Here is a 61,256-nt window from a genome sequence, read left to right on the forward strand (position 1 = left end):
TCGAAACCCGCTCGTGCCAATAAGTGAGAAAGTTTCCCAGTTTACTTTCGGAAGGTCGGTGGTCTCTTCCCGGATACATTGTATCTGGTTTCTCTCTTCCACCAACAAAAACTGGGCGCCACCAGATAACTGAAAAATTGTTGAGTGTGGCGGAAAACATAAAAAAAACCAAACAAACAAAATAACAAAAAAGTGGATATTGTTATCAAAGGTGGGGGACAGACACTATTGGCCCCTCCCCTTGATTCTAAGTACTTTGACCTTTGTATTTGGGAGAGAGCCTACATATATAGGCTATGCCTGTTGCCCAATCCTGTTGAGTTTCTCAATAAAATATGTTTAAATGAAAAAAAAATTATATGTGCTTGATAACTACTCATATGATAAACTCAATTATTACATTTTGCATTACTACAATTTGCATCCGACGCAGAATGTAATAAAGCAAAATGGCATAGATATATAAGATCTATTAAGCGCCGAATATTAGCATAAAATGAAGTAATTGAAAATAACATTATTTAAAGAGACACTACAGCTCATTTTCCACATTTTAATAAAGTGTTTTTTAAACCATGTATTGATAAAATGATAAATTTCATATCGATACTGACAATTTTGAACAATTGGGATGCATCAATTTACTCTCAACTGCGCTTTGAAGATCGTTCGGAATTCAAAGGTTTCTTCATGCTGACTCGGACTTTTGAATGCTTATTTACATCACGTGGTTTTGAATGACAGCAAAGGTGTTCTGTAGGAAATTATTTAAATTCCCCTTCAAGGGGGTCCACACTCACCTTTCAAGTATAAGATTATTCCCTGCTCCTTATAATAAGTAATTACAAATCATTATTTCAACAGAAACCTTCCATGTTCCCATTGACCGTTGTTTTTACAACTAACACGTGTCGTGTTCAGATAAAAATAGCACTTACTTTTAAACGTGGTGTCTTTGCAGCTAGTCTCAATGGCAGATTTAGGGGGCCAGGATCCCCCTCCCTTTTTACCCCACAGATTGTGAATGAAAATCCAAATTTTGCACCAGAATGGTCGATTACTTTGGCTAATCTTTGACTTTCACACCCCTCTTCGGAAATCCTAGATCCGCCACTGAGTTACATGTGTTTCTCCGAGCTCTTTGTTTTCCAACGGTCATACTGATCCCAAGGTAAATTTTACTTCACGTATGAGTTTTATCTCATGCTATTTTTACCTCTTTTCTCACAGAATCTTTCAAAATTCTAGATCTATCAACTACACTTTCTCTCTCTGGACGACATGCTGCACTGTTTACTGTCTATGCGCATGCGTCTGAAGACTGAAAGGAGGAGACTCGATAGTTTGTGTATAGGCCATCAAAAAGTATTAATTTTTACGTTAAAACGATAATTTTTAACTTTAGATAAGTGTTATTTTCGCAAAGTTCATACTTTCAACAATGCAACAAAAATTGAGAAAGCGCTGGGAAAATTGTCATTTCATGATTTTTGCGCAAAATGAGCTGTAGTGTCTCTTTAAAGATGTTTTATTTTTAATTATTGCGTGCTTTAAATGAATCAAATAAATCTGTAATATCAATTAATGAGAGCAATATTGAGTTACTGTTCTGTTATACATGTATTGAATTAACGATATCATTTGTTTTAATAAGAGCGCGATTATTACAAGATCATCGTTTGAATCTCTCTCTCTCTCTCTCTCTCTCTCTCTCTCTCTCTCTCTCTCTCTCTCTCTCTCTCTCTCTCCATACACTCGTGCAGTGTTGCATATGCAAATTATCTATGCACAAACAATTTATGTACCTAAAAGATTTCCTGATTTATAAATCTGCAATACTCTGACAAGCAAATCATACGGTATAAGGATTCATGCACAATACAGGGTAAATATTCTACTCTGATACTTCCCCTGATTGAAGATAGCTGATCGGCACGGGCTAAGTGTGTCTCAGTCTGTACAATGGACAATGTTGTTCACTGTTGGAATACATATGAAGTGTACCGTTTTGTTTCATGGATTATGCTAATAAAGGGAGTTTTACTACCACTTTGAGTATTTTCGACAAGTGTACACGTACATCTTTGGTCCTTTACAGATATTACGAGTAGACCCAGGTAAATAATCATCCGCATTTGATGCTTTTTCATGGCGAGCATACATGGCCATGTCTTCTTTTTTCGTATAGTAGCATTTATGTATTTGCATTTTGCTTGAAGTAAGTGTGAACGGTATAGTTTTTATACCCTTTGCTTATTCCATTTCATCAATAGATCTAGATAATAGATGAAATATTTCTCCGCGTTTTTGTATAGTTTTGACGTATTTATTGAAAATGTACCACATTCACGTAAAGAAAAGGCATTCTATATTTATTTATCCAAAGCTTTTAGAATGATTTACTTCTGTACGATATGTTTATTGTAATTTTGAGCACTGCATGGTGTTTCAAAACGTGATTTCATTTCTTCTTGGTGTCCTATAAATTAGTATCGGAGATGTACGTGTTACCTGTCGAAGCTACCCGCACAGGTAAATCGAAAACACTGATGTGAAGTGAAGCGTAGCACAACTCGTACCCTTATATACCATGCGAACCCTGATACATATAACAATAGAATATCCAACTAATATGGTGGATTAGCAAAGAAATATGGCGGACATATAGAATTATACTATATTTATTAATTCATGTCAGCTTTAAAAGCACATGATTCTGGATTACATGGCGTCTCTCTGAGCAAGACAAAGAAAAAGAAAGTAATCAGCAGTGATGAATTGCACGACTATGTGTTATTGCTTTTCAAACTCACTATGCTCCATAAAAACTTTGACAGTACAGTAGATATGGGGGATGGTGGAAGATGCATAGGATCTGCCAAGTATGAGCTTCCTATTTACCACAAAACAAACAAAATCAAATATTGCATTCACACTACAGCATTGTCTTCGGGACTTCTGAACCCAGACCAGGAGGAGCTGTTCATAGCCAACAGATTTGTAAATAGCCAAGGCGGTAGGAATAATATCGCTGTGGATGAGTACATTGAAATGCTGAACAGAGACAGCAAGGCCTCCTGTACTGGGCATAAAACTAAGGAAAGCATATTGAAACATTCAAAAGAATATCCTTTGCCTGTGCAATTTACAACACAGTTTGAAGAGGCAGGTGAAATGGGTCAAAGGACAGGGTTTCATCATCTTCCGTCCTATGCAACTGACGTTGAGAAGGTGGTAACGAATGTATTGGAGAACAATATTTTACAAAAAAGATGAAAACAAAAAAGTGCAAAATAAAAACAACTTCTTTAGACCGGAATCCATTTCAAATTGTTCCTGAGGCTTGTCAGTCATGCTACATCGCCACAGACCATGATCGACATATGGCAGACTACGTGACTGTAAATATTGAACCAATTTTGTTCGACTGTAAAATTGTGATGTACAACATACGTCATTATTTTAGCAATGAACGTTTCTTCGAGTATGTGACTGAATCAATTTAACATGAAAAGTTTTGTAAGCAGCATCAATCTTAGATATGTGGCTTCCTTGATTATGTTTATTGTATTGAAAGTAGACATTAAAGCTGACATGAATTAATAAACATGTGCACCTTTCTCATCTTATCCGCAATATTATTGTTAATAGACAAAACGTCATCGATATATCGAAATGTCGAATTGAAGACCATAGCGAAATATTTTTTTCTTCTCATGTAGAAATTTTTGAATAAATTCTGCTTCATATGAATATAGAAACAGGTAAACTATAATGACACACATGTGTATATCGATGAATATGTAAAAAAAAATCAGTTAATTTCCTTGATATTGGCATAAATGTTAATTAAAATCAGTTGAAAAATGTGTGAATATGCACATTAATCATTTATATAACCAATCAACGGGATTATATTGTAATTCATCTTAACACATCCAGTAACTTGATTTTGTTTAGTTCAATTAACCATATACTCTGAAGTAGTGATGGGAATTCTGAACAACGCAGACACTTAAAACCACTTCATACGGAAGTTATCGCACAGCATGTGTAACTATAATTCAGTTAAAATAATCTCTTCAGATTACTACATCTTGTTCCGGTTGTTCTTTCCTATTTGGACGAATGAACATACCTAAGATGTGTTCTAGAGCAATGCACGCTGACAGTCAGTTTAAGTATAGCATGTTTAGTGATATTGATATTCTAGTGGCGTAACTTCAAATATCACGATGTTGCCCAGCTCATCATAATAAAGCAACACTCAGCACTTTCTTGACTGCTTGACCGCATTATGTTGTACAATCTTCACAGTGTGGACATTGTGTTCTTTGATTTTTAATCAGATCTAGAAAAACACAATCTATTCCAATAAAGATCGTGTGGTTTCATAAAAGTATGACTATAGATAGTTAATATATCTACTTATCAAACTGGGGAGTTTAAGTTCCCTTCGTTTTCATATTGCAAATAACATTGACTTTACCTGAATCATATCGTGGTAAAATGACTACCTATTTCTACGCGTTTTTTTTTAGTTCACTCCATAATAGCAAAATATTGGTATCTCTGCACACCAATCTACTTAGAATTAGACTTGTATATCCACTCCTCTACGATACGCTTCAATACAAGATCTAACAACTCCCCGTACGATGTCGTCTCAGAATTACCTTTGTTCGAAATATACTAACCAATAAAATTAACCAATGACGTCACATATCAACCAATGAGAAAGTGTATGCTATATGATTATCGGTCGGCATTTAAAAATGGCTGCGAATATTGCGAAGATAACGGATTAGCTAGACATACAATTGAAGCCTCAACAGCTGGATATTTTGCAGAGATGGCAAGGACTGCATGGCAGTGTTACCGACTGGATTCGATAAATCATTACCTTATCAACTAATCCTGTTGGTACAGAGAGAGACAGGGCGCCCTGGGATTGCTCTTGTGTGTTGTCCTCTTGTTTCTTTGATAAAAGGCTCAGGATATGAGGCTCACGGCGGGTGTGACCGGTCAACAGGGGATGCTTACTCCTCCTAGGCACCTGATCCCACAAAACGTCATCGATATATCTAAATGTCGAATTGAAGGCCATAACAAGGGATTTTTTCTTCTCGCGTAGAAGTTTTTGAATAAATTCTGCTTCAATTCGTGCCCATGGGGATTCCAACAGACTGTTGGAAGATATGGTCAATGAGAAACTCTAGCATATTTTTTTTATTTCAACTTCAGAGTACTTGTGCGTGGAATCATAGTGGTGAGTAAGTTTTTGAATGACTGATCACTAGATATGAATATTTCCGTTTTCCGTTTTTGTTGAAGAAGCAACTGTCTAAACTACATAAAAACCCTTACAAACAAAGATACATTGCTGGATCCAGTAAGTGCTCTACCAAGCCCCTATCTTTGCTCCTCACGAAAATGTTAACAGATGTGAAGGAGAAACTTCAAACTTACTGTGCGACTACATATGCCAGAAGTGGTGTTAATCAAATGTGTATTCTAAGAAATTCTAAAGAACTTTTAGTAAACTTGAAATCACAGAATTTTTCCCAAATCAATAACATTAAAACCTATGACTTTTCAACACTATACACGACCATTCCTCACGATAAATTAAAGACTAGACTTTTTGACATCATAGACAGTTGCTTCTTCAACACAAACGGAAAACGGACATATTCATATCTAGAGATCAGTCATTCAAAAACTTACTTTTTTACACACCACTCTGATTCCATGCACAAGTACTCTGAAGTTGAAATAAAAAATATGCTAGAGTTCCTCATTGACAATACCTTCGTGGTCTTTGGTGATCAGGTCTTCCAACAGTCTGTTGGAATTCCCACCGGGACGAATTGTGTTCCTTTGTTAGCTGACCTGTTTCTATATTCATATGAAGGAGAAGTTATTCAAAAACTTCTACGCGAGAAGAACACATTTCTCGCTGTGGCCTTCAATTCGACATTTAGATATATCGATGACGTTCTGTCTATTAACAATAATAGCTTTCATTCATATGTCGATTTGATACATCCCTGTGAGCTGGAAATAAAGGACACCACAAAGTCATCCACTTCTGCTTCATACTTAGATATTTTATTGAAAGTAGACATTAACGGCAAACTGACAACTCAACTGTATGACAAACGGGATGATTTCAGCTTCTCCATCGTCAACTTTCCATAATCATGTAGCAATATTCCATTATCACCTGCATATGGTGTTTATATATTTCAACTGATTCGATATGCAAGAGCTTGTTTTGGGTATAGTCAGTTTTTAAATCGAGGTAAGCTACTGACAAACAAGTTGATGGTACAGGGGTTTCAACAGTCTCTATTGAAGTCAACATTTCGCAAGTTCTATGGTCGTTATAACGATCTAGTTCGTCAATACAACCTCGCATTGGGTCAAATGCTGTCTGACGTGTTTCATACCGATTGTTAAGCCGTTCTTGGCACACTGATTTTGACTGCGGATAACTCCGTTTACCTGATCAGGATATAGGTCTCACGGCGGGTGTGACCGGTCAACAGGGGATGCTTACTCCTCCTAAGCACCTGATCCCACCTCTGGTGTGTCCAGGGGTCCGTGTTTGCCCAACTATCTATTTTGTATTGCTTCTAGGAGTTATGAGATTGATCACTGTTCGTTATCTTCACCTTGCATCTAGCAATTTAAACAAGTTGTTATTTTCAGGCGATTTGCTGATACATTGATGAATGAAAGAAAACAAATTATTTTTATGCAATACCTCACTTACAAATGTAAAGTGTGTGTGCTGTTGTAGAATGTAACATTTTCATTAACGAAGTTTAAGAAAAGAATTATGACATACATTATTTTGGACTTACAAGATATGTATTTACTCGATATAGTTTATGCTACTTTAAAAGGGTAACACTAACTGATATATCAAGCTTTCTCGTAAACCGCCCGCTTACATTTAAACCAGCCAATCAACGCGGCAGTAAAGGAAAACACTCATCCTATAGAATTATGTTAGGTTACGGACGTAGAAGTAAAAGAATGTGTCTAATACAAACCAATAATGCGTTTCACGTGTGATGCTACACATACTTTATGCTTCAGGATTATTCAGAATGAAGAATAAGGTGGGTGATAAATTCATTTCGATGAAAATTGCATTAAGATATGTATTTCTACTTTCGGTTTCATCCTTGAATGCAAAAATATACATTGGCAATATGATGTAATTGTTTAGGACAATAGTCGAGTAAACATCATTTATCATCTTCCATGATTTATAAAATCGAGTGAAAGAGAAGCAAGGTTGAATATCTGCTCCAGTTACTTCGATCCTCAACACAAATTAACATTTTATGTTCCTCGCTTTTTGGTGCAGTTTATTAAACACAACTCTGTCAGCACTAAGAAAAGATACAACCCTATAATATCTTTCAATTCAAAATTGAATTTTTTTTAATTGATTGCAATTCAAAACTTAATTACCTCTTTTTCTACAGCATTCGTCAATATTGAACCCATAGAAAAAAGATATTCTGTGATCGTCCCTATATGAATATTCACAACATGTATATGGCACATATTTGAAAACTGTCTCAGGAAGTTTGTTTATACGTATATAACTTGGTATAGTACAGTTATTATCAAAGACAAATAAAGGTACACCACTTGAATTCGCAGGTTATCTATGGTCTTTATCGGTACGGTGTTTTAAATACTTTCAATTTGATCATTAACCTGCAATACATACATTTCTATATATCATAACACATTGGGATCCACTTTTTCAACAGTCTTTCGTTTTAACATTATTTTGATAATTCTACAAAGAGCAAAGGAAAACAATCAAAAACAAAAGAGCATGAAATAAAAAGTAAAACAACCCCCCCCCCCCAAAAAAAAATTGTTCATTTACAAAATTCATATCAAAATATTCTGATCATTGCAACTTATAAAAGCATGATAATACGATGATTGCAGCTGGAACTAACAAATAAAACCAGGTCTGCCACACATAATCACATCAATATTAATATAAAAAAATCAGATCCCCCACACATAATCACATCATCATTAATAAATAAAAACCAGATTAACCACACGTCATCACATTATCATTAACAAATAAAAACCCATATCTACTATATGGTTTTTATTTATTAATGATGATGTGATTATGTGTGGTGGATCTGGGTGTTTATTTATTAATGATGATTTGATTATGTGTGGTGGATCTTGCTTTTTATTAATGATGATGGGATTATATGTGGTGGACCTGGTTATTATCAATGATGATGTGATTATGTGTGGTGGACCTGATTTTTATTTATTAATGATGATATGATTATGTGTGGTGGATCTTTGGTCTCTCTCTCTCTCTCTCTCTCTCTCTCTCTCTCTCTCTCTCTCTCTCTCTCTCTCTCTCTATATATATATATATATAGAGAGAGAGAGAGAGAGAGAGATACCAATGTATTCTATCACAGGGACCAAGCACTCTTTGTCACATACACAAGTAATGGCATACTTAGCTTAAGTGGTACTCAATCATAAAGGGATAAACAAACAAAAACACTAACATATGCTGGTACCAATATTTCTAAAATACATTTAAAAATATCATACCATCATTCATTGTTCCATTAATGAAAAAACAACAACAACCAAAAATCAGGATACCCTGAAAACTGAGACTCTCTTGAATCTTTCAAGTGATCATAGAAAATTGTTTTTAATTATTCGCCATAGCCAATTTTGCTGTACCTCTTATTATTTATATTTATTTTAGTATAAATTACAAGAATTACGCGTCGTTGCTTTTCCATGATATTGCACCATGGGGTAATGGATTTGCATCATTCAACCAAAAATGGTTGGTTTACTGAGAAAGTATTTGTGAACACAACTTTCTCATGGTTTCTCGGGCTTTACAATAAAAATTCAATACATTCCTTTAACTGCGATTTTTAAGAATTAAACAGGCATGAAGTTTTTTTTCTATGAGTGAGGGTATTGGGTTTTTTTGCGGGGGGGGGGGGGGTCATGGTTAGGAAGTGTTAAAAGAACAACATTCAAATTAAACACCATACTTGTAGATCTAAATTTAGGTTACTTTATTAATAAACACTTTAGTGTTCATGATCTGAAATTAACAATCATATCTGTAATTTGGGGAAGATAGGAAATATGTATTATTTGGGGAAGTAACAGTTTATAAATACCAATTTAGAAGAATCAGTATAATTTAGATTTCTTGTACTGCTTGACATTGTAGAAATTTTAATACTGCTTTACTATTTCTTCTCCGAGAGCTTCATTCTGCTTCTGATATAATTTTTTTAATGGGATTTCACTGTACATTTTCACAGATCCTTTCCCTACTACGATGTTAATTTTAACTTCATGATTGGTTAGGGAGGAAATGTGCAATTAATTAGTATTAGGATTTTTTGTACATTTATTATAGCTGATTATCTTTGTTAATGCTTTGCTTCTGTGATTAGCCTCTCTGCATGAAAGTTACACTTTGGACTCGTTGTGCGACTTTTGAATGTTATTTACATGTTGTTACTTCAATATTAAAAAGTTTAAAATTCTCTTTTGAGAATCTTATACAACGAATTTGATGCGAGCATTTTGTAGATTAAAAGTTAAAAACAGTGCTAGTTGTTTTTTGTTACCAATCCATTATGTGTGATGGGTCTGGTTTTTATTTATTAATGATCATGTGATTAGGTGTGGTGGATCTGTTTTTTTTATTTATTAATGATGATCTGATTATGTGTGGTGGGCCTGGTTTTTATTTATTAATGAGAGTGTAATTATGTGTTGCGTATCTCGTTTTTATTTATTAATGATGATCTCATTTTATGTGGCTGATCTGCCTTTTTTATTTGTTAATGATAATGTGATTATGTGTGGTGGATCTGGTTTTTATTTGTTAATGATGATGTGATTATGTGTGCGTGGGTAGGTTAAGGAATCCCTTATAGAATATCCCAGTGCACTTTATGCCTTTACTTCGCCGAACTACCAATAAATGACGTCATAATGGAAAATTACGTCAAGTCACTGCAAAATTGAGCTGTTATGACTGGGAGAGTGTCAAAAACTTTAGACCTTATTTCAAACTGCCTACAAGATGTCAGAACACTATAGCAAAAATTCTCGTGTCTGAATTGTATTTTAATATCTTATATGTCGGAATATTTTAAAATAGTTTGTTTAATTAACCTTAATTGAAATTCAGCGTGTTTATACTGCTTTCAAAAAATATACTTTTGAAATCTACTCTGTTTTACACCAGTGATAAGAGGTAGAATTTTATGATGTGTTTATAAAAGAGTCTAGCGCAGGTAATTTATGAGGATTCATTTGATATCTATTACGGAAATCGTAAGAGGAGTTTGTTCTCTACCCGAATCTTGTTTGGTTAAATGTTTAATGGCTTTGTTTGAATACAGATTACCATCAAATGTGTAGGTAAGTGTGTCCGTAAGTTGAACTCTTCATGAAATATATGTATTTTGTACGCAAGTAATACTACCATTTTTCCCAAGCACATTTCGGGTACACAAAGATATGGTGAGTTCATTTATAAAACAAAAAGTTTAAAATCATTGTTAAATGAGCTGTGCTGAAGCCATTTTTCCCAAGCACATCTCGGGTACACAAGGATACGGTGAGTTCATTTATCAAACAAAAAGTTTAAAATCATTGTTAAATGAGCTGCGCTGAAGCGATTTATGTGAAACACTTCAAACAATTATAAATGACCGTCACGTGATCAACGAAGTCATGTGATATCATAACAGATATGCTAATATATAGCCGAGAGAACCTTCTATATAAATTGTCTATACTTAAGTATATAAATTACAAGTGAAAACCAAAAACCGACCACGCAATCCAATGTATGTTCTGAACGCATTTCAAACTCTGGGAAGCCTTAACATAGCTGCGTGGTGGATCTCGTTTTTATTTATCAATGATGATGTGATTATGTGTGGTGGGTCTGATGTTTTATCTATTAATGATGATGTGATTATGTGATTCCCAATAAATTTGTCACAGAGAATGTTCATATAGTTTTGTGAAACATCCTAAATCGGTGTAAGAAATTTTAAAGTATGTGATATCATCTTGAAGTGTATTTTTGGAGACTACGGGAAATTCTGTATTTAAAAAATCCTGCAATTCTATGGCGTGGCGTGTAATTTTCTATCTTTTATGACATATTTCCGTGAAACACACAATAAAATATTTGGATTTTTAATCAATATTGTTATATATGTATTATTTTAATGTTCTATATTCCAAAGTTCACACCTGCATCTCCAACATAAATAAAACAATGTTAGGGTAGTAATTGATTCTGACGGTCGCTAATGGATAACCTATTAAAAGCTCTGACTCTACATAACTTGATATTTGATACTCTGTGAAACTCTTGTATTGTAGCTTAATGCATGTTAATGTATTATCAGTTAATAAAATGTAGCCACAGTGAACAGACGTGTTTGTATAGATTCATACACAACAAATTGGCGACGAGGATGTTTTAAGATATTACTGATAATTCCATGGAAATTTTCGTGTCAAAGAATACTGCAAAGTTTCTGTGATTAACAGTTAAAGTCATCATTACCAAAATGGCAGGCTATATAGGAAAAATTGATCCCTTTGATGACAGCATTGAAACTTGGACTTCATATGTTGAAAGACTTGAACAATATTTCAAGGCTAATAAAGTGGACAACAATATGAAAGTACCGGCGCTGTTAAGTTTGATCGGAGGAAAAACGTATTCATTATTACGCGATCTCACCAGTCCAGAAAAACCGGTGGAAAAAAACATTGAGGACATTGTCAAATTGTTAAAGGACCATTTATCACCCAAACCTTCGGTAATCACAGAGAGGTTCAGGTTTAATCGACGACAACAAATGGACGGCGAATCAGTAAATGAATACGTGGCAAAACTTCGAAAACTTGCTGAATATTGTGAATTCGGGGATAATTTAAATGACACCCTTCGCGACAGAATAGTGTGCGGACTAAACAACGAGCAAATTCAGAGACAACTGTTGTCTAAAACAACTCTCACACTGCAAAAAGCCATTGACATAGCCGTGGCCATGGAAACTGCATCAAAGGACGCACAAGAACTTAGAGACAAGCAAGTCAGTGTCAACAAACTGAGTCATCAATGCAATCAATTACCAACAAAAGACCGACACGCCACAGTCTAGCAAATGCATCCGATGCAAGGGCAAAAATCATGCATCAGCCGATTGCTACTTCAAAGATGCCGTTTGTCGAAAATGCAACAAGAAAGGTCACATTAAACGAGCATGTCTGACAAAAGGTAAACATAAATTTAAAACAGCCAAACAGAAGAAATATGCAAGGAATGTGGACCAAACTGGAAGCGATGACAGCGATTCGTCATGCGGAATAGAAAAATTAAGCATAAATTTCGTCATCAAAGCTGATGATTGTCCGATACCCTTAAAGGTCAGAGTAAATGGAAAGGATATTCAAATGGAATTAGATACCGGATCAGCCGTATCCATGATATCAGAGGAAAGGTTCCGAGAAATATTCGGAAAGCAGCCATTGAAATCGAGCAATATCAAACTCCGTACGTACTCTGGAGAAAAATTAAAATCAGCAGGAGTTTTAGATGTTAACGTGGAACACAATGGACAAAGTGTCACTTGTGAGCTCTACGTGGTAAAAAAGGGAACAACAACCTTATTTGGAAGATCATGGCTAAAAGAATTAAAACTTGACTGGAAAAACGTCAAAAGTGTTATGAGTGTCACTACAATGAAAAGTGAAAGCAAAAGCAAAGTGCAAGTTATATTACAAAAATATAGCTCGGTGTTCAAAGACGGAATTGGTAGAGTTGAAGGAATTAAAGCAAACCTACATTTAAATGAAGATGCAAAGCCAATCTTCTGTAAAGCACGACCAGTTCCGTACGCCATGAAAATCAAAATTGAACAAGAACTAGAAAATCTTGAAAATATGGGAATTCTGGAGAAAGTAGACACAAGTGAATGGGCAACTCCGATTGTCGCGGTTCCTAAGAAAAATGGAAATGTTAGGATCTGCGGAGATTTTAAAGTCACAATCAACCCCAAGATGAATGTCGATCAATATCCCTTGCCAAAAATTGAGGATATTTTTGCGTCATTGTCTCATGGAGAACATTTCTCTAAAATAGATTTGAGACAGGCTTATCTACACATGGAAATGGAGGAAAAGTCGAAAGCATACCTTACTATTAATACCCATAAAGGACTATATCGATACAACAGATTGTTGTACGGGGTAGCATCAGCACCATCAATTTGGCAAAGAACTATGGACCAAATTCTTCAAGGAATACCAGGAGTTCACTGCATCTTAGACGACATGATTGTCACAGGTAAAACCGAAAAGGAACACTTATGGAATTTGGATAGTGTTCTTCAACGCCTCCAAAATTTTGGATTGAAAGCTAACATAGAAAAATGTAAATTTTTCACAGACAGTGTTAAATACTGTGGACATGAAGTCACAAAAGAGCGCATCTGGAAAACTAAAGACAAAATTGACGCAGTATTAAGGACGCCAGCTCCTGAAAATCTTACCCAACTTAGATCATTTCTTCGTCTTGTAAATTATTACAACAGATTTTTACCAAACCTAACAAGCGAACTAAAACCATTGCATGAACTGTTGGAAAAAGGACGAAAATGGTCTTGGAAAGAAAACCAACAGAAAGCTTTCGAAAAAGCAAAAACGCTTATAACTTCCGATACTGTCCTGGCGCATTATGACCCCGACATGGACCTATGTCTCACTTGTGATGTCTCTCCATACGGAATAGGAGCTGTGTTGTCACACAAGTACGAGAGCGGAAGCGAACGACCGATTGCTTACATCTCGAAAACGTTGACAAAAACAGAGCGAAACTATGCACAAATCGACAAAGAAGCACTGGCGATTTATTGGGCAGTTAAGAAATTTTATCCTTGCCTTTTTGGACGGAAGTTTACACTGATTACAGATCACCAACCATAAACATCTATTTTCAATCCTTCAAAAAGCATTCCAGTAACGTCTGCTTCAAGATTACAAAGATATGCTGTGTTTTTGTCAGGATTCACCTATGAAATTGTGTACACAAGTACCAAGAAACACACAAATGCAGATGCGTTGTCGAGACTACCTATGAAGTCAAATGACAACGATGGGCCGGATGCATCTGAAATTTTTAACATTGAGCAAATAGAGAATTTGCCAATAACTGGAAAGGAAATTGCAAAAGAAACTAAAAGAAATCCGATGCTGAGTTGTGTCTACCAGCATGTGACATCGGGATGGAAGAAACCAGAGGACACATCCTTGATGCCGTTCTACAATCGTAGATATGAAATTACCACACAACTCGGATGTTTGATGTGGGGAATTCGAGTCATAATTCCAACAAAATTTCGGAAGAGAATATTGGAAACTCTTCATGTGTCGCACCTAGGAGTGGTGAAAATGAAGGGCATTGCGAGAAGTTACGTATGGTGGCCTGGAATTGATAAAGAAATTGAAAACATCACTAAATCTTGCAGTGGATGTGCTAAAATTCAAAACAATCCAAGCAAAGCACCAGTACATCCCTGGGAATGGCCTTCAGCACCCTGGCAGAGGATACATATTGATTTTGCAGGACCATTTTTAAATAAGAATTTTCTAATCATGGTTGATGCGCACTCTAAATGGCCTGAAGTTTTCACAATGAATAAAATTACATCATTTAAAACCATTGAAATTCTTCGTACAGTTTTCGCAAGAAATGGAATTCCAGAGCAGATCGTCTCAGACAACGGATCACAGTTCACGTCACGTGAATTTGATGATTTTACAAAGAAAAATGGAATTAAACATTTCAAATCCGCTCCATATCACCCAGCAACTAATGGATTGGCCGAAAGATTTGTGCAAACTTTTAAACGAAACATGAACTCTATGAAAAACAAAGAAATGTCGCTCAACAAAAAGATTCCGAACTTCTTATTGCTGTATAGGAACGCACCTCATAGTGTCACCAATGAGACACCAGCAAAATTATTTCACGGAAGAAATCTACGGACATGCCTAGATTTGATACGACCCGATACCAGGGAAATCGTGACAGATGAAACCATGAAAAACGCCGTGGAGGAAAGAGGAACAATCCGAGAGTTCAAAGAAAATGACCATGTGATTGTACGGGATTATCGAAATAATGATAAATGGATTAACGGACAGATTAGATCAAAATTAGGACCGTTATCTTACGAAGTCACCACAGAACAAGGAAGCGTGTGGAAAAGATACATCGATCAAATCCGCGATTCAAAACCGAAACCTGATGAACAGTGTTCTTTAAATGACCCTATGGCAGAAATATGTGAACAACAAGAGTCCGTAACTTCTGACTCAAACGCGCCATGTAGCGAGTCTCCGGCCAGTACACACATAGAAAACGCGACATCCGAACAACAGTTAAATAAACGTTATCCGATGCGTGTGCGAAAACAAACCAAAAGACTCATTGAAGAGTGTTGACTTTGTACATAAACATTGTAACATTAACATAATCTAATGAACTTTAATTATCAATTAAGTAGAATAGTTTTGTGTTCTTTTGAATATTACAAATGTTTTATGTTCATAAAATAGAAGGGAGGAATTGTTATATATGTATTATTTTAAAGTTCTATATTCCAAAGTTCACACCTGCATCTCCAACATAAATAAAACAATGTTAGGATAGTAATTGATTCTGACAGTCGCTAATGGATAACCTATTAAAAGCGCTGACTCTACAGAACTTGATATTTGATACTCTGTGAAAATCTTGTATTGTAGCTTAATGCATGTTAATGTATTATCAGTTAATAAAATGTAGACACAGTGAACAGACGTGTTTGTATAGATTCATACACAACAAATATTTGATTTGATTTGATCAAAATAAATTTACTTTCGAGCTCATAAACACATTTCTTAGTTTTATCAATAAAGTGAAAAATGATTAGAGGCACTCTTACATTGAATGTGAGGATGCATGATAGTTTCGGTTCACTTTAATTTGTATTAAATAACGCTACTACCATTGTCGATCGATTCATTCCCTGATTGTAGACACGTTTGTATAGGTATTCTTCCATTTGAATGGTCAACCCGACTGTTATAGAATACGCAAAAAGCGCAACTTCAAAGATACCGACTTTTCTAGGCCCACGCTAAAGCGTAAACTTTTACTCCGCAAGCCCCGTGTTTTTCTCTGCACTGTATTCTGATCAATGATATTCTGTCTGCGTGTAGGAATTCATTAATGTATGAAATATCACTATTGACATTAGATTGTATTTCTAGTGACATCTTGGTTGTTTTTCAATGTACATATTTAATTGAACGACGGTAGAAAAGTCAATTTTACGGACATTATGCATTCAAACGTGTAATACGTACGAACGTTTCACGAACTAATTGGTGCTAGCGCTGAAAATAACATCTGTTGGCAGCGAAGTGATGATGTCTACACCACCTTGAGCCGAGTGACTGCATAGAGGAGTTGATAAAATCAACTCCCCAAAACACCAGATCCACCACACATAATCACGTTATCATTGCACATAAAAAGGGTGTCATTTATCAAGTGGGGACATTTAAAACCTGTCAATGGTGTTTTTTGTGACTTTATCGAGTATGTCGTTTGTAATGAGGCATTTAAACTACTTTTTTTTCTTCCGGCTACGTGCAGGTATATTTAACAGCGATCAATGTCTCTGGATATGAATGCAATTATACAGGTCATTATCCTTGTGCAATATACCAGTTATAAAGTTATAAAAGTGTTTCTACGATGGTAAAATGTATAAAATGTTCAAGAGCGAAAGCTGTGTTAGATGTTGTGTGATGTAAATTCTTATTTGGGGTTACATTATCTATACGCGTGTGACTTAAGGTCATGTTTAAGAATTATTCAAAAAAATGAAGGTTAATATCCTATTGTTTTGGGTGTAGGTCATTTATTAATATTAAAAAACTAAAGACACTTTTCAAGTACCACAACATATATACGCCTCCTGTACTTTCACTTCGCATGTTTACTTAAGATGTCAAGGGTCATATGACGTCATTTGACCAGATTATACAAGACGCAAATAGATGATCATAAATCGACACGGCGCACAGCCAGCTGTACATAAATCAATAAAAACATGACATGATAGAAAAGAATAAGTTTCACAGAATCGAGTATTCACTGTCCAAATTGGATCATCCGCTTGCAAATAAGTTAAAAATGGCCCGCAAGATGAAAACCTACCCCTGCACTTTGTTTATTTGTGTTTTTTCTCGAGTCCAGTGTATTGTTCAAGAATATTTCAAGATTTGGACAGTGATTTCTAGATAAAGCCTTGTTCAAAGCTTTCAAATAATCTCATGGTACCACAATACATTTATTTTCCTCTTACTGCCGTCCAGTTTTATCTTCGATATGCATGTAAACACGTTATATAATTAATATTCAAACGCAGCACTGATGTAGAATATTGATCCAAAATTAAATACTGGAAAGGGAAGTAACACGGCGGGAAAATTACAATTTATTATGTAAATGTATACATGATACATGTACGCAGGACAACCAATATATTTTAACCAAGAAACATTTACTTTAGTTTTAATCTTTTAACTCTCTCTATATATATTGTTTATTCGCCAATCAAGGTTCCTTGGGAAGGAGGGGGGGGGGGGCATGTACAGTAATGAAAATAAGAAAACAATCATTCAGAATTACTAATACTATCAGAGTTCACACTTCTGCACTGCACATATCTATAACTATATATGAAATACTGATTGCAGACAAGACTGAAATTAACAACATGATATATACAATAAAACAACCCAACTGCCTCACACATCAGTTTCTGAGACAGTGGATAGGTCCAAGTGTGTTGTGTGAATACATATAAAATTGTAATCAAATCAGTATTATTATAGTTTAGTAAGTAGAGTATGCAAGTATAAAACACATGTACATGTAGGATCCAGTTGTTCTGAATGTTTTATGCTAATGCAGAGAGGTTAGAATAGAATGATTATATAAATGAAAACAATTAATTGTATGAAGTGTTCAGTGAAGAAAGTATGAATTGTTGACTTGATTACAGGGGGCACCAAGGGACAGTGCCTGTTAACAGTCTGGTAATAAATTTATTGTACCGGACTGTTGGTCTTGTACTCCCAGTAACCAAGACAGTTATATTTAAAAACTAATTTCAGAGACATTTTAAACTCTAGTTTGTATTCAAACATTGTACGTTTGTAACGACATAATGATAACGAAGCGGATAAAAGATCTGTTTACAATCAGATTAGTTAAATTCCAATCTTAAACCTCATGAATGAATGACAGTCTGATTATCCCCCCTTTTTTCCCCCTATCGTCGTCAGGGACCATTAGAAGGGAGCTGGTTTTAATCAGACTACACACATAAATATACATGCACTATCTACCTTCGATCTAGGCCTAAAACGAAATAATTCCTTCAATATGAATGTGTTAAACAAACAAGTGTGTAATATATGTATTACATATATTCAAAAAATATTTCTTCGCTTTGGTATGAATACAACACACCAGTATCTATATATTTTTTTTGAAAATTTAATCTGATGCAAAGAAGTATGCATTTAATTTCACAGAGATCGGTGCGGTGTTGAATTATCTGCATTACCTCGAACACATCATACGTGATGGCCATTAGTACAGCAAGTTCTTATATTTCTGAACTTAATAACAGATCGAACTCAGTGCGTAATTTGTAACTGACGATTCGCGGTGCAAATCATGCGCTGATCCAGCAATATAGTCTCGGGTGTCAATCCCTGCATTGGGGGTGGGGGTGTCTAAACAAGGTTACAAACATGCAGTATCTACTAAATAGATGTAGAATATATACAAAAATATGATACACTACATGTATGTTTTCATGAAACACTGTTGAAGGGTGGTTGTCTATATCTGGACCCATGCTGCTCTTGCAATGAAACACAGTTTAGGGAAGAGGATAACTTAATTTGATAGTTTTAAAAACGATTAAAATGTCATGGAGTTATTACTTTTCAAATTGAGTGGGTTTGGGTAGGAGTCTGGACCCATGCAGCATCTGCTCTTGCAATGAAACATACATAATGAGGTGGAGGGGGGTATATGTATCTTGTTCTACAATGAATATTTGTATTATATCACTGTGTATATAAAAAAAAATCCGTGGGAATACTTAATGACTCGAGTTGGATTTCTTTTAGAAATAGTTTAAGGTGACAACTTGAAAATCAAAATTGCTTTCAACAAAATATGTATCTAGAATACAGCCATCATACAAGCTACTGGAAAACCAGAAGTGACACATACTCCTCCACTACTTGGGGAGGGGGTATATTTTCCCAGTGTTAAGAAATATTCTTAATTCATTATTGAACATAAAGATAAGTGGATGCAGTGTGTAAAATATCTAGTTCACCAAATGAGTGTCAATCTTTTTACTTCATATGACACCCCCCCCCCCTTCACTCTCAAATACTTTTTATCACTTGACCATGAAATTGTAGAAAGATTAAAATTTGAAGTACTCAGTCAATGCAAAGTAATTCAAAGTGAATTTCAATTAAGTTTCAATAAAACTATTTCTCATTTTGTTTTGTGTTTAATTGAAAACATTCATAGAACACAAGATTAGATGCTTTTTCAGCAGTCATTTTCTTCATATTAAAACTTGACAATTTACTAAAGTTCATAAGCACAAATGTAGATGACAATTCACATCACTGAATGCAATTAGTGGATATCCTGGTTTGACCACTATGTACAGCGTAGCAACCAGCTGATGGAGATGAATATTATCTACTGGAGTCAATATGGCTGTCATCTGTGGGTACTAAATGGAAAAAAAGATGAAAGTTGCCAGTCAAAAATATTTAAAACACAATACTGTAGGTCTAAGTGTTCAAGTTTATATGTGCATTATAACATAAAAACATTCAAATTTCATACCATACAGCAATATCAAAACATGCTTCATATGAATTTTCTTTTATTTATCATTTTGAAGAAATTAATATTGACTAGATGTAAATAATGCCTATATTTATGAATATCCAGTGCCTGATTGGATTATTTAAAGTTTGTAAAAATTACCTTGTATGTACATTTGTGGTCACTGGTCTAGAGATGTGGAAAATTGGAAATATCATATTCTTTGAAAAGTTCACATTCTTGTTGGTATCATGCACATCTGTAAATAGCATTATCTCATATTATAAATACATATGCCGCAAATATTCAATGTATTAAAGAAGGGTCTTAAATACACATAAAAAATGTGGGTAATCAGTATGCATTCAGGGTCTTTTATTTTTCTTCCATTTATTCAAACTGTAATGTAAGCGAAAATATCCCAAGTTTATTTTTTTTCTGGTATGTCACTTGATAAAATTAAATGTGACTGTAAATCTAGAGCATCAAAATTAATGTAGTTACACGTGCATTTGTACAAGATATTACCACAGATACCTGATACACTGATACTTGCGCCACCACCACCCCACCACCCCCATTTTTGAAAATATTTTTTGCAGCGATAAATCTGAAATGTGTTGATTCCCGGTCTAACTCATTTCTATTTCGATTTTTAAAGTACTGTAATCGTTTCACACTTTTTGTAAGCTTTAGAGATTGGCCTTGTCCGGGTATAAAAAAAAATGAGCACAAATTTTGTAATAAATTATAGGTTGCTAATGTTATACATGCAATGCTAAATTATATATACAGTTTGACGTCATATGTACATGCCAAATATATATAAACGTCTTTACAAATATGCATATGAACTATTAGTATTTAGTTTGTCATCATTATACATATCTCATATTGTGTAAAATGATTGTATGCCTACATGCTTGGTGGATCAATAAATAAATTAAATCATACCGGTAGAAGCTTACAAAAAGCGTGAAAGGATTACTTGAATCGAAAGAAGGATGAGGTAGACAGGGAATTTACTTATTTCAGAGAAATTATAGCAAGAAAAAAAATCAAAAGAAAGAGGGGGAGGGGGGTTAAGTACATGATTGTAATATCCATACTTTAGGTGCCTGTGGATTTTACTGCCTAGATACCCGCCTGTACTCATGTAAATCATGTTTATATAAACAAACAACAACTGGTACCATTTGAGCATCAGTTCTTTAACCCCATTTTGCGTGTGTGCACCTATTTTGCTACACATCGGCTACGTGTGACGTGTGCAGTATGTAAACAAAGAACATCAAACTATGTATATACTACCTCTAAAGTATTGAGTCAATGTAAATGTTGTCTACTTTCATTGTTGACAACTTTGGTTTCAGGTATTCATACATCATTATTTCAATTACAAGAATTTACCTTGATTTTTCCGATTTCAAAGTAGTACAGCTGACATCTTCTGAACGTCGCGTCGTCTTTGCCATGTGCCTAGTAAGCGCATTTTAGACGCTGATTCCAACCATACGACAAACTTCACCGGGGCATTTCTCATTATAATGCCTTGTGATGTGTTGTCAAATCATGGAAATTTGACTTATTTTAAGCGTAGAATAAAGGCAATATTCCGATATATTTTTATATGATCCTAAAATTAGAGTTTGTGTATGTGTATCCAAATATGGATTGATCAAGGCGGAGCAACTGTCATGACGTATCAGCTCATTATGATCTCATTATCATACCGAGTTCATTCGTTACCTTAAGTGTCCTGCGTATGCACTTCATGTCGTTTGATCTACCTGAAATGGGGTAACACAAACTGATATATTTAGTGTTCTCGTAAACACATGTCACCTACGTCAACGTATATTTAAAGCAGCCAATGAGCGCGTTAGTCTAAGAAATGCTCGGGTAATTATAGAATTATTAGGAGTTACGGAAGTGGTCGAGTAGAATCAAAACATATTGACTATTAGAAACCAAAAATGGGTTTCATGCCAAATACTGTTCATACATTATCTTTCAGGATTATTCAACATTAAGAATAAGGTGGGTCATCAATTTATTCGAATCAAAAGTACATTAGGATATGTATTGCTACTTTCGGTTTCATGACACTATTAGAGGTTAACATCATTTCCACAACATTTCGTAATGACAATAAACGTAACAAAGTGAGCTTAAAATGTTTCAGAATTCGAGAATTCAAACGGTCTACTGAATACAGATGACAAAAGTGAAGATAACGAAAAGTGACGAATGTAATCAACCGATTCCTATAGAGAATACATTTCTAATAGAACAGACACGGACCCCTGGACACAACAGTTGTAGAATGAAGTGGCTAGGAGTAAGCGTTCTCTGTAGACCGATCACATCTGTCTTTGTCAGACAAACGAAGCAATGCGTAGTCATAAGTATGTAAAGAACCTGAGAATTGGTATGAAATATGTCAGACAGACATCAGCCTAATGGCAGGTTGAATTTGTTATTAAGATATTATAAAGATCTTAGAATTTACAAAATGTCCATTTAAATCGAAATCGTGGCAACCCCTTTAACATCAATCTATTTGTCAGCAGCCTGCCTTGATTTAAACAATGGTCATACACAAAACAAGCTATTGTAGAGGAACATACGCGCCGTATACGCGAGAACACGCTATGTTTATGATGCGTTTTTAATTAAATGGTTTCGAACGTTTAAATTAAAATACACGTTTCGCAAATGTGTCTTACATTCTTCATACCAAAATTTAGGCCGGTTTTTGCACACTGATTTTGATCACCCATTACTCCGTTAACCTATTCAAAATATAGGTTTCACGACAGGTGTTACTGGTCCGCAGTGAACATTTACTCCTTACAAGTACTATAGCTTAGCTCTGAAATGTCCAGAGCTCCGTATTTGCTCAGTGTTTTCTATTTTATTTAGAGATCTATGAAATTGATCAATGTTCGTCATTATCATTTTTTTTTCATTCTGAAAGGTGACGTTAACGAACATTTATAAAAATTCATATGCATGCTTTTAGATGAGGTACTGCAATTATGGCTTCAAAACATCTGGTACCCGAACAGCAAAACTTTGTTCGACTATCTTTTGCCTGTTTGGATGAAATTCGAGTAATGCTGGGAGACATTCTACACTGCCAGATACCACCAGAAGATCTCTTCAAGAAAATCCAAGCTACCACGACATTGTTAATCGGAAACCAAAAGCTCAGTCCAGAACAATTAAAACTTTGTTATAATCCTTGTCCTTTTGTCCCAGATTATCAATGTTTTGATATCAGCTTACTGTACAAGCTCATCCGGAACCTGTGTCAAACATTACAACCTTCACAAGGATGGGGACAAAAACCCCGCAAGACAGACATCAAAATCGGAGATGATATTGAACGTCTCAGATTATTTAGAAATGAGATGGTTGGACATGCGGGGTCTTCCTATGTACCTGATGGTATATTTGCTTCCAAGTGGAGTGAGCTTGAAAATATTTTTAAGAGGATACAGGGATTTTTATCATTAAACGGAATCACAAAAAATTTCCTGGAACAACTTGTATGTCTCAAAAGAACCAACTTTGGTTGGCAGGATCACGAAAAGAGCGAAATGCGCTTGATGTTCGTTTGATATTCGTAGGATTGGTTAACTATATATCGTTAACCGAATGGTGACTGTATTATCTGCCATAATACTATCCATCTCATTGCGATCCAGCCTCACCCTCCAACACCTCCCAAATGCACCAACGTAGTGAAGTTGAAGTGTGTTGTAGTAACATACATATGCTCCGTATGGGACGTATGGGTTGTCCCATGGTTTAAAAATAAATAAATAAGGACCATCGTGTACCAACACGTCTAATGACTGTGGTACTGTCTTTTGATGGCCGGACACATACATGTGGTCATATGTCATAAATTATAATCAAATAAAGAAGTAACTTATAAATGATTAATAAAATTGATCAAGAAAATTTAATATAATGATTTTTATTTGATTTGATTTATTTAATAGATATAATTATAATAGATCTAATTATAATAATAATTTATGTTTAATATATTATATTTTATAAATAACAGAATATTTAATATTTATTTGGATTTGGATTTTAATAGAAGGTAATAATTAGTAATATTAGTAACAGGTAATAGTAATAGGGATGTACATGTAGGTATGTATATACATGTGAAATAACTAAAATATATACAGAAAAGAATTAGGGTAGGGTCGCCAAAGAAAATTTTGATAATAGAGTGCTACTAGTTATTAGTTATTAATTATAAATTTTGCCATACAACAATTTTGAGATCGTCATTAGGCAAGAATTTTGAGGTCGTCATCAGGTGCTACACCTCATACCCTGTACCATGTTTCTGTAGCTAGATCCAGCTTATAGCACGACATGGCTCCCTAACTCTTATTCGATAGTATGTATTATGTATGTAAACTAAAGATGTATATCGTAATAAAATAATAAAGTAATAAAGTAAAAAGGTTAGTGAGTTAGTTCATATAACAAATTAGTATGACATAGATTAAATTATGACTATATTAATGGCTATAATAATTGATTTTAAAAAATTTTATACCCGTGATATTATAGCATAATATTTTACATATAAACACATAAACATACATTTACATATGCACAGATATATACATATAATATAATAATAATTGTAATCCATATCCATATTCATATAGAGAGAAAAAAGAGGGAAAGAAAGAAAGAGAGAAAAAAAATTTGTTAAAAATTTATTTATATGCGTAAGCAGGACTCGAACTCTCGACGGTATACCTTGTGATTATGAGCTCTAACCACTCGGCCACGGAGACCATACGCTACCGAAGGCCAAAAATTTATTATAATGCTGTAAGATTAAGTTTAATATAATAATTATTGATGTTTGTAAAATTAGATGTTGTACGGTTTTGTAAGTATATACGTTAAGAAACTTTTAGTTATGGTAGTAAATATTTGTTAACGTTTCAGTGCTAAAGATTGCGTATAAAATATAATGTTAAACTGTAATTGACGGATTTAGTATAAACATTTGAACGATGAAAGCATATACACTGTACGATAAGAACCTTTTTGTTTATGGTAGTAAATATTTGTTAATGTTACAGTGCTAAAAAGATAGTGTATAAATTTATAATGTTAAACTGTAATTGACGGATATATAACATTTGAACGATGAAAGGACCCTTTAGTTATGGTGGTAAACATTAGCTGAATTAATAGTGCTAAAATGATATTTGGTGAACGTATATTTTAGTTATAACTAATAGAATTTATGCTATAACTAATAAAAGAATTTTTTAAACAATTAAGTTATTGCCGACAAAGATGCATAGGTAATGAATTGACTGTAAAGATCGCTAAAAGTGCTTAAATTAATTAATGTTGTAGACAATAATAACGTAATTATAACATATTTAAATGGGTTTTACTTACCAAACGGAAGGAACTTAGTGAAAACCCAACTGAACTAAAGGATTCGAAATGGAAATGACGAGATTAATTACGTATGTTAATGTTATGACGTGATTGATTGCGTATGTTACTATTATGACGTGCATTTGAGTTAGTGATTTTTCCGCGAAAACTGTGATATGGTATACCGTTATATAAATAACAATGTAGAAGCATTTGAAGTTTATGAATTTATTGAATCAGTACAAATAATATAATAATAATATCAATCAGTATAAATAATGAATTAATATATGTAAAATCAATATTAAAAAAAACAAAAATTTAATTTAAAATTAGTATGGGGAATAATAATTGATAATAGATAATGGAGTGAGGAATAATAATTGATAATGGAATTAAAAGAAAAACCATGGGTTTTTATATTGACATGAATATGAATATGTTGATTTGAGATGAAAATAAGAAATTGTGATTATATATGTGATTATATATATGATTAATTTGAATAATTTTAGTGATTTAATGGAGATTGAGGAAATTGTAATATCTTTATCATACTATATATAATGTGTACACATAAAATTCAATACATATTATTATGACTAAAAGTTATACTATATTGTCATAACTTAAAAAAATAATTACAATGCGATGTATAAATATTGCTATAACAATAATTAGTACATTTGTGTAATTATATGTATTATATGAATTGTTATAACACAAGTAGTGTGTTTATAGTCCATCCACACTAACAAAGTCTATATAAATGTGTTATAACACAAGTAGTGTGTTTATAGTCCATACACACTAATAAAGTCTATATATATACAAATTGTACTAACATATGTAGCGTGCTTATATTCTGTATACAATTACAGTATATATATTATTTTTAATAACATACATATAGTGTTAATATTTCGTATCCATTGACAAAGTCCGTATATGTATATATTTAAATATGTAGCTATAGTTTATGAAATACTGTAGTCTATGAATATGTTTAGTTGAAAAAACCAATACCATGTATAACACAATAAACCTCAGACAGACACATATTTACCAATGAGAAAAATTTATATCGTGCATGAAATAAAATCTGAAAATATCGTAACACACTGAAAGTTTAAGATTGTGGTACATTTTGTGTGCAAACCAAGAGATAGATTTAGTGAATGGTGTATTTATAATAATGCCTTGCTCATTGACAGTGTCATATATTAGTAATAAAAATGTATGGAAGTATTTGCATTCTCTAACTTTTTTGCTTTGTTTGCCTATGTAGTAAATAGTGTTTTTATGTGTACCTAGGTACTTAAAGGATATAACAACTTGAGAATCACAGAAATCCATACATGGAATTTGTAGTGAAATGTTATTTTTGTTAAAGTTGAAAGGAATATTATTAACATCACAATATATGGTGTCAACATAGTCAAAGTTAGTAAATTCTTGAAACACCATGGACAGGAAATGGCTCATACTGTGTATTGACTGAAAGTTACAGTATAATAAAATTAATTTATAAATATTTAGAATTGTTGGATAGTTATATTTAGTAAGTAGAACATAATATGAAATTGAAAATTATGTATTGGATTAATAATTATTAAATTTGGTAGATAGTTAATTTAATAAGTTGTAATATGATGTGTAAATGACTTTATATATAATTATAAATCTTAGAATGAAGTTTACGTTTAGTAAGGAGTATTTGTTTAAGTTTTTTACCAACACTGTAGCTGAAAACCCAGTTGTAATGGAAGGGTGGTGACTTGGTAAGTATATATCTGACAAGTTTGTGTTCTTGTGAAGTATTTTGATGTTTGATATTACCAAATATATTAGTAAAATGTATGGGTTTTCTATAGAAATTTCCATCTGGAGTGAATAAGTAAGGTAACATATGTTTTTTGATATATTTCTTAGGATATCCACATCTTTGGAGTCTGATAGCAAATAATTTACATATAGTATAATGTTCTAGATCATTGCTTGATCTGGTACGGCATCTGTGGCATTCAGTGGTTATTACACCCTTAAAGAAATGTTTGGGGTGACCGGAAGTAAAATGTATGTAACTGTAAGAATTGTAAGGTTTCTGGTAGATACAAGTGTAAATTTTATTATCTGTAAATGTGGTGTATCCAATACCGAAAGTGATATCTAAGAATTGTGTTTGTATTTTGTTTATACTGAAGGTGATTTCTAACTCTTTGGGGTAGTATTTCTTAATTTCATGGATGTCAAACATTATTTGGTTTGGTTTACTGTACAAAATTATGGCACCATCATCAATATATCTAATTTAATGGAATTATAAGGACATGTAAATAATTAAGATTTTAATAGTAAAGTAATTTAACATAATGATATTTAGATTGGAAAAAAAAATATTTATATTTAATTTAATAATAATTTTAAGATGTAATTCTGACATCAAACTACCGTCACTTAATATTATACCTAAACCTCATAAACTTAAACAAAAAGCTTCACCCGAAATCCAACATTTATTAAAATCACGACCCATAGTCAACGGTTTCAATACTATTATTACAGAACCTTCCAAAATACTCAGCAAACTTGTAAGACATTTTCTAAATAAGCTTAGAATTAAATACAATAAACATGACATTTTAGTCAACAGTTCTTTCCATGTCATAAACCAACTTAACAAAATATCCATTGATCCCTATGACATGGATATACATTTTATATCATTCGATTTTTCCTCTTTATATACCAGTATTGACAATAAAACAGTCATTAACTCATTTCTGTTCTTACAGAACCAGTTAAATATTAAACAAGAAACTATACAATTTATGATAGAACTTTTCACCTATATAAAATTAAATGCTTATTTCCATGTAGGTTACAAGCGTCGATTTCTACAAAAACAAGGTTTAGCAATGGGTTCTTATGATTCTGCAGACATAGCTAATTTAGCGCTCTTCATCTCCGAAATTGCTTTTTTTAACTTCTCCAATGTACACAACAGAATCATTTACATGGCTAGATATATTGATGATGGTGCCATAATTTTGTACAGTAAACCAAACCAAATAATGTTTGACATCCATGAAATTAAGAAATACTACCCCAAAGAGTTAGAAATCACCTTCAGTATAAACAAAATACAAACACAATTCTTAGATATCACTTTCGGTATTGGATACACCACATTTACAGATAATAAAATTTACACTTGTATCTACCAGGAACCTTACAATTCTTACAGTTACATACATTTTACTTCCGGTCACCCCAAACATTTCTTTAAGGGTGTAATAACCACTGAATGCCACAGATACCGTACCATATCAAGCAATGATCTAGAACATTATACTATATGTAAATTATTTGCTATCAGACTCCAAAGATGTGGATATCCTAAGAAATATATCAAAAAACATATGTTACCTTACTTATTCACTCCAGATGGAAATTTCTATAGAAAACCCATACATTTTACTAATATATTTGGTAATATCAAACATCAAAATACTTCACAAGAACACAAACTTGTCAGATATATACTTACCAAGTCACCACCCTTCCATTACAACTGGGTTTTCAGCTACAGTGTTGGTAAAAAACTTAAACAAATACTCCTTACTAAACGTAAACTTCATTCTAAGATTTATAATTATATATAAAGTCATTTACACATCATATTACAACTTATTAAATTAACTATCTACCAAATTTAATAATTATTAATCCAATACATAATTTTCAATTTCATATTATGTTCTACTTACTAAATATAACTATCCAACAATTCTAAATATTTATAAATTAATTTTATTATACTGTAACTTTCAGTCAATACACAGTATGAGCCATTTCCTGTCCATGGTGTTTCAAGAATTTACTAACTTTGACTATGTTGACACCATATATTGTGATGTTAATAATATTCCTTTCAACTTTAACAAAAATAACATTTCACTACAAATTCCATGTATGGATTTCTGTGATTCTCAAGTTGTTATATCCTTTAAGTACCTAGGTACACATAAAAACACTATTTACTACATAGGCAAACAAAGCAAAAAAGTTAGAGAATGCAAATACTTCCATACATTTTTATTACTAATATATGACACTGTCAATGAGCAAGGCATTATTATAAATACACCATTCACTAAATCTATCTCTTGGTTTGCACACAAAATGTACCACAATCTTAAACTTTCAGTGTGTTACGATATTTTCAGATTTTATTTCATGCACGATATAAATTTTTCTCATTGGTAAATATGTGTCTGTCTGAGGTTTATTGTGTTATACATGGTATTGGTTTTTTCAACTAAACATATTCATAGACTACAGTATTTCATAAACTATAGCTACAGATTTAAATATATACATATACGGACTTTGTCAATGGATACGAAATATTAACACTATATGTATGTTATTAAAAATAATATATATACTGTAATTGTATACAGAATATAAGCACGCTACATATGTTAGTACAATTTGTATATATATAGACTTTATTAGTGTGTATGGACTATAAACACACTACTTGTGTTATAACACATTTATATAGACTTTGTTAGTGTGGATGGACTATAAACACACTACTTGTGTTATAACAATTCATATAATACATATAATTACACAAATGTACTAATTATTGTTATAGCAATATTTATACATCGCATTGTAATTATTTTTTTAAGTTATGACAATATAGTATAACTTTTAGTCATAATAATATGTATTGAATTTTATGTGTACACATTATATATAGTATGATAAAGATATTACAATTTCCTCAATCTCCATTAAATCACTAAAATTATTCAAATTAATCATATATATAATCACATATATAATCACAATTTCTTATTTTCATCTCAAATCAACATATTCATATTCATGTCAATATAAAAACCCATGGTTTTTCTTTTAATTCCATTATCAATTATTATTCCTCACTCCATTATCTATTATCAATTATTATTCCCCATACTAATTTTAAATTAAATTTTTGTTTTTTTTAATATTGATTTTACATATATTAATTCATTATTTATACTGATTGATATTATTATTATATTATTTGTACTGATTCAATAAATTCATAAACTTCAAATGCTTCTACATTGTTATTTATATAACGGTATACCATATCACAGTTTTCGCGGAAAAATCACTAACTCAAATGCACGTCATAATAGTAACATACGCAATCAATCACGTCATAACATTAACATACGTAATTAATCTCGTCATTTCCATTTCGAATCCTTTAGTTCAGTTGGGTTTTCACTAAGTTCCTTCCGTTTGGTAAGTAAAACCCATTTAAATATGTTATAATTACGTTATTATTGTCTACAACATTAATTAATTTAAGCACTTTTAGCGATCTTTACAGTCAATTCATTACCTATGCATCTTTGTCGGCAATAACTTAATTGTTTAAAAAATTCTTTTATTAGTTATAGCATAAATTCTATTAGTTATAACTAAAATATACGTTCACCAAATATCATTTTAGCACTATTAATTCAGCTAATGTTTACCACCATAACTAAAGGGTCCTTTCATCGTTCAAATGTTATATATCCGTCAATTACAGTTTAACATTATAAATTTATACACTATCTTTTTAGCACTGTAACATTAACAAATATTTACTACCATAAACAAAAAGGTTCTTATCGTACAGTGTATATGCTTTCATCGTTCAAATGTTTATACTAAATCCGTCAATTACAGTTTAACATTATATTTTATACGCAATCTTTAGCACTGAAACGTTAACAAATATTTACTACCATAACTAAAAGTTTCTTAACGTATATACTTACAAAACCGTACAACATCTAATTTTACAAACATCAATAATTATTATATTAAACTTAATCTTACAGCATTATAATAAATTTTTGGCCTTCGGTAGCGTATGGTCTCCGTGGCCGAGTGGTTAGAGCTCATAATCACAAGGTATACCGTCGAGAGTTCGAGTCCTGCTTACGCATATAAATAAATTTTTAACAAATTTTTTTTCTCTCTTTCTTTCTTTCCCTCTTTTTTCTCTCTATATGAATATGGATATGGATTACAATTATTATTATATTATATGTATATATCTGTGCATATGTAAATGTATGTTTATGTGTTTATATGTAAAATATTATGCTATAATATCACGGGTATAAAAATTTTTAAAATCAATTATTATAGCCATTAATATAGTCATAATTTAATCTATGTCATACTAATTTGTTATATGAACTAACTCACTAACCTTTTTACTTTATTACTTTATTATTTTATTACGATATACATCTTTAGTTTACATACATAATACATACTATCGAATAAGAGTTAGGGAGCCATGTCGTGCTATAAGCTGGATCTAGCTACAGAAACATGGTACAGGGTATGAGGTGTAGCACCTGATGACGACCTCAAAATTCTTGCCTAATGACGATCTCAAAATTGTTGTATGGCAAAATTTATAATTAATAACTAATAACTAGTAGCACTCTATTATCAAAATTTTCTTTGGCGACCCTACCCTAATTCTTTTCTGTATATATTTTAGTTATTTCACATGTATATACATACCTACATGTACATCCCTATTACTATTACCTGTTACTAATATTACTAATTATTACCTTCTATTAAAATCCAAATCCAAATAAATATTAAATATTCTGTTATTTATAAAATATAATATATTAAACATAAATTATTATTATAATTAGATCTATTATAATTATATCTATTAAATAAATCAAATCAAATAAAAATCATTATATTAAATTTTCTTGATCAATTTTATTAATCATTTATAAGTTACTTCTTTATTTGATTATAATTTATGACATATGACCACATGTATGTGTCCGGCCATCAAAAGACAGTACCACAGTCATTAGACGTGTTGGTACACGATGGTCCTTATTTATTTATATTTATTTATTTTTAAACCATGGGACAACCCATACGTCCCATACGGAGCATATGTATGTTACTACAACACACTTCAACTTCACTACGTTGGTGCATTTGGGAGGTGTTGGAGGGTGAGGCTGGATCGCAATGAGATGGATAGTATTATGGCAGATAATACAGTCACCATTCGGTTAACGATATATAGTTAACCAATCCTACGAATATCAAACAAAAAAAGAACCAACTTTGGTTGACAGGATCACGAAAAGAGCGAAATGCGCTTGATGTTCGAACGTATTAAGCTTACAGATACACCAAAACTAACAGTACAAGGTGATGAACAAAAGGTATGGGGAGAAAAGGTATGTTTTATGACAAGGTATGAAGATGGCGATACATCAAATAACTGGCCTATCACGTGGCAAAAGATTAGAGGAAACACAATAAAACAGCTAGACATAAGTACAGAGAGGTACAGAGGTAGCTCCAGTCAACAACTGGTGATCTCAAGGGTTAGCAAAGATGATCAGGGAGAATATCGTGCCACTGTATTACGTGAGGAGAAGGGAACGCACATCCTAATCCCTAGTAACACCATCTACCTTACGGTGACAGGAGGTAATCACTTGAATGATCATGTTTTAAGCATTTAATTAATCGGAAAATGTGAGAAAATATATTGTATATCAGAAAATTAACACGCAGAGTTCATTTTCGCTATATTCACTGAAACAAAATTTCCGTTAATTTAACATTCAGTGAGTTAATCTTTCATATTCATACGAAATCGGGTTCACAATATTAAGATTAGTTTTTCCGCGAATTAAACTTACCGCGATTTGTTGCTAAATGAAAAAAAAATCGAGATTTTTTCCCGACTGCGCTATTAACCTGCTATACAGTAATGTTCTTAAAGACGTTTAGTGCATGCAATAATCTTCCAGATTTACCGATTTTGGAGATAGAAAATGCAATCGATGAAGGAGACATAATAACGATTCATTACTGCGTTTATGACAACGATCAATCACCAGCTGTGCATAATATTGTGTGGACCAACAACGGAAAATCTTTAGAGACAAATGCAGCTAAGTACAGCGGTGAACGATTAATGGATACATACTTAACGATACACTCTCCAACATTGACTGACATTGGGCAGTACAGTTGTGAAGTTTCCAACGCCGTGGGATCCGTCACGAAGTTCATAGATCTGCGTAAGATATAATTTTATGATATTTGCACTTTTTTTACCTTACCAACTGCAGATGACAAAGAGTGAGCAATTTCATTGATGTTACAGGGATCTCAACAGTCCCCTTTAAAATCAGTATGTCGCCGATCTAAGAACAAGGTACGATTGTATAGGTAAAAAGGCCCAAAATTTGTTCTCTCTAAAAATGTGTCTGGAATTAACCTCAATAAGCGTTTTAAGAAAGTAAAATATATGCCATGTATACTATGTCAACATAATCAGAATGATATTTCTAATTGGATAGCATTATGACATCATGAATAAGACATTTCCCGCCTTTTTTGAAAATAAGCCTGAAAACTGTCAAATGTCATACAGATTATTGCTCAGGAAAAGATGTGCGCATTTGTCGAGCAAAATAAAGATGATCTCTACAGCCCAGTAGCTAAGTACTTCGTTACTAGCTTGAAAATACGGATGTATATTTAATTGCTGTTATAAAACTTAGAAATTCATTTCAAAATTTAGGATTATCTCCCTCATGCATAGCTCTTATCCTTGGACGAATTTGGCTCCACTTTTTGGCACGCTGTTTTTGGCTATATTTACCTCCAAAACTTCATAGTTATTTCGGATTTCAAACATTTCGGTTGTGCATCACTGAAGAGGCATTATTTGTCGAAATGCGCATCTGGTGCATCAAAATTGATACCGTGTAAGTTTTACATATATATTGTGTATTATTTTAAGATGAAAAACATATTTGAATATGAATTTGCTCGACGCAGGCGCTGTATGTTTTCTGAAGAGAAAACCACCTGAATTTATGGATTTTTTCATTGAAAATGGCATTTTTGCAATTTCATGCCAACTTCTAGCTCTCGTCATATGACATAAATCATTTACTGATCAAACTGAGCAGATTTTGATTTTGTTAATCCATTCCTTATTTGAATGCCAGGGTTTGAGCTCCAAGTGAAATCATCGATATTTCGGGCCAAATGACTTTAGAAACTGTACCTACTTCTTTAATTGACAAATACAACCTGTCATAAGGTCAAACCTGATGAGAATATAGGGCTCACGGCGGGTGTGACCGGCCGACAGGGGGTTCTTACTCCTCCTAAGTTACCTGATCCCACCCCTTGTGTGTCCAGGGGTCCGTGTTTGCTGTCTATATTGTATTGCTGATAGGAGTTATGAGATTGCAGAAATATCTACTCAAGCACCCATCACATCTAAAACATGTATGCCAAACCTCTTGGAACATGTCCACAGGGACGACCTTCTATATATTGCGTAATTTGCGACCCCTCTCTTCATCAGTTTTAACATTTTAAAAGTGTTCTGGAACATTTTCTGGAATCCAGTCTGCATTTGCGTTTCTTTTTTCCCTCTTAGTTTTTCCCATTATTCTACAAATATTTAATTCATGTGTAGCATTATTTATTGTCCATAAGCTACCTGTACGTACCTTCATAGCTATATAGATTTAGAAACAATTTATTTACCTTGTCATGAATCTTTCAAGAAATATTTCATCTGTCAATCACTGTTTATACTCTTTTAAGTTAATTCAACTAGAAGTTGAAATTTCACAAGGTATTTTAAATACTTTTAGAAATTTTACAATGCTTCATAAGGCTTGATAAAGATATATTGTATAGCTATATTGCTAAAGAAAGAGGCTGAAGTGGACCGTGGCAGCGATAAGATGTCTTTTGTTATATTGAACAGCCAAAATTTAATCGTAATTGATCAATTTTACAATCTATAATTAATGATAACACATTTTCTAAAAATAAGAATGAAAATGTATACTGTAAACATCAACATGCGGCACATCAAAGACTCGACGAAGATGTACCTTTTAAACGACACGTGACCCGAAATACACAAAATGAAGGGGGTAAGAAATACGCTATTAACTCCAACGAATTTATTGTAATTAAGTTTAGTAAAGTTGCATTCGAAAGTGTATAAAATTACCTTTCCGGCAGTATATAATGTGTATTGTTTCGTCAATCGTAACATTCACAACATTGATGAAAATAACAATGTCACCGTTTTGGACACGCAAAATTCTCCGATCGCGATTGCATGCCAATTAATAAAAGTGTTAATCATACTGTTTATTTTTAGCATATCACTTGTTAATTGTGTGAATACGTAGAATAAACCTTCCTGGACGTGACTGCAACAATATTTTCTTTTTCTTTCACGTTTAGTGTGAACTGTTACTGAATAAACCCGACGACTTCCAATAATTGGGGTGCCCAAAATGACTAATTGTTCATGACACTATTAGAGGTTAACATCATTTTCACAACAGCAAGTCGCAATGACAATAAACGTAACAAAGTGAGCTTAAAATGCTTCAGAATTCAAACAGTCTACTGAATACAGATGACAAAAGTGAAGATAACGAAAAGTGATCAATGCAATCAACTGATTCCTAGAGCGAATACATTTTAATAGGACAGACACGGACCCCTGGACACAACAGTTGTAGAATGAAGTGGCTAGGAGTAAGCGTTCTCTGTAGACCGATCACATCTGTCTTTGTCAGACAAAAGAAGAAATGCGTAGTCATAAGTATGTAAAGAACCTGCGAATTGGTATGAAATATGTCAGACAGACATCGTCCTAATGGCAGGTTGAATTTGTTATTAAGATATTATAAAGATCTTAGAATTTACAAAATGTCCATTTAAAACGAGATCGTGGCAACCCCTTTCACATCAATCTATTTGTCAGCAGCCTGTCTTGATTTAAACAATGGTCATACACAGAACAAGCTACTGTAGAGGAACATACGCGCCGTATACGCGAGAACATGCTATGTTTATGAGGCATTTTTAATTAAATGGTTTCGAAAGTCTGATTTAAAATACACGTTTCGCAAATGTGTTTTACATCCTTCATATCAAATTTTAGGTCGGTTTTCGCACATTGATTTTGACCACCCATTACTCCGTTAACCTCTTCAAAATATAGGGCTCATGACAGGTGTTACTGGTCAGTACGGAATATTTACTCCTCACAAGTACTATAGCTTAGCTTTGTTCGTCATTATCATTTTTTTTTTATTCTGAAAGGTGACGTTAAAGAACATTCATAATACTTCATATGCATGCTTTTAGATGAGGTACTGCAATTATGGCTTCAAAACATCTGGTACCCGAACAGCAAAACTTTGTTCGACTATCTTTTGCCTGTTTGGATGAAATTCGAGTAATGCTGGGAGACATTCTACACTGCCAGATACCACCAGAAGATCTCTTCAAGAAAATCCAAGCTACCACGACATTGTTAATCGGAAACCAACAGCTCAGTCCAGAACAATTAAAACTTTGTTATAATCCTTGTCCTTTTGTCCCAGACTATCAATATTTCGATATCACCTTACTGTACAAGCTCATCCGGAACCTGTGTCAAACATTACAACCTTCACAAGGATGGGGACAAAAACCCCGCAAGACAGACATCAAAATCGGAGATGATATTGAACGCCTCAGATTATTTAGAAATGGGATGATTGGACATGCGGGGTCTTCCTGTGTACCTGATGGTATATTTGCTTCCAAGTGGAGTGAGCTTGAAAATATTTTTAAGAGGATACAGGGATTTTTATCATTAAACGGAATCACAAAAAACTTCGTGGAACAACTTGTATCTCTCAAACGAACCGACTTTGGTTGGCAGGATCACGAAAAGAGCGAAATGCGCTTGATGTTCGAATGTATTAAGCTCACAGCGATACCAAAACTAACAGTACAAGGTGATGAACAAAAGGTATGGGGAGAAAAGGCATGTTTTATGGCAAGGTATGAAGATGGCGATACATCAAATAACTGGCCTATCACGTGGCAAAAGATTACAGGAAACACAATAAAACAGCTAGACATTAGTACAGAGAGGTACAGAGGTAGCTCCAGTCAACAACTGGTGATCCCAAGGGTTAGCAAAGATGACCAGGGAGAATATCGAGCCACTGTATCACGTGAGGAGAAGGGAACGCACATTCACATCCCTAGTAACACCATCTACCTTACGGTGACAGGAGGTAATTGCTTGCATAATTATGGGTCAAAGTATTTTTAAATAATGGAATTACTAAAAAAAAAAAGAAATGATATAAGGTTTTTAAAATCGAACTGTTTAAGTACATGTAATATCAAAATTAATCGAATCGATTGTGCATTCAAATATATATATTCCACATAATTATTATCTCAGATTTACCAACTTTGGAAATAGAAAATGCAATATCTGAAGAAGACAGAATAATCATTCATTACAACGTTAGTGTCGATGATCAATCCCCAGCTGTGCATAGCGTTATGTGGAGCAAAGATGGAGAACATTTAGAGAAAACTGGAGATAAGTACAGCGGTGGACAATTAATGGATACGTACTTAACGATACACTCTCCAACATTGAATGATGCTGGTCAGTACAGTTGTGAAGTTTCCAATGCCGTAGGACCCGACACGAAATCCATACATCTGAGTAAGTTATTCCTATCTTAATAAAAATCAAATGGTGAAGATAGTGAACAGTTATCAATCTCATAACTTCTACGAAATTTAAAGTACAGCAAACACGGACCTCTGAGTATACTATAGATGAGATTGAATTTTGTTTTTAAACATCAACTTTGTTTATCCATTTTTATGATATACGTTATGAACTTTTATCTAGTTTGTTTTTCTAATGAAAGGTGAAGATAATGAACAGTGATCAAACTCAAAAGCTACACAAAATAGACAGTTGGGCAAACACGAGCCTCTAGATATACCAGAAGTGGAATTAGGTACCTAGGAGGAGTAAGCATCCCCGTCACACTCGCCGTGAGCCCTAGATCGTGATCAAGAAAGTGGAGTTTTCTGTAGTAAAAATCATTGTGCCACAAATGGCCTAACAATCGGTATGAAACAGGATTTCACCTATTTATAGGCTGTACTGCCAAACTAGATCGTTATAACAACCATAGAATTTGCAAAATGCTGCCTTTAAACGAAATTATTGAAACCCCTACACCACCAACTTGTTTATAAATAGCCTGCTTTGTTTTGAAAACTAATCATAGGCAGAAAAAGCTCTGTGGCTTGACCATCACTGAAGAGACATTATTTGTCGAAATGCGCATCTGGGGCATCAAATTAGGTACCGTAAAAGTTTTTCGTTAGGACCCCTGAGCCACGGCCTCTGCTGGTGTCTCTACATTCCAGTAGCTAAATACTTCGTTACTAGCTTGAAAATACGGATATATATTCAATTGCTATGATCAAATTATGCATAGCTCTAATCCTTAGACGAATTTGACTTCAGGCTTTGGTACTCTGTTTTTCTTTTTAGTTTTTACAAATTTATTGTTATTTCGGGTTTCTGATATTTCCTTTTGAGCATCACTGAAGAAACTTTATTTGTAGAAATGTGCATCTGGTGCATCAGAATTGTTACCGTATAAGTTTTACATAAATGTGAGAAGCTGACGATGGAGATGCTAAAATCACCCCGTATGTCATAAAACTGAGTTGTTAGTTTGCCGTTAATATCAATTTTCAAAAAAATATCTAACTTTGAAGCAGAAATTGATGACTCCGCGGAGTCATTTATTTCGAGTTCACAAACATATATCGAATCGACATAGGAATGAAAATTATTATTGTTGATAGATGAAATGTCCTCTATGAAAGGTGGAAATAACGAACAGTGAGCAATCTCATAACTCCCACAAGCAATGCAAAATAGATAGATGGGCACGCACGGACCCCTGGACACAATAGAGGTGGAATCGGGTATCTAGGAGTAGGTATCCCCTGTCGACTAGTCACACCCGCCGTGAGCTCTATATCTTGATTAGGTAAACGGAATTACCCATTGTCAAAATCAGGGTACCAAGAACGGTTCAACAATCGCCATGAAACATGTCAAACTTGATTTCGAGTTTGGTTTTATATAAAAAGAAATAAATGACATTTGTGGGGGGGGGGGGGGCAAAATTTCATAAATGTTGCGTTTTCAATTTCAATCTATTCTTAAAATTAGGTGTGCCTTCCGTATCCATTATTGAGGTTCCAGAAGTTATTGTAGGAAATCCTATCATCATTGTGCCTACCATTCAGTCTTGTCCAACACCAGTATCAGCAATATGGCAGAAAAATAACAGACATAATAATGAAGAGTTCGAAAGGCTAGAAATTAATGATTCCAAATACTTCGGGAGTAGCGATGATCCAGACGATCCGAGACTTGTCATGCAGAAAGTAACGCAAGAAGATGCATTATATTACCGACTTATCGTGTCCAACGGGATAGCCCAGAGTGCAAGTAACACTATTTACCTGAAACTCATTGGAGGTAGGTGCATACTTTTGTTGAGAAAAAAGTGAAATACATATTTCTCTTTGCGCAATTATGTACAGTACGAATGTATGAAATACTTTGTTTTATTTACTAAGAAGTATTTTCTTCTATCCTGATATCCTTGCCTATTTTACTTCAATTTTATTGAATAGGTGTCCCGTCTTTATATGTCCATCATGAAACGCATATTATGGAGAACAGTGTGACATTGGTATGTGAAATGACCGTGCCAAATCATTCCCCAACGGTTTCTGATGTCTTTTGGACAAAAGATGACAGAAAGATTGACATTACAGGAAACGGAGAAAAATATTCAGGAGGGAGTATTGATAATCCCTCGCTAACTATCAAGACGGTGAACTCAAACGATGTGGGAATATATCAGTGTTGTGCGTCAAATTCTGTTGGAGAGATGTGCAGTGAGAAGATTTATCTTGGTAAATCAAGATGTCATATCATATCGTCCTATAAGCTATCTTGATCGTACATTTATATCGATCAGACGTTATCGATTACAGATTATCATTGCGGCATTTATGAAATCAGCTGATTCAATAATGCAGCCCCGATACGGTTAAACTTGCCAAATAAAAAAAACTAACATTAGAGAAAGTGATCACGTGCGAAATAACATTAAAATCAAGCTTATCATTGCGTCTTGTTTGTCTGCGCTATGTTGAATACAGCTGATTCAGTAATGTAAATCAGACATGATTATACTCATAAGAATTATAGGAAGAGGAAGTTATCATGAGTATTATAACACTAAAATAATTAGAATCGTGATTTTATAGAAAAAGTTTCTAGCTTTATGAAGTATCAAACACAACTTAACTCATATTTCAGTGTAATATTCCTGTCTATCGAAAATTTTACCGACAGCTTGTTCAACACATAAAGATTCTGCGCTCACAGCGAGTGTGAACGGTCAACTAAAGTTTAAAAGTAAATTAATATTGGATTAGTGATATGTACAGGGAAATCCTTTATAAGTAATGAAATGTTCTAAATAGCGATTCACACACTCAACGGAAACTATAGTTAGTTATTTCATTATTTTGATAGGTCCACCTTCAATTGAGTTCGACAATCCAGACTTCGATGAATTACACAAAAGAGTCACCTACATCGCTACGATCAAATCCATTCCTGTTGCTCTTAATGCTGAATGGAAAGTCAAACAAGATAGGAATGACGAATTTCAAGTTATAGATGTGCAAGATCCGTTATACAGAGGGTCTATGATAACTTTGCCTCGTCCAAAACTGGTAGTAAACAAACACAAAGTCGAACAAGTAGAACCATTTCAACTTGAAGTTTTCAATTCCATCGGAAGTAGCAGAAAAAATACTCAAGGTAACACAGAATTTCTTACATTCAGTTTTTCTGTCATCAACATATTTTGGTAGCAAAATTTCATAATCACCTGCATATGGTGTTTATATCAACTTATTCGATACGAAAAAGCTTGTTATGCGTATGATCATCTTTTAAATAGAGACAGACTACTGCCAAATAAGTTGATGATAAGTTGTTAAGTAAGATGTTACAATAGGAGTGCCTTAGGGGTTCATATTGGGTCCATTGTTCTTCATTTTATTTGTTAACGATTATCCTAAATACCTAAAGCACTCAAATGCATTTGACGTAAAAGTTTGCAGACGACGTAAAATGCATATTTTCTGTGAAAGTTTCTTGCTTAAAGAATCAATGTGTACAGACCAGGTTAGACATTCATCTATTTGTACACCAAGAAGTTTGGCCGTTTTAACAGTATCTAAAACAATATCTCCTACTTTGATACACATTTTTCTACACTTTGAGAGTTTTTGTGCAGTGCCAATCAACATACAGTGTGTTTTCATTAAATTCATCCTAAGTTTATTACTTTCCATCCATTTCATAGAGTTTAAAAGATCATCATGTAACCTTTGCTCAATAACATCAATAGATTAATGTGAAACATCCTGAGATATATCATCTGCATATGTATTGTCAGCTTTTTTAGATTGGTTGAGGCTACTGACAAGCAAATTGATGATGCAGGAGTTTCGTTTAAAGTCTGCATTTCGCAAATCCTATGATCATTATAACGATATAGTTGCCAATACAACCCATCATTGGGTCAAATGCTGTCTGACGTGTTTTTTTGCACACTGATTGTGATTCCGTTTAACTGAAAAAGATATCGGGCGTACATGAAAAACAAAATAAGGGGAAATGCTCACTTTAAACAATACTGTTCAAATACTTATAACATTATTTTGTTTTTCAGTAACTTGCCTTGATTTAAAAGCTGATCATACAGAGAACAACTCTTGCGTATCGAATCAGTTAAGAAATATAAACACTAAATTATTTCATGAAAAGCGAAAACAATTGAATTCAATATAATTCTGTTTCCTTAGACATAGTTGTGGACAGTCATGATGCTATTATAAACAAAGGTAAGATATCCCCAAATAAACCAATGCGTGCTCAACTTCTTCATCAATAGATATAATTTAAATTTTACATTTCAAAATTACGAGGAAATTAAATGTATCAAATTTTGACAATGTATATTTTAGAGATCCCAGTTCCTTTGATGAAATTCTACAGCAAAAGAGGTTCTAATGTTCTCTTTGCTAACCTCAGTGACGACCTGGTGAAATCAATTCCAGAGAATACACTTGACAGCCTCAAGCTCGTTCTTCTTGGTAAGTTATACCTACCCATTATATACAGCTGGCACTTTGGAAACTGCTCCAACCTCTAGTAAATCCAGGGAGTCATGTTTCTATGTGGTCGGTGTTGATGTTTGGATTAGTAAGGGTTTGTATTAGAGAATATTAACAGCCGAAAACTCAGCTTAGACATTCAAAACGTGTGTTTTCATCGATACCAATTAGAACATCGCTAGGTATATCCCTTATTTTTCAACATAGGGTCAGGGTTACAACCAACTGCAGATTGTTAGGTCGTTCTTTTGATTACGGATATCTTTCTTTACCTCATCAAGATACAGGGCTAACGACGGATGTGACCGATTGACAGAGGATGATTACTCCTATGTACCTGATCCGACCTGTACTGTGAACAGGGGTCCGTGTTTGTCCATCTCTTTATTTTCATTGCTTATAAGTGTTACGAGTGATATATATCATTATATATCTACCACTACAATTGATTACTTGCATGTTCTATGGTCGTTATAACGATCTAGTTCGTCAATATAACCTCGCATTGGGTCAAATGCTGTCTGACGTGTTTCATACCGATTGTAAAGCCGTTGTTGGCACACTGATTTGACTGCGGATAACTCCGTTTACCTGATCAGGATATGGGGCTCACGGCAGGTGTGACCGGTCAACAGGGGATGCTTACTCCTCCTAGGCACCTGATCCCACGTCTGATGTGTCCATGGGTCTGTGTTTGTCGAACTATCTATTTTGTATTGCTTAAAAGAGTTATAAAATTGATTTATGTTCATTATCCTTACCATTCAGAGCTTGTAACACTCTTTTGATGGTTAAATCATGCATCATATGATGTGTTTTAAGGTAGTGATTGCAAAGCATCACACTATTTTCGTTTCCGATTCTGGAATACGTCAAGCGATAAGCATCAGTAATAACGACAGACGATGGAAACAAAGACTTGTCAGATATAACCAGACACATGATCAAGTATAAATATGTTTAGAAATATACAAGTAAACTAAAATACAAATGAAAAACCCTTTGTGTTTTTTTTTCAATATCTTTTAAATAATAGTTATAGTTTATTTCTCCATTATTCATATATAAATATATCCCAACCCCCGCTCCCCGGTTAATTGTAAGTCTTACAAAACTTAAAATCAATTCACAAACCACTGGGCCTATTAAATTTATAATAGATAATGTTATAAATTTCAAAACATGTATGTGGTGTTTGTGCATAAAAATCTAAAATGCTGGATGTGTAATATCAGAGGGAAACATGGGTTATATAAACGCGTCATTTTGAGCAAAAATATTGACAATTTTAATAATATCTTTCCTAATTACACTATACATAGCTTTAAAACACTTTATTTTGCTGCAAGTATTATCATTGTCCACTTTAGGTCACCAAGAAATCATAGGAGTCTATTTTGTAACGTGAATGTTAAGACAAATCAAAAAGTGTGAATTTTGAATACAAAAGTTGCTGTTAATGATTTTCTCAATTAGTTCATTTATTTCATATAATTTAAAAAATAAAGAGAGTTTCGTTGTTTTGATAATCGCTTGGTTTGAAAGAGAAAGAGAAAAAATAATGTTGCAAGCAATACCACGTCACAATGCACACTTAACATGGACTGTGTTATATTTTCCGTGTTTTAACATACACTTACAGAGCATAAATATACAAGAAATTTCAAACAGAACGTAGTAAAACATCTTAAAAGCAACAGTGCTATCATTCTATGTAAAAGTAATTCAATAGTAAACATCAAAACATATTTATAGTTTTAGCATGATACCCTCCGCCGTTGTCAGAATTTGAACACTTTTAAAAAACCATTTAAAAACACATCTTTTTAGACTTGCATATTATTAGTATTATAGGTGGTTATATCTTTGGTTTCTTTACCTTTATTTAAACATGACTTTTTCCAAGTGTATAAATGTATATTTATTTCAACTATTATATTTCATAGTATTTGATTATACGGCGTGGAACTTTTTTCATGCATATCATGTTTAAGATTTTCGTAATTTTATTTCACATTATTGATGTTTTTCTTGCATTGTCTTGATATTATCTGTCTTAGTGATATTATAATATCCTTTTACTACGTTTATAACATGCTGTATCATTTTTATTGTGTGCTGCGCTTTAGAGTGGATATTTATAGTCATATAGGGCGCTATATAAATAGATAAATGTTATATAAATATTAAATACATGTAAGATGCATATTTATTGTATTATCACCAACAGCATTTATGTAAGGAGGTGGAGGGGAGGGTAACTATAGTGTTCATAGCGCCATGGTAAACCTGAAAACCAATATTGATACTTTCAGAAAAAATTCCTACTAACATATGTTAAAACACATGTAAAAATAAAAAGAATTCATTGGTCTTTTTTTTTCAGGGGGTGAAAATATGTCTATTTTGGGGAATAATTGCCTTCTAAAAATTGCACAATTGCTCATAAGTAGCCGTGCTACTACTTCTTATGAAAATAAATGAATATCTTGATACAAATCACATATCAATTTAAGCCTTAACTTCAATTTCATGGTACATTTGTATTACTTACTCTTTCTGTATCATTTTAAACACCATATGAAACACCTGTACCATTTATTACAGAAAGTCGACAAGAAGGGTTAATGTGACAACCGTAGCGTCCCAATTTTAGTGAAAATCATATATGACTTTCATAATCAGTTATATATACTCATAGCTACAAAATATGTAAGAAGTCAACAAATTCATAGATTCATTGATTTTCAAAGACCCATGCAATCACTACCCTAACGAGCCATTCAATAAACGTTTAGAGTAATGAGAGCACTAATTATCTTAAACGATGGTCAGGCGGTATCACCCTGTACACGCACCTGTTAACTTGTTGAGTGACAAAAACTGTACAAAAAGTGTCAATCAATTTGTAACTTGGAAAATCGCAAAAAAATACTCAATTAAGAAATAACAATGCTTTGGGGTATTTTCGCAAAATTTCTGATACACAAGAAGGACCTGTTACACAGTATTCTTATTCGATATGTTTTAACAAATTGGAAACGCAATTTTGTCGAATATTTGACCTGCTAAAATATTTCTTTCATGTACCATTAACTGCACGAAACCCTGTATATGTGACCCCAATGGGATTTTTCAACACCAAGGAATGTTTTGATATGATAAATGTCCTAACTACCTTTCAGAGAGTGATTCACTCCCTTTGTGAAGATGATGACACAGCGAGAAATGGGACAATCATTTTCAAACCATACATGCACTCTTCCACCACTTGAATAAAGCAAAATTAACAGTGAACCTTACAAAGTGTAAATTTAGTCAGGCTAACTTAGAATAGCTGGGTCATAAAGTAGGTTAAAGTCATGTTATTCCTATTTTGGCTAAAAGAAACAAACAAGTTATTACAATTTTTCCGATTTGTAAAAACAAAAAATTAGTTGATTGTTAGAGGAATAAATGACTCTACAGCCCAGTAGCTAAGTACTTCGTTACTAGCTTGAAAATACGGATGTATATTTAGTTGCTGTTATAAAATCTAGAAATTCATTTCAAAATTAAGAATTATCTCCCACACGCATAGCTCTTATCCTTAGACGAATTGACTCTGCTTTTTGGCACATTGTTTTCCCCATAATAGCTCTAAAACTTCATTATTATTTAGGATTTCAAATATTTCGGTTGAGCATCACTGAAGAGACATTATTTGTCGACATGTGCATCTGGTGCATCAAAATTGGTACCATATAAGTTTTACATTATGGTTAAATTTGAATGCACTGTGACGAACGTTTTTTGTAAAATCAAATCTGTCTCGCAGCAATTCAACTTCCCATTGATGCTAGTAATCATAATGTACGAGTCAGTGCTGTTTTCTATATCGAAACTGTAGTAAGAGTTACTTCATTTTTTCAAAGAAACTTACACAATGTCAGCAATATAATTCAACCATTGAAAAAGAATGTATTGCTGATTTTACATTGAATGTTACGGCAGGGTTAAGGTCAGGGTTAAGGTTAGGGTTAGGGTTACACCCAATTCGTATTTTTACGGATCAGAGCCCCTTCACTTTCTCATATTATCAAGGTGGAATTTGTTGTGATATTGACATTAAGCATATCAAAGGCAAAGACAATGTTATTACAGATGCATTGTCAAGAGTATTGTCAATATGCTATGTTACAGTTTTAATCTATTTCTTTGAATATTTGTAAATGTGTGCCATGCAAATATCGACACAATGTGGAGTATTTGGAATATATGACATGGGATATATGGAATATAGACGTGAAACGCTGAGAATTTATTGATATTATGAAAGTATGTTGATTTCATTCAATTACAAGTTTGTTTAACGGGGAAAACATTATATTTAGCATGTCGATCCGATTTTCCACAACTCTGCATACTTTGAAAAACTTTTTATACACAGTTTGAAAAGTCATAAATTAATGTACACGGCAATTACTGATAGACTCGTCTGTTAAGCAAACTTTTACAGAAAACTGCAGAGCATCAGTGCAAAATGTCAAATATTGGCTAGATGGTTTCGTGTTTAAATGTTTAATAATTATTTCTTACTGAACGTGGTAAGATTATATCAGTAATTCTGATATATCATGGGTGTTGTACCGTCATCATCGCCAGTTAGACCAATATTTCAATCCAGGGGTAGTGTGCTACTTTTCCATTTTCTATAAAGATACATACTTGATCTATTTATAACAGTCATGCAATGACGTCAAATGGAAGCGCATGTTTGTCATGTTGTTATGATACAAAATGTTCTGATGTAAACAACCAAAATAGTTTTAAGAGTTAGTAGTCCATCTCTCTGTGTAGGACATATTTTTAAAAGTATGCAGTTTACGTGCTTAATGGAGCATGATCTGCTTTAACATACCCGCGTAACTCCGTTTCTTTTCATTGAGGTATTTTTCTGTAAATAAATTGATAAAAATGTGAATCCTTTGTGGTTGTTTTCGGCTTGTCAGGGAGTATTCCGACCCATAACAACATGACTTAAAGGACGAGTTTATTCCAGTTGAATTCTAACCTTTTCGTAGTTTGGCTGCAGAGAAAAAATATCTTAAATATATCTATTAGTTTTAGCATTTTCAAAAAGTTTATTGCAAAATTACATTTATTTACTTTAAATATAAAATAGCTCCGCTCGTGACGCAATAACGATGCTTTCCAAATAATGTGCTATCGGTCAAAAACATGGGAAAGGCGAAGATAACGAACAGTGATTAATCTTATAATTTCCACAAGGAATTCCAAATGATGAGTTGAGCACCCCTGGACACACCAGAGGTGGGATCAGGTGTCTAAAAGACGTAAGCATTTCCTGCCGATCGGTCACACTGGTCGTGAGCCATATGTCTTTATCAGGTAAACGGAGTGATCAGTAATCAAAATCAGTTTGTCAAGAACTGCTTAACAATCGGTATGAAATACTACAAATAGCATTTTAGTCAATGATAGGCTATATGGACAAACACATTCGTCTCATCTTTAACTGTGTAACAACGCATCTCTAGCCGTGAAAAGGAAAACCACGAAAGACATTATGTCTAATACTCTTTTTGCAAGACAACCCACAGTAACACTTCTAAAAACCAATGAAGCGCCAGCCATCGTGCCACCATCAACTCGCACTCTACATTCACTCCGCACACATCCATTTTAACTGTACAATCTTCACATCTCGATGACAAAAACCTCGATGATATTTTCGCTGATTTTGGACAACCTTCTATCCAGCTGCAACTACCAAAGTCCCGTCCTTCCAGGGATGCACATTTCTCAATTTAAACATAGATTCGTGACTCTATGAATCACAACGATGGTAATCAACAAGTCTACGTCATATGTCACAGCTGCTGAAGCTTTGCTTGGGTTTACGCAAATATTAGAGGTCTATATATTGATAACTTTCGAAAATTAAACACAGTACACGACACGAGTTTTATACACCCCACCGTGGAAAGACCACGGAGGAAAATCCACGGAGATACACGTCTGCAGTTTTGTTTCAATCGTTGTCAACTCTTTACTTTGTGATATTTTAAGACTACATGTACTCAATTCAATTTATTGGATCTCATCACCATTATGCAATGGTATATAAAAATATAAAGACAAAAAACTGTTATATATACATTTAGTAAATAATACATGCGTGTAATAAAGTATTTATCATGTTAGAAAAAAAAAACTTAAAAAAAATGTGTTATTATTAATGTGAAGTATGGGCATTCTAATGAAATTTTCCTAATGAAAGTACGAAGTTTTCTAAAGGTTTGTTTAAAAGTAAAGATAGTTTTAATATTTATTTGTTTAAGTGATAAAAATTTGATTCTTTGCTCACATTGCTTCACAGTTGAGTACATAATGAAATTCATATCCAATGTAAACATGTACATGTATATAGCTGACCTTAATCACATATTCCTAATTACAATGAAAACCTTAAGTAAAAATAAACTATTGCTTATGGTACACATTTCTTTGAACTGCTGGTTATCAAATTGAAATTACTGGCATGTGATTGTCGTTGTTCATGACCCTTCTTTTATTTGGTGAAATTGTGCTGCACGTGCCGTGAAACAATGTACCGTACCGACGAGTGGTAGGAATAACACAGGTGTTTATATACAGGATGTCGATAATTTGGGCGTTTCATAAAAAGGTGTGATCGTCTGCAGGGAAGTCTACATACGGATATGAACTGAAAACACCAACGTATCATTAAACAAAAATTACAAGAATTGAATAATTTATAGCTAATTTCTAAATAAGTAATGGGGTGAGGGCATGTATGCTGGCCACGCGAAAAGGTTTTTTGGGTGAATCATTTCGGAAATTATTTCTTTGTTTTATCACACGGAGGTACACGGTGGCATCGACGGAGGTACAGGTGACATCCACGGAGATCCTCCGTGGACTTCAATGTCTAGCTCGCGCGGAAAAATAGGACTTCAAAGGTGCCGACAATTTTAAAGGTCCACCGTGTTTGGGGCAAATTTGTTCCACCGCGTTGCGTGGAACACGTATACAACTCGTGTCGTGTACTGTACAATGTTAAATTCTCAGAAAATACAATTGTTCTTATTCAAAAGTTGTTTGTTAAAATAGTTTAAATATGTAAAAATAGAATTAAGAAATTATTTTTCTTTCCTGAAAGCATCTCCTCTCTTGATTGTCCGATTTCTGCAGTAGAACATATTCGTTATATGGATTATTGGTGTAACGGCTCAGATAATTATAAACTTTGATAGGGAATGTGAGTTCTTATAACCTGCCAAGAATCCATATAACAAATATTGTTAAACGTCCTATTTCAGAATCTTTCACTATGTTTGGCGCGTATTGCCTTATATCAATAAGGATTTTTTATCGTTCCACACCTACTGTAACACGGGGCATCGAGCAAACAATGAGTACTGAGGACTTATTATAACGTTACCTCGTAATATTTGTTCAATGAGAAGTATCACGTGATAATAATCGGATCGGTATTTTTTGTTATTGTTGTTTTTGCATCTCTTTCTGTATCCTTTAAATTGCTATGATTTTCAATGCATTTTACATGTATTTCTATCAGGTTTAAATGAAGTTGATGCAGAATCAATAAAGGAGTTGAAATCCGTCACAGAGCTGCTCATGCTTCTTCAAGAGCATAAACTCTTCACTCAGACAGACGTGATTTTCATGCAATATTTACTAAAAAGAGCCGGATGTCAGAAATTGTATGAGAAATGCGTTCATTATGCTAGACAACAGAGAGCATTATGTTTTTTTGAAAAAAACCCAGGTAACATTTGTTATGCATTGGATTGTTTAAGAAAGCATCATTCTTATAATCTTCAAACTGTAAACGAATTCAATTGATTAAACTATAATTGATACCTCACTGAAACGAAATACCCATATCATTGCAGACAATGGATTTAAGCACGTCAAGTTTCACGTGGCAGGGAATTTTGAGATGTATTCACGAGAGGACATTGAGAAGATCAGAATAACAGTCGTTGCTATGTTATGCTGCGAAGATGGTGATGTTGTGGTAGACAAACTTGGCCCCGATAAAAGCTTCATTGTAGTCTTAGCCATCAAGGAAATATTCGTCAGCAAAATCTTACATATGGATCAGCAACACATTAAGAAACTCTGTGATTTGAAAGTGGACTACTTCATTTTGAACGACAATAAGTATTACACTGAAAGTCTTCTGAAAGGTAAGAATTTACTCGGGATATCAGACTAATTTTGTAATCTAATAGATATGGATAAAAACGAGATTGTTAAAATTTCCAATTTTCATAACAATATTTTATGTTCCAATCTTGCCCAAACACATTTGGGTTTTCTTCAGACTCTCTTATCATTATCGTGCAGCGATAAATACTAATACCCTGAACTTTATTTCGCAACCCTCAACTGTGTTTACATATACATGTTAGAACTATTTCCATATTCTGCATTTCATTGAATCTACAAACATGTACCAACTGAGCTGCAATGAATATTTTGTAAATACTAAAACCAATATGTTTATTTCCTCAATTGATCTTATTATAGAATACAATACTTGGTTCTCTTAGATATTGAGAAAGATAGACAAGAGTGGGTCTTCTGAAGCATTAATGAAAGGTGAAGATAACGAACGGTGATCAATCTCATAACTCCTATAAGCAATACAAAATAGATATTTGGGCAACCACGAACCCCTGGACACACCGAGAGGTGGGATCAGGTGCCTGGGAGAAGTAAACATCCCCTGTCGACTGGTCACACCCGCCATGAGCCATATATAATAATTAGGTAAACGGAGTTATCCGTAGTCAAAATAAATGTGCCAAGAACGGCCTAACAATCGGTATGAAACATGTCAGACAGCATTTAACCAAATGGTAGGTTGTATTGACAAACTAGATCGTTATAACGATCATAGAATTTCCAAAATCTGGAGTTCAATCGAGACTGTTGAAACCCCTTTACAATCAACTTCTTTGTCAGTGGCTTGCCTCGATTTAAAAACTGACTATACGCAGAACAAGCTCTTGCGTATCGAATCAGTTGAGAGATTTAAACACCATATCCAGGTGATAATAGAATATTCCTACATAGATTTGGGGAGTTGACGATGGAGAAGCTGAATCATCCCGTTTGTCAAACATTTCAGTTGTCAGTTTGCTGTTAACGCCTCCTTTCAATAAAAATATCTAAGTATAAAGTAGAAGTAAACGACTCTGTATAAACACCCTCACAAACAAAATGATGTTTCGTGGGTTTTTATGCCTGGTTTTAAGCTAGCAACTTATACGCAGCTTATGCAACTTATATAGTCATTATAACAACTTATTTTGCCAATACTACCTGCCATTGGATCAAATACTGCCTGACGTGTTTCATACCAATTGTTAGACTGTTCTTGTAAATTTGAATTTGAATTTGACTACGGATTACTCATTTCTACCTGGAAAAGTTACAGGGTTTACGGCTGTGACCAGTCAAGAGGATATGCTTATCATCCCTCTGTACCTGATCCCACCTCTAACATATTCAGGGATTCAAGTCGCCCAAGTCTTAATTTCATATTTCTTATGAAAGGTGAAGATAACGAACAGTGCTTAATCGCATAGATCCCATAAGCAGTACAAAATAGATAGTTGGGCAAACACGGACCCCTTGGACACACCAGAGGTGGGATCAGGTGCCTAGGAGGAGTAAGCATCCACTATCGACCTGTCACACCCACCCTGAGCGATCTATTTTGATCAGGTAAACGGATTTATCGTAGTCAAAATCATTGTGCCATGAACGGTCTAACAATCGGTATGAAACACGTCAGACAGCTTTTGACCCAACGATACGCGGGTAGGTTAAGGATTCCCTTATAGAATATCACAGTGCACTGTATGCCTTTACTTCTCTGAACTACCAATATATGACGTCATAATGGAAAATGACATCAAGTCACTGCAAACTTGAACTGTTATGACGGGGAGAGTGTCAAAAACTTTAGACCTTATTTCAAACTGCCTATAAGATGTCAGAACACTATAGAAAAATTCACGTGTCTGAATTGTATTTTAATATCCTATATGTCCGAATATTTTAAAATAGTTTGTTTAATTACCCTTGATTAAAATTCAGCGTGCTTACACTGCTTTCGAAAAATATACTTTTGAAATGTACTCTGTTTTATACCAGTGATAAGAGGTAGAATTTTATGATGTGTTTATAAAAGAGTCTAGTGCAGGTAATGTATGAGGATTCATTTGAGATCTATTACGGAAATCGTAAGAGGAGTTTGTTCTCTACCCGAATTTTGCTTGGTTAAATGTTTGATGGCTTTGTTTGAATACAGATCACCATCAAATGTGTAGGTTAGTGTGTCCGTAAGTTGAACTCTTCATGAAATACGTGTAGTTTGTACGCAAGTAATACTACCATTTTTTCCAAGCACATTTCGGGTACACAAGGATACAGTGAGTTCATTTATCAAACAAAAAGTTTAAAATAATTGTTAAATGAGCTGTGTTGAAGCGATTTATGTGAAACACTTCAAGAAATTATAAATGACCGTCACGTGATCAACAAAGTCATGTCATATCATAACAGATATGCTAATATATAGCCAAGAGAACCGTCTATATAAATCGTCTGTACTTAAGTATATAAATTACAAGAGAAAACCAAAAACCGACCTCGCAATCCAATGTATGTTTTGAACGCATTTCAAACTCCGGGAAGCCTTAACATACCTGCGTAGGTTGTATTGGCAGTGTTTAAATCGAGGTAAGCTACTGACAAACAGGTATTTGATGCAGAGGTTTCAACAGTCTCGATTAAAATCAGCATTTTGCAAATTCTACGATCATTATAACGATGAAAGATGAAGATAATGAACAATGGTCAATCTCATAACTCCTATAAGCAATACAAAATAGACAAGTGGGCAAACACGGACCCCTGGACACACCAGGGGTGAGATCAGGTGCCTTGGATGAGTAAGCATCATTATAACAACCTATAATTGGGTCAAACGCTCTTGGCGATATCTGGTAAAGGAGAAACAGTCACTTATATCTTTATGTCTGTGTTTATGTATCTTCCTTCTGGAAAGATTTTGTGAAATGGTACAATGAATTTGAAAAAGATTCTAAAATAACGAAAAGAATTATGTTACTAGAGCAACGGGTCAGAACAAACCTTTATAACAACATAGCAGAATTTACTATCAAAATGCGATTAAACTATCAATAAGATTTAATTACAATTAATAATTGATAGAAAATTGCAATAATAGCAAAATACTAACCTACGGTAGTTCAATAATAAATCCAAACAATCAAAAATAATAATCCAAAATCGTAGTTTGCAAAAATCGTAGTTTCCGGTATATAATTCCAAATGAATAAAAAGGTGTCTAACTAGGTTTTTTTTTTATTCTAAGAATTTCTGTTTATATATAATAGCATTACGTAACCTTACTTCTAAAAATAGTTTAGTATAGAACAACATCGGTCATGGGTGTCAATGACAAGTAAACATAACTTTCCAAAATCATCCAGGCTAAATGTAAATACATTTACACAACATTCCCCACCTCTAAAGGTTTTAATGACAATGAAAACTCAAATATACAGCGTACATCAATGAAATCAACAACAAAAGAACTAAACATTCTCAAGACACTCTTGACAAGGCATCTGCTATAACATTGCCTCAGCCTTTGATGTTTGATATCATTGTCATACTCTTGCAATGGTAAACTCTATCTTGTGAGTTTTTTTATTCTTGTTTGACCATTTATGCAAAATCGTGAGAGGGTTGTAATCCTTAGAAACATGAATTGGCTGTACAGTAACATTCAAATAAACAATATAATGTTGCAAAGCTAACAGCAAACCAAGACACTCTTTTTCAATAGCTGAATAATTCTGCTCGCAATTTGAACGTTTCTTGAAACAAAGCAGCACCGATTCCTACATCACTAACATCTATAGTAAGCTTAAACTGCTTAGAAAAATCTGGAGCCGAAAGAACTGGACTACTCATAAAAGCAGATTTAATATTACAAAATGATTCATTGCAGTCCTTTGTCGATACAAATTTAACCCTCATTTACACTAAGTTAGTAAGTGGACCAACTGTTGAAGAAGAATTTGGACAAAATTTTCTGTAAAAGCCTACCATGCCCAAAAATCTCATTAACTCTTTCTTGCTTGTAAAAATCAGGAACTCTGCATTAGCCTCCACTTTAGCCATAATAGGTGTAACATAACGTTGACCTACTTTATGACCTAAATACTCTACAGTAGCGTAACAAAGGTCACTCTTTGCAAGGTTCACTGTAGAATTTGCTCTTGCCAGAATGTCTAAGAATTAGGAAATATTCCCCCCATGTGTTGCTGTACATTATCTGGTCAGCGCTTAGGGCCATTGAGCAGGGAGGGATCTTTATCGTGCCATACATGCTGTGACAATAAATTTGTAAGAGCTAAAAGGAAAACTAGAGTGCCAAAAAACTGGAGCCAAATTCGTCCAAGGATCAAAACTATGCATCATGGAGATATAATCCTTGATTTTGAAATGAATTTTTAAATTTTATCCTAGCAATTAAATACACGGGACCACGGTTTTTGCGGTCACATCCGAAGGACCGCCCCATTTAGTCGCCTCTTACAACAAGCAAGGGGTACTGAGACCTATTCTAACCCGAATTTTCACGGGATGGTTTGAAACGAAGTTACAGCTCTATTCTTAAGGGCAGTTGTTTTTGTCTGAATGTTTCTCGACTTCCTAAATGTTAGCGGAAAATTTCAAAATACATTACCGAAACAAACTTAATGTGCATATGACTTCATTTTTGTGGGTCTTGAAACAAATTGATTGAAGATTAAATTTAACAAGTAATCACTAAACGTATTTACTTCAATTGAGCTTCTAGTTCTAGTTGTATATCATATTTTTGAAGTCCTTACTTCTATAAGCAAATCTGAAATACACAACAACAGTACGTATATGACAGGTGTACCCTGTCACAGTTTATTTTTCGAAGCTATTGAAAATGTAGGTGTTTAGTAAGGACTTAATCATTTATCCGTATATCTCTTAGTGGATCATATTTATGGGTTTTCCTTGTCTATTTTCGGTTACATTTTCCACATCACGCATCTTGCAGAAAGGTGTACCATCATACGTGTTTACTTAGTGTCACTGTGAAAGTAAGAACAAATTCGGACTGTTGATGTATCGTGACCAGAGAGTAGGTTACTGTGACCTCATTTCAAAATTACAAATCACGCCATGACAGATCTCCAGGATGAGAATAAATTATAAGTCTTATGCATATAGTTCCAGAATGGCGTAGCATGCACTCTAGTGGTGCACGTTATTCAATTTCAGAATAACTCTTGTGATTTATAGGTTCTTACCGGACAAAAACAAAAGAAGAGCAATGGAGAGAAAAGGACAAATCGTTTAAACCTATTGCTGATATTATCGGAGTAAAGCATCCAGAGCACTTGGTTTCTCGAATAGGTAAGTCTGCGATTTTGAAAAATCTAGCTGTTATTCTTTCTTTATTTTCTATGGTCATTCAACAACTGGAGTCATGATGAAAAAGTGAAAATAATGAATAGTAATCAAGATACCATGACCTAAGACATGAAGATCTATTTAGATTTCAAACGAAATTACAGCACTATTCTTAAGGGCATCAACAGAAATTATCGTGCAGTTATGTTTATCTGAATATTTCTTGACTTTTAGCGGAAAATTGTAAACGGCATTATGGAATCAAAATAAAAGTTCATTTTTGTGGAACCCAGAAGCACCAACTCTTCAAGCAAATTGATTGAAGATGAAATTGGCTCAACAATTCTTAAACGTATTTATCTACTTCAACTGAACTTTTAGTTCTAGTTGTATATTATATTTCAGAAGTCCTTGCTTCTATAACCAATTCTGAAATATACTATAACAGTATATCACATTAACTCTCTATGATATTGAAAAATGTGTCTATCTTGATGGGTCATATTTAAGGGTTTTCTTCGATTCTTTGCTAGTTTTCTAGTGCTCGGTTATAGGTTAGGTTTAGGATAACCCTAACCCACATGACGGATCTTGTAGAAAATGTGCCATTATTCAAAAGTACCTTTCTATGACTTCATTTTGGAATTATATTGAAATACCTGTCCACCTAGTGTCACTGTGAAAGTAAGAACAAATTTGAACAATTGATTTATCTTGGGAAAGATGTGTCGTGACCAGAAAATAGGTTAATGTGACCTCATTTCAAAATCACAAATCACGCAATGACAGCTTGTGATCTCCAGCGTGGTAATATATTGTAAGTCTTATACATATTTTTTCCAGAAGAGCGTATGATGTACATGTACACTAGTGGTGCACGTTATTCAATTTAAGAATAACTCTTGTGTTTTATAGGCTCTTACTCGACAAAAACAAAAGAAGAGCAATGGAGAAAAAAGAACAAATCATCTAAATTTAATGCTGATCTGATCAGATTGAAGCATCCAGCGCACTTGATATCTCGAGAAGGTAAGTCTGCGATTGTCTCTTTTGAAGAATATGATTGTTATTCTTTCTTTATTTTCTATGATCATTCAACAACTTGAATCACCATGAAAAAGTGAAAATAACGAATAGTAATCAAGATACCATGGCTATCTGATGCATGTTGGAGGTAATGTGTCGCAAATAGAATGCAGGTAATTAATGCCTCATTGCGAATGTTTAAGGCTATATATTGTTAAAACCCAAAGGCAAACTGAATCAATGACAAGGAATTCAAAGATTTAACAATTTAAAGAGAAATATATTAATGAAATACTACTAACATACATTAGGGCTAAACAAAGTACATCAAACAGAGTGCAATGATGGTTTACTACAGAGCTGAATCGACCTTTAATTCCAATCCAAGTCCTTAACCCTAGTCCTGATGTAATTCTGCAGAGTCCTGCTGAACAGACGATTCTAGCCTTATTATTCAAGCTGTTCTGCTGAAATGAAGCTACCAGTGTATTTTATCGGTTTTTACATTATCTCTATATTAGATCCTGACCAATGTCGTTCTAAAATTAGAACATATCGAATCCCGTCTAGGTCACAAGTTTCTGATAACTAATAACTAAACTGTATGAAAAACACGATGATTTCAGCTTCTCCATATTTATGTAGCAATATTCCATTATCACCAGGATATGGTGTTTATATATCTCAACTGATTCGATACGCTAGGGCTTGTTCTGCGTTTAGTCAGTTTTTAAATTGAGGCAAGCTACTGACAAACAAATTGATGGTACAGTAGTTTCAACAGTCTCGATTGAAGTCAGCAGTTCGCCAATTCTATGGTCGTTAAAACGATCTAGTTCGTCAATACAACCTATCATTGGGTCAAATGCTGTCTGACATTTTTCATACCGATTGTTAGGCCGTTCTTGGCACACTGATTTTGACTAAGGATAACTTCGTTTACATGATCAGGATGTAGGGCTCACGGCGAGTGTGACCAGTCGACAGGGGATTCTTACTCCTCTTAGGCACTTGATCCCACCTCTGGTATGCCCAGGGGTCTGTGTTTGCCCAACTATCTATTTTGTATTGCTTGTAGGAGTTATGAGATTGATTACTGTTCGCTATCTTCACCTTTCATATTCAAGTTTGTTACACGTTACACCCCCTTTTGATTTAAATTGACAACAATACAATGAATGTCATACATTCCAAAGCTGATCATAATTATTTGATGTCAAGCATACTACTGTTTCTTTTCATAACCTTGAGTACAAGTTCCCTATTCTTGTGAATAAAGTTGCATTAATTAGTTATTACCATACATTCTATAAAAAAAACACAATCAAACAGCAAGATGGGAGGCTATCACCAAGATTCACACTACTGGGTGGGGTATAACAAGTACCAAGGAATGGAAACTCGTCTTGAGGAGTTGCTATTCATGAACTCCAAAAAAAAACAACGGACGTTTTTAATTTCAGTTCCACGAAAAAGCTCTAATTCAATTAGATCCAGCACTGCGTTAGTTGTAGTAGGACGTCAAACATAGACCGTGATGTCTTACCTGTCGGTTTTTGGGTTGTGTGTTTTTTTTGTTTTTTGGTCATTATAGAACAAGTACTTTACAAAACTGCATCATAAACATAATAAATTGCAACATTTACAAGTTGTATTTTGTGTTTAAACAAACGTTCACGTGGGTGTTTTTATTTTTTCTAAGTACAACGATTCAAAGTAGCTAAAAACCTTAATTTTAAAAATTTGCTGTTTTTCACCAATGGACACAGGACACATTTGCATGTATTGATACAAAAATCTATTTGGTAAGCATTTTATGTGCTAAGCCATAATGATTTGCAATTGTTCAACCTACTCGGTGAACATGAGTGCACAGTATGCACCCGTTAGGCCGGGAAATAATAGAAAGGAAAATTTAAAGATGTCTTATTTGAAGTGCATATTTCCATTATCACTGAGAATCCAGGGACAGATTTTTATACCAATATTGTAAATATGGGTGTTCTCTAGCAACTGAAAAAAGTTTTGATTGAATCTTAAACACTACCATTAGATTGATTGGTGTTTGAAAATCAGTGATTTTGCGAATTTTGTATAGCTTATAGGAGTATTAAGATTGATACACTCCCCATTAATTTCAAAAGACGTATAAACAGCTGCGATATCAGACAGTAGTCATGATTTATACAGAGACAAACTGACATCGTTAATATTCTTTCCCTAGGAAATACAATGTGTTCTAATGTAACATTATTTCAAAACTTCTACTTACGCAGCATCAAAGGAATTGGACATTACCATCCAGAAATATTATGCTTCTCAGATAACACACTTATTAGAAATTAATTTCCGAAGGATTCTAAGACGATATGTTCTAGAGTCCGATTTCGTGGCAAAAATCGAGGAGTGCAAAGAAAAACTCTTACCTCTACTTGATGATGCACATCAAAGCTTGCTGTATCCAAAGAGAAGATCATTTTCTGTAAGTTATAGAGATTTAGATCTGCATCTATTGTACATTCTACTCAAGAGTATATGTGGCATTGCTCCACACGAACGAGGTTGGGGTAATTCTCCAAATCCCACAGACACGTCTCTAGCCGCCAACATCGACAGAAACATGGATATTCACAAAACCTACTGTGGCGATGTAGCTCACATGATTCTCAAACAATCAGATTTCGACAAAGTCATGAAAAAAGTCGTACGAATTTCTGAAAGGAGAGATGAAAACCTCGATGGTTCAACAGAGGATGTAAGCATACACGATCAGGACACTACAACCATACACGTCCTGGAGGAAGTTTTAAAACCTCTAAGAGATAATATTATACACCATTATAGCAAAGAAAATGAAGACTTGATACATCAGTTTACTCAGTTTAGAAAACAAGAAGAAGCTTTAGGAGCTCTAAGAGGTAAGATTATATATCATTATGCAAATAAGTAAGAGGAATTCATTTTAGTAGCATTCAGTTTTGACGGATGAAAATCACCATACAACTTTGTTACGAATACTTATTCTGGATTACAAGGCAATACATATACGAAGAGAGTCCAGATCATATCTTTCAGGGTATGATACCCATGGCTATCTGATACATGTTGGAGGTAATATGTCGCCAATAGAATGTAGGAATAGTACCTAAGTGCGAATGTTTAAGACTATACATTGTTAAAGGTCAGAATAAACCCAAAGACAAACTGAATCAATCACTAAGAATTCTAAGACTTAGCAATTTAAAGACAAGTATAATTATGAAAAATTTCTAACTTACAATAGGGTTAAGCAAAGGTCATAAAAGATAATGTACAAGCAGGGTTTACCACAGAGCTGAATCGACCTTTAATTCCAATCAAATTTCTTAATCCTAGTTCTGATGTAATCCTGCAGATTCCTGCTGAACAGACGATTCTAGCCTTATTATTCAAGCCATTCTGCTGAAATGAAGCTACCAGTGTCTTTTGGGGGTTATTACATCATCTTTATATTAGACTCTGACAAATGTTCTAAAATTAGAACATCTCGAATATTGTCTAGGTCACAAGTATCAATTAAGAACAAAAGTATTAAATAACTCTTCCCCCTTTAATACAATTAAAATGTGACCCTCGGAGACTAACAGTCTACCAGCAGAGGCTTCGACCCAGGGGTCATAATGTAAAACTTATACGGCACCAATTTTGATGCACCAGATGCGCATTTATATATCCGTGTGCTCATTTGCATTCATATATTAGTTCGATATATCCCTGTGGTCTCGAGGTCTGAGACACCACGGAATCCTCCTTGTCTCCTTAGTGATTGTGTTTTTTATTGAAGATAAAATAATGACGACATGCTTGTGGCTCGGCTTTGTGACATGCGAGGTGGTTTTGGCTTCTCCATCGTCAGGCTACTGACAAACAAGCTGATGTTTCAGGGGTTTAAATA

The 61,256-nt window shown here is 33.9% G+C and overlaps 2 protein-coding genes and 1 long non-coding RNA gene across 3 annotated transcripts; 2 read left to right on the plus strand and 1 right to left on the minus strand.

Annotated features, from left to right (window-relative positions):
- Positions 1–18,716: 18,716 nt before the first annotated feature.
- LOC130053896 (uncharacterized) lies at positions 18,717–21,837 on the minus strand. The gene is made up of 2 exons (XR_008802125.1): positions 20,246–21,837; positions 18,717–19,985 (listed from the first exon to the last, which is right to left on the minus strand). It is a non-coding gene; the product is annotated as an uncharacterized LOC130053896 (long non-coding RNA).
- A 146-nt stretch (positions 21,838–21,983) lies between these two features.
- LOC130046415 (muscle M-line assembly protein unc-89-like) lies at positions 21,984–56,293 on the plus strand. Its single transcript, XM_056161541.1, has 10 exons — positions 21,984–22,123; positions 36,797–37,719; positions 37,893–38,165; positions 39,708–40,019; positions 40,178–40,462; positions 41,091–41,381; positions 42,434–42,472; positions 42,596–42,724; positions 50,352–50,985; positions 56,186–56,293. Exons 2-9 carry the CDS (start codon positions 36,813–36,815, stop codon positions 50,636–50,638), a joined length of 2,523 nt encoding a protein of 840 aa, XP_056017516.1. The 5' UTR covers positions 21,984–22,123; positions 36,797–36,812; the 3' UTR covers positions 50,639–50,985; positions 56,186–56,293.
- On the plus strand, positions 23,125–33,686 carry LOC130054066 (uncharacterized). The gene is made up of 3 exons (XM_056162387.1): positions 23,125–23,703; positions 32,716–33,076; positions 33,403–33,686. Exons 1-3 carry the CDS (start codon positions 23,125–23,127, stop codon positions 33,684–33,686), a joined length of 1,224 nt encoding a protein of 407 aa, XP_056018362.1.
- Positions 56,294–61,256: the final 4,963 nt, after the last annotated feature.

Source organism: Ostrea edulis, chromosome 4 (genome assembly GCF_947568905.1).
Source record: "Ostrea edulis chromosome 4, xbOstEdul1.1, whole genome shotgun sequence".
In the NCBI taxonomy this organism is placed as follows: domain Eukaryota; kingdom Metazoa; phylum Mollusca; class Bivalvia; order Ostreida; family Ostreidae; genus Ostrea; species Ostrea edulis.

Bases quoted from the DNA above. Each gene is read 5' to 3' on its own strand.
- LOC130054066 (XM_056162387.1), top strand. From the start codon at position 23,125: ATGGCTTCAAAACATCTGGTACCCGAACAGCAAAACTTTGTTCGACTA. The intron at 23,704-32,715 runs GTTTGATATTCG...TTTGGTTGACAG, and splicing joins GCGAAATGCGCTTGATGTTC to GATCACGAAAAGAGCGAAAT. The intron at 33,077-33,402 runs GTAATCACTTGA...ATAATCTTCCAG, and splicing joins CTACCTTACGGTGACAGGAG to ATTTACCGATTTTGGAGATA.
- LOC130046415 (XM_056161541.1), top strand. From the start codon at position 36,813: ATGGCTTCAAAACATCTGGTACCCGAACAGCAAAACTTTGTTCGACTA. The intron at 41,382-42,433 runs GTAACACAGAAT...CTGTTTCCTTAG, and splicing joins TAGCAGAAAAAATACTCAAG to ACATAGTTGTGGACAGTCAT. The intron at 42,725-50,351 runs GTAAGTTATACC...TATTTCTATCAG, and splicing joins CCTCAAGCTCGTTCTTCTTG to GTTTAAATGAAGTTGATGCA.